Below are 72,089 nucleotides of genomic sequence, written 5' to 3'. Positions count from 1 at the left end.
CGAGGGACGCGCCAGGGCTGCCCTTTATCTCCCCTTTTGTTTAATTTGGCACTAGATCCATTCTTGAGGACATTACAGAACGAGGCAACATTTGAAGGGGTGAGAGTGGGAGCTGCATCTATAAAGATTTCGGCCTTCGCTGACAACATTCTTTTATTTATTGCCAACCCAACTCAGGCAATCCCGGCTATCATGAATATCTTGGAGAAATTTGGTAATTGCTCTGGTTTTAGGGTCAATTATAGTAAATCTGAGGCTCTGGCGGTTTTCAGGTCTGGGAGATTGAGTGATCCCTTGTTCCCATTTCACTGGAGCCAGGAATCTATTAAATACTTGGGGATACGATTGCCTGCGGACCCTTCCATTTTACATAGAGTAAATTATAAACCTCTAATCACTTCCATAATTAGTCTCCTCCATTCGTGGAAACATTTCACTTTGTCATTCTCGGGTAGATGCCATCTACTCAAGATGATAGTGTTCCCTAAATTGTTATATGCCTTTCAGACATTGCCGCTCCTCATGTCTAGGGCAGATCTTGGTATACTAAACTCAAATTTTCGCAAATTTATTTGGGGGTGGAAGGCAGAACGCGTATAGGTCTTGTTAAATTGCAGGCGACAAGGGCAGAGGGCGGAATAAATTTTCCTGACCTGGGTAGATACAATCTGGCAACTAATTTTAGATATGCCATTGATTGAATAAGAGGTGTCTCTCATTACGCCAACGTTGACCTAGAACAACAATTTTACCCGCATATCTCACTGTCGGCTTTGCTATATTTAAAAGGGGAGGTTCTCCCGGTGGAGATACGGGATCATCTGACACTGTGGCAAACAATACTGACTTGGAGACGCTGTAGAAAGATTTGTAAACTAAGGGCAGGTTTGTCCCCATATCAGCCTTTCCTGGGTAATCCGGGGTTCTTAAGGGGCACCGCACAATCCTTCTATAAACATCTGGCCTCTCAGGGCTGTAGGCAAGCAATTGATCTACTGGATCTTAATTTCTCGGTGTTAACCTTTGAAAAGGCATCGCAACGTTTCCCACTATTTAGCAATAACCCATTCCAATTTCTTCAGGCGCGCAGCTTAGCACAGAAATGTCAGTCGATTGGAGGGGTGGGGGAAGGGAGGACGAACCTAGATGGGTTTATTAGAAATACAAGAACACAACCGGCGTCTATAAGTAACATTTACTCGGTAATATGCAAAAAATGGACATGGGAGGGGAAAACCACGGGAGTGGCTAGGTGGTTAAGGGACTTCCCGGGCCTCAAGGTGGAGGTTCTTCTTGACGCTACACTAGCGCAAAGGAAAGTACTATCATACAGTAGTTACACCGACATGGCACTACTAATATTACATAGAGCCTATATCACGCCCTATCTGCAGTCCAGGATGTCTCCTGTCTCAGTTTATCTGTGTTCTAAGTGCAAATCCCGCAACACGGATATATACCACCATCTGTGGAGTTGCCCGAAAGTTCAGGAGTTGTGGGGTTGTGTCCATGCTGAGCTGCAGAAATTGTGTGGAATCAGTTTTGCGCTCACCCCACAATGGGCTATCTTCAACATTCTTGATGAGGCACACCACAAATTATCTAAAAATATTAAAGCTACACTCATGATATGGGCCTCGGCGACCAGGAAAAGCATACTGCATCAATGGTTAAATCCAGCAACCCCATCGCTTTCTCTCATTCGTACAAAGATCCAATTTATATTTAGAATGGAATGGATGGATGCTTTGACCAATAAGGAGAAAATGTCAGGTAGATTTTTGTCTACATGGTCTATTCTTATCCCGTTTCTTCCATTGGAGACTAGGGAAAAGCTGAGAGCGCAATTTGAAAATACCCAATGGTACCTACTACAGCGGATAAGTGGCAACTCACCAATTCCATAACATGCTTTGATGGCTTCGCGCATGCAGAGAAAGGGTTTTTTTGGGTGGGGGAGGGAACGGGTTGAATTTATGACTTCCAAATCATTTTGTTACTACCAATTGTTTGTTTGGCAAATTGAAAAATTTAATAAACAGATTTACAAAAAAAAAAAAAAAAAATTAAATGATTTAATGCGTCCATTCACAGTTTTTCTGTAGCATCTGTATGTAAGAGGTAGTGGTGGGAAACTTTGCGCTACTGGCATACTCATCTCAGAAGCTTACACCTCCAGCTTCACTGAAAGCCCACTCCACCCATTCAGTCTCGACTTCCTGGGCAGAGAGGGGAAGCGCATCAGCAGAGCAGATATGCAGAGCCGCCAGCTGGTCGTCAATCCATACATTCACCAGACACTATAGGCTCAACTTCAACAGGGGTCTATCATTTGGCAGACACGTTCTGCAAGCGGTTGTCCCTCACTAAAGAAATTAGCGGTTGGTATCACTCCGATACTGCTGTCGTGGAAGGTGACTGGAGAAAATAGAATTAGTTCTTACCGGTAATTCGGTTTCTAGGAACCTTCCACGACAGCACTAATTTCCCTCCCTATCTGATTTATTTATTTGATGATTCCTGACCTTAAGTGGTAACTATACATGCTGCTGTGTCCAGAAAATACACTGGTGGTTGCAGGAAGGGGAGGGGTATTTAACCTCTTTGTTTCCTTTCCCCTATTAGGGCGGGGAGACATCCTCCGATACTGCTGTCGTGGAAGGTTCCTAGAAACCGAATTACCGGTAAGAACTAATTCTATTTTTCAGAGGTAATTTAAATAGATTCTATTCTGTTAAAATGATACCGCTCTTATCTGCAATTCATGTAGGGCGAGGTGTGGCAGTAGGTATAGCATATGACAGGCATCTAGTCAGGGATTATTGCCTTATAAATTGCAAGCCTTGCTGCTGTTTTTTCCATGCACTCATTGACCGATTCATGTTTTTTGCTGTGTTTTATATTCAGAAATTCATCAAAAATTAAATGATTTAATGCGTCCATTCACAGTTTTTCTGTAGCATCTGTATGTAAGAGGTAGTTGTGGGAAACTTTGCGCTACTGGAGCTCGAAAAACCATTTATGAACTCTCCAGTGCTTTGTTTCCATCTATTTCTGGGTGGTTCTTAAGTATGTTTGTGGTCTTCCTACTGGAAGACCCATGTCCTACTACGATGCAAACCCAGCTTTCTCACTCCAAGCACTAAATTGAGGCCCAACACCCTTTGGGAATCTTCACATTTCAAGGCAGACAGGGCCACATCCAGCAAAACAACCCAAAAATATATTTGAACCTCCACCATATTTGTCTATAACTACTGTGTTCTTTTATTTGTAGGCCTCATTCCATTTACCCTAAACAGTAGAATTACGTGTTTTAGCAAAAACCTCTATCTTAGTCTCATCTCTCCACAAGACACCTGCTGGCCCTCTAACAATAGAAAGGGCCACCTGATGGCCCTCTACAAATAGTAATGGCAGCTGATGGACCTGCAAGAAAAAATAAAATGACTTTCAATGTGTCTGTTCATGTCTCACACACCATATGGCCAGATAAAGTATTAATGCGCTAAAATTACATTTCTTGTGGAATGTTTTTTTACCATTGAAAATGAAACAAACATGCAAAACTGCAGCAAAAACACTGTGTGTGAACTTATCCCAAGGTGTGAAGGAGCTTTTTTTTCTCATTTATTTTGCCTTATATACAAGTCATTATCCTGGAAAAAAATGTTTCTTAACATTTTTTCCAGTCAAATCCATTTTAAGTGGGGTTTTGTATATTTTATTGTCAGTAAGTAAAAATGTCAGAATACTCTGACAACATTTTTCTCAGCACCGACCTGGGATTCAGAGATGTTTCCAGGGGTCTTCCCCATGCTGTTCCCATGCCATTTAAGTTCTGTTTCCATTGTTTTCAGCAATTTTTAGACCCCCTCCAGACCTCTAGGGGAGCCGGAGGAAAAATACTCATTACTCGGATCTTGAGTAACGAGTACCCAAGCATTTTAGTGCTCGCTCATCACTACTAAGTACCCTATATTACAGTGGGTATGGAAAGTATTCAGACCCCTTTAAATTTTTCACTCTTTGTTTCATTGCAGCCATTTGGTGATTCTCATTATGTTAAGCCCTGGAAACGAGAATCGCCTTATCGTGGCTTCCAGGTACACATGAATTGGCCAATTTATGCGCTGAGCATTCTAAATTTTTCTTATTTCTAGTGCAGTAATGCAATTCAATTTTCATATTTCATATTTGCATGCTATGGTGCTACAGAGTGCTGCTTCATTTGTTTGATTGTGAGTTGATGACTCTAGGTAAGCACCTGTTCAGACCTTGATTATGTTTGGATGTGACAGTCAGTTTTTGAAATTTGTATTCATTAGCCTTCTGACTGAGCATTCCACCTGCTAGCCTCAGGCGTTTTTAATCACAGCAGGACCGTACCCCTCCACAGAGATATAGATTTCAGTCCAATAGAGGATACACATTAGGTTCCCATACAGATGAAGACTTTAATCTAAGAGAGGATTGGCATTATGCTAGGTCCTGGAAACGAGAATCGCCTTAACAAGGCTTCCAGGTGCATATGAATTGGCTAATTTATGAGCTAAGAATTCTCAGTTTTTCATATTTCTAGTGCAGTAAGGCAATTCAATTTTTATATTTCATATTTGCATGCTATGGCGCTACAGAGTGCTGCTTTATTTGTTTGATTATACAGTGATCAATGACATTATACACAGGATCTCTGTATATAGTGTCTGTGTAAAGGTAATACAGTGATGACTGGTGACATTGTACACAGAACCTCTGTATATAATATACAGTATATACTGTATATACTGTATAGTGTCAGTGTACAGGTAAGGCCGGCGTCACACTTAACGTATGAAAAACCGGTCCGATTCTCTCGGCCAAGAGTCGCATGAGTGTTCTCCATATGGTCATCCGTGTGTAATCTGTTTGCAATGCGATGATGAAATTTCCTCACATCTATGTATCCGTGTGACATCTGTATGCAATCCGTATGCAATGCGATTTTAACATGAGCTTTTACATACAGCAGTTCTCTGTCATTTACACATCGTTTTAAAACAAAATATTCTTCAAAACACACACACACATAGCCTGTATATTTTTATATATATACACAGTTGTGCTCAAAAATTTACATACCCTGGCAGATTTTTTGCTTTCTTTGCCTTTTTTTTCAGAGAATATGAATGATAACACCAAATTTTTTTCTCCACTCATTGTTAGTGGTAGGGTGAAGCCATTTATTGTCAAACTACTGTGTTTTCTCTTTTTAAATGAAAATGACAACCCAAAACATCCAAATGACCCTGATCAAAAGTTCACATACCCCATTTCTTAATACCATGTATTGCCCCTCTAACATCAATGACAGCTTGAAGTATTTTGTGGTAGTTGTGGATGAGGTTCTTTATTTTCTCAGATGGTAAAGCTGCCCACTTTTCTTGGCAAAAAGCCTCCAGTTCCTGTAAGTTTCTGGGCTGTCAAGCATGAACTGTGCACTTGAGATCTCCCCAGAGTGGCTTATTGAAATTGAGGTCAGGAGACTGAGAAGGCCACTCCAGAACCTTCACTTTGTTCTGCTGTAGCCAATAACAGGTTTACTTGACCTTGTGTTTTGGAACGTTTGTCATGTTGGAGCGTCCAAGTACATCCCATGCAAAGCTTCTGGGCTGATGAGTGCAAATTTGCCTCCAGTATTTGCTGATAACGTGCTGCTTTCTTCTTTCCTTAAACTTTAACCAAGCTTCATGTGCCTTTGTAGCTCACACATTCCCAAAACATCAGCAATACACCTCCGGGCTTTACAGTAGGAATGGTGTTCCTTTCAGCATAGACCTTGTTGACCTCTCTTCAAATTTAAAGTTTATAGTTGTGGACAAAAAGTTCAATTTTGGTCTCATCACTCCTAATTACCTAGTTCCAGGGATTTTGAGGCTTGTTTCTGTGCTGTTTTGCATATTGTAGGCAAGATACTTTCTGGCGACTCGATTATGCAGCCCATTTTTCTTCAAGTGCCTCCTTATTCTGCATCTTGAAACAGCCACACCGCTAGTTTTCAGAGAGTCCAGTATTTCAGCTGATGTTATTTGTGGGTTTTTCTTTGCAACCCAAACAATTTTCTAGGCAGATGTGGATACATTTTTTGTTGGTCTACCTGACCGTGGTTATGTTTTTACAGAGCCCCTGATTTTCCCTTTGTTAGTCACTGTTTGAATGCTGCTGACTGGCATTATCAATTCCATGGATATCTTTTTGTATCCCTTTCCTGTTTTATTCAGTTTAACTACCTTTTCCAGTAGATCCGTTGACAATTCTTTTGCTTTCCCCATGACTCACAATCCAGAAACATCATTGGCTGGATGAAAGATGCAAGAGACTGTCTGGATCCCAGAAACTCACTCAGCTTTTATGTACATACACTGATTACAGGCAAAGAGGTCACAGGTGCGGATGTTACCTTTAGCAACCATTCAAACCCATTTGTGTCAACTTCTATGCATGTTATCAGGCCAAAAACACCAGGGTATGTGAACTTTTGATCAGGGTCATTTGGATGTTTTGGGTTGTCATTATGATTTAAAAAGAGAAAACATAGTAGTTTGATGACAAATGGCTTCACCCAACCACTAACCATGAGTGGAGAAAATGTTTCGGCGTTAACATTTACATTCTCTGAAAAAAGCCAAAAAAGCAAAAATTCCTCCAGGGCATGTAAACTTTTGAGCACAACTATATATATATATATATATATATATATATATATATATATATACGCACAGTACAGACCAAAAGATTGGACACGCCTTCTCATTTAAAGATTTTTCTGTATTTTCATGACTGTGAAAATTGTACATTCACACTGAAGGCATGGAATGATATACTAAACAAAAAAAGTGTGAAACAACTGAAAATATGTCTTAGATTCTAGGTTCTTCAACGTAGCCACCTTTTGCTTTGATGACTGCTTTGCACACTCTTGGCATTCTCTTGATGAGCTTCAAGAGGTGGTCACCGGAAATGGTTTTCACTTCACAGGTGTGCCCGTCAGGTTTAATAAGTGGGATTTCTTGCCTTTAAATGCGGTTGGGACCATCAGTTGTGTTGTGCAGAAGTCTGGTGGATACACAGCTGATAGTCCTACTGAATAGACTGTCAGAATTTGCATTATGACTAGAAAAAGCAGCTAAGTAAAGAAAAACGAGTGGCCATCATTACTTTAAGAAATGAAGGTCAGTCAGTCCGAAAAACTGGGAAAACTTTGAAAGTGTCACCAAATGCAGTGGCAAAAACCATCAAGCGCTACAAAGAAACTGGCTCACATGAGGATGTGCCACAGGAAAGGAAGACCAAGAGTCACCTCTGCTTCTGAGGATAAGTTTATCTGAGTCACCAGCCTCAGAAATCGCAGGTTAACAGCAGCTCAGATTAGAGACCAGGTCAATGCCACACAGAGTTCTGGCAGCAGACACATCTCTACAGCAACTGTTAAGAGGAGACTTTGTGCAGCAGGCCTTCACGGTAAAATAGCTGCTAGATAACCACTGCTAAGGACAGGCAACAAGTAGAAGAGACTTGTTTGGGCTAAAGAACACAAGGAATGGACATTAGACCAGTGAAAATCTGTGCTTTGGTCTGATGAGTCCAAATTTTGAGATCTTTGGTTCCAACCACCGTGTCTTTGTGTGACGCAGAAAAGGTGAACAGATGGGGACTCTACATGCCTGGTTCCCACCGTGAAGCATGGAGGAGGAGGTGTGATGGTGTGGGGGTGTTTTGCTGGTGACACTGTTGGGGATCTATTCAAAATTGAAGGCATACTGAACCAGATTGTCCACCACAGCATCTTGCAGCGGCATGCTATTCCATCCGGTTTGCGTTTAGTTGGACCATCATTTATTTTTTAACAGAACAATGACCCCAAACACACCACCAGGCTGTGTAAGGGCTATTTGACCAAGAATGAGAGTGATGGGGTGCTACGCCAGATGACCTGGCCTCCACAGTCACCAGACCTGAACCCAATCGAGATGGTTTGGGGTGAGCTGTACCGCAGAGTGAAGGTAAAAGGGCCAACAAGTGCTAAGCATCTCTGGGAACTCCTTCAAGATTGTTGGAAGACCATTCCCGGTGACAACCTCTTCAAGCTCATCAAGAGAATGCCAAGAGTGTGCAAAGCAGTCATCAAAGCAAAAGGTGGCTACTTTGAAGAACCTAGAATATAAGACATAATTTCAGTTGTTTCACACTTTTTTGTTAAGTGTATAATTCCACGTGTTAAGGCCGGCTTCACACTCGCGAGTTTTACGGACGTAAGAGAGGTGCAGAAAATACGGATTGCACACGGTACAATGCATCTCTATGGCCAAGCTTCTATCTGCCGTATTTTACGGTTCCGTATTATACGGTCTTCTACGGCCGTAGAAAATCGCAGCATGCTGCGTTTGTCACCGTATTGCGCAAAAAAATCGCCAATGAAAGTCTATGGGGGCGAGAAATATACGGATTACACACGGACCAACAGTGTGACTTGCGTAAAATACGCCAGACATCTCCAGACATCGCCAGGTGCAAGGAATTGAGCCAAGCCCTCAATCATGAAACTCAGACATGCTAATTAGCTCAAAAAGCCACACAGACATCCCGGAAGTCTGGTGCTCGCCTCCACAGAGTTCCAAGCAGCATGGCAAACATCATCAATGTTGATATGCTCCTCATCCTGGTCCAAGAAAGGCCTGAAATATGGGACCAGAGGGATCCCAACTACTCCAACCGGGCCAGGAAAGAGGCAGCTTGGAGGGCCATCTGTGGGCTACTATTCCCTGATTATGCCCAACGGCCACGTGCGGAGCAGACAAGTCTATGTAAGTACACTCATGTATTCACAAGATTTAACTTTAAAAGATGCTTTCCCTACATGATTACTTGAGCAATCATTTTTATCTTTATATGTCATTTATGGCCTTATTTGTCATTTTCTAAAGCTGAGGAACATGCCAAAGTGTTTCTGGACATAGTTCATGTTGATCTTGCCCTGCTAAATATTTTCTTGGCCTCATACCCCGTCCAGAGGGTTGTTGTCCCTTGTCTTATTTTTAGATATTTTTGAGCATTATTCTCATTATAGCACAAGTCATTTTCCTTTCCTATCCTAGCATATCTTACCTAATGTATGTTTGCAAGAACAGGGTTCTCTCCCCTCTCTACCAGTCTGATACTGTCAAGTTCTTAACTGTGGGCGATATATAGACCTCTGCATGTAACCCCTTTATCATCTGACTCACCATGGAAATTATTGTGCTATACCCACTTTTTGCTTTAACAATACAAATATGTCTGACAACTGGACTAAGCTATGTTCAGAATGATATAGAACATTATTTGTGCCCTTGTAATTGCAGTGGATGATGTTATGACAAGATGGCGCAGCATCCGGGACCAATACCGGCGGGAAAGACAGCAGCGGGCTAGGAGTGGGTCAGCAGCCCCACTGAAGAAGAGGAAGTATATATATTACGACCGTCTTTCCTTTTTGGATGCCAGTATGGATCTTAGGCAGTAAGTACAAACCACTCTAGACATTTGTAATGTAACTAAATTTTTATTTTTTTTGTGGATTAGGGTTATGACATTGCAAGTTCCATGTAAGGATGTGTCAATATAGTGCCAACAATAATGTAAACAAGCATAAATTCCAAAAGTGTCCTGGAGGAGAGAGGACCCTGGCCGCCAAGCATCCCAAGATTCAACAAGGGATGGGTGAGAATGTAGTATGCGAGTTTAGAGATGTTCAGGCAGTGTTTTGTGGTATGGGTTGTTACTGCATGGTATCTTATTGTTTGAAGAGGTGGTTGTGCCTGGTTTTTGTGTAGCTTGAAATGGTATGCCACATTATGATGTGTCGTGATAGTGTTTGTTACATTTGTGGGGCTCTACAAGACAAATCTTGGATATTCTTGTGTGAATATGAGATAATAGGGGAGTAGAGAAGGAGATGTTGTGTTTTTTGGTTTTTTTTTGTTTTATTTTAATATTGCACACCGATGTCTAATTAAACAATGTCAAAATAAAAATTTTATTTTATTGTTTTCTTTACAGAACACAGTCAAACCTCACAGAGAGGGAAACCGGATCAGAATCAGACCCTATCATTGATCCTGTAAGTGTGGAGGAAGAGGTTGCAGGACCATCTGTGGCTGCATCAGGATCCATCATTGAGGACCCATCAGCAGCATCATCACTGCAGGCAGCAGCAAGTGATGAAGATGCTGCACCATCACCCTCAGCAGCACATGTACCAAGGCCTGTGGAACATGGGCACAGCAGCAGCCCTACAGGCCCACTGGTGTCATCCCCACAGGCAGCTGGGCCTTTACGGAGATCCCGGCGAAGGAGAGAGCTTGAAGGCAGAAGAAGTGAAGTTGATGCTGGGGTCCTCAACTATTTGGCCAGGGCAGCCACAGATGATGGCGAGGAGGCCTTTGCCCGCAGCCTTGCCCGATACCTTAGACCCCTTCCCCGTGAGGTGAGGCTACGTGTCAGAGGGTGTATGCAAATCCTGATTGATTTAAGCACCCCTCCAAATAACCCCTATGAGGTTTTTGAATACCTGGAGCGAAGGCAGCTTGGCCAAACAAACCTCTTGCGCCTTCAATTCCCTCAACAGGAGCCAAATCAATCAGGATTTGCTGCACCTACTCCACGTATGCCTCCCCTTCAAACCCTCCCATCCCAAAATCTACAAAGGCCATTAGAGTACCAAATGGCAGGCTTCAACCCCCAATCCCAATATGGCCACTTCTCCAGACACAGTGATGTTGGCTGGTCCCAACCTGGGTTTGGACAACATGGCCATTTTGGGTTTGGGTATGATGCAAGGCAATCTGTACCTCAGCATGATGCCCAGAGCCAAATGGCTTTTGGTCAACACACATCTGGCCAATATGGACAAGGCCAGTATTCTGGGCCGCAAGCCACTGCATCCTCACAGGATGAACTGCCATCGGCCCAACAAAGGCCACCAGACCAGGACCCAGAGCTGCCAACATCTCCCCCACCAACTTACAGGGATCTGTAATTTAGTTTTGTTTTTTGTGTTTTGTTTTGGTAGCTGGCTACCATGTTAATGTTGTGTTTTCAAAACATTTCCACTTTGTTGTGGATCCTTGGTATAAAGCAACCCATAAAAAAGGCTTCTCAAAACCATATGGCAAAAATATGGGGTTAACAACCAAAAAAAAAGGGTTGCAAAGTTAGTAAAAAGTTTACAAAAAAGACAATTGATGTTTGTAGACTAATCATTTTTGCATCACACACATATTCAGAAAACAGAAACATATGGTAATTAAGGAAAAAAACACACACAGTACGTTTTCAGTGGTTGATAATAATATATTACAAAAACATATCTTTAAAATAACAAAAATCACAACTGAGAAACAGCATAATCTTGCCAGGGAGTAGAACCCTGAGGAGAAACAAAATAATTGGTCAAAACATCCCTAACTTTGATACCAGAAAGGGGACGGCGCGGAGGTGGGCCATGTGGTGTTGGACTACTGACACTACGCAACATGTGTTCATCATTACCATCTGAGAAGCAATCATGTATGCGGGTATAGTTGTGCAAAATTACAGATGCTTTGATTACTTCATTGACTGTAGCCTCACTGAGCTGCATGGCAGTCTGTAGGACACGCCATTTGGCCACCAGAATACCAAAGGTGCACTCCACCAGTCTGCGCGCCCTAGAAAGGCGCAAATTAAATATCCTCCGACGGTGGTCCAGGTTGCGCCGGGGATAAGGCCTCATGACGTGTCTGGTGAGTTGGAAGGCCTCATCTCCAACAAAAAAAAAAGGCAGTGCTTCTGCAGTGGAGCCTGGGAGTTGTTGTGGTGGTGGGAGGTCTAACTGGTTTTCACCTAGCCGCCGACCCATTATAGACGAATTGAAGACCCTAGAGTCTCCAGTTCGTCCATAGGCCCCAATATCTACAATTATAAACCTGTAGTTACTGTCAACTACAGCTAACAGAACTACAGAGAAAAACTGCTTATAGTTGTAGAATTGGGAGCCAGAGTTCGGCGGCTTACGTACCCTAATATGTTTCCCATCCACCGCTCCAATGCAGTTTGGGAAGTCACAATTGACCTTGAACCCACGGGCTATTTGGAGCCAATCAGCCTGTTTGGGCTCAGGCATCACAAGGTCCTTAAGTCTATCCCATATTTGGCGACAGGTTAACCGCACAATGCCAGAAATGGTGGAGCGGCCAATCAAAAATTCAAGGTGGAGACCTGCAAAGGACAATCCAGTGGACAGAAATCTGTAAGTGAAACAAACACAATAAATTAGGTTTGTTTCAAGAATGCACACAAAACATGAATAAGCACAATCATATTTGCATTTGTGGCCTACTAAATTAACACTGAAATGGGAAAAATGGCCTTAAGGGGCTGAAATATAACAGTTACGTCACGTTGTCACATCTGCTTTGGCCTTAATGTACACATATTATGGGTAAAAATTTTAAAAATAAGAAACATTTATAAAAAAGATCATCAACATACAGTATGTGAGGATGGAGAATACATACCGTAACGTGAGGAGAAGACGCTCCTCAGCAGAGATGGCTTTGCGCAGCCTTGTGTCCTGAAATGTTATTCCTGGGCGTAATATCTCCAACAATCTGTCAAAGGTTTGTATAGACATGCGACAGTACAGATAAAACTTGTCTGGATGTTCCCGCAGAGCTGTATATAGCCGATGAAAATGGCCTTTAGTGAGGCGTTTAGTCAGAAGAGGATGCACCCACATTCTTCTGCTCCTCCTTCGCGGATCCACAATCACAGGGTATGGGTGCCCAAACCGACGAGACAATAGCCAGTTAAACAAAACATGCTGCGTTGGGGTGAACTGCAGGTGGTCAGACATGGTCCAAATGTTACAAAAACACTCCAACAGTTGCAAAACCACAAAATGACCATATGGGAGTGAGACACATGTTGTAGAGGCCTTAAATAGGGTTGCTGAGGGTAATTTAAATCAATTTCATCCGCAAAAACCGTTATATGTCCATTTTGTCAGGTTGCGTGAAAAATACGCATTACGGTGGGCATACGGATTACATACGCAACATTACATGCGCAAAATACGCGACCACACCTTGCCTACGGAGTTCTTACGGACCACCGTATTTCTAATTTTGGAGCGTATTACGGCCGTAAAATACGGACCGTATTTTTCAACGCTGAGTGTGAGGCCGGCCTAATTCATAGTTTTGATGTCTTCAGTGTGAATGTACAATTTTCATAGTCAAGAAAATACAGAAAAATCTTTAACCCATTATCTCCCAATGTCCTTTTTTTGGGACGCCTAATCTTTAGCTTCTAGCAACTAAGATTTTATAATTTTTATAATTAGGTCCAATTTTTTGTGTTGTGTTTGTAAAATGAATGTTTTCAAAATAGGAAATCATGTCATTGTCATTTTTAATTGAATATTGGGATGCCCTTTTCTGAAAAATCCGTACTTGTAAAAATTTTAATTTGGCAAGCAATGGCTTAAATGAGAAGGTGTGTCCAAAGTTTTGGTCTTTACTGTAAATCAGATAGATAGATTAAAAGCCGGAAAATGATCTGCCGCGTACAGTACAATCACAGAGTGACAGATTAGAACAGAATAGATAGAATAGGTATATATACATAGAATACATATATATATATGTCAGTGACATAAACAGATATATACCGTATATACTCGAGTATAAGCCGAGAATTTCACCCCATTTTTTTAGGCTGAAATTCCCCCTCTCGGCTTATACTCGAGTCATTCCCAGGGGTCGGCAGGTGAGGGGGAGCGGCAGCAGTCTAATCATACTCATCTGCTCCTGGCGCGGTCCCTGCACTTCCCTTGTTCTCCAGGCGCTGACAGCTTTATCCTGTATTGAGCGGTCACATGGTACCGCTCATTACAGTAATGAATATGGACCCCACTCCATTCCCATAGGGGTGGAGCCGCATATTCATTACTGTAATGAGTGGTATCATGTGACCGCTCAATACAGGAAGAAGCTGTCAGCGCCCGGAAAACCGGGGATGTGCAGGGACCGCACCAGGAGCAGGTGAGTATAACGGGGGCAGTGCGCGATATTCACCTGTCCCCCACTCCACTGTTGGCGCCGCTCCATCTTCCACGTCCTCTGCAGTGACTCTCTGGTCAGAGGGCGCGATTAGTGTGCGCGCCGCCCTCTGTCTGAACAGTCAGTGCAGAGGACACAAAAGACACAGCGGCGCTCGGCGGTGGAACGCACACAGGTGACTATAGCAAGTGACCGAGGCCTGAGCGACGAGAGGTGAGTATGTTATTTTTTTTTAATCGCATCAACAGTGTGTGGGGCATAATAGTCTATGGAGCATCTTATGGGGCCATAATCACCATTTGTGCAGCATTGTATGGGGCAAATATCTCTATGGAGCATCTTATGGAGCCATAATCAGCATTTGTGCAGCATTATACTGGGGAAATATTTCTATGGAGCATCTTATGGGGCCATAATCACCATTTGTGCAGCATTATACGGAGCAAATATTTCTATGGAGCATCTTATGTGGCCATGTGCAGCATTATATGGGGCAAATGTCTGTATGGAGCATCTTATGGGGCCATAATCATCATTTGTGCAGCATTATATGGGGCAAATGTCTGTATAGAGCATCTTCTGGGGCCATAATCAACATTTGTGCAGCATTGTATGGGGCAAATGTCTCTATGGAGCATCTTATGGGGTCATAATCAACATTTGTGCAGCATTATATGGGGCATATTTTAATATGGAGCATCTTATAGGGCACATCATAAACTGTATGCAGCATTATATGGGGCTCCTTATTCAATATGCATATTCAAAAACACTTAACCTACTGATGTTTCAATTAATTTTACTTTTATTGGTATTTTTGAGAAAAAAAATGGCATGGGCTCCCGTGTAATTTTCGCAACCAGCAGAGGGAAAGCCGATGCTACACAATGCTCAAATCCTTCTTTCTTCATCAGATGTAATCTACAAGAAACAACAAAAAACAAAAAAATACCCGTCATTAAAAGCCATCTTCTTTCCTCATCATATGCAATCCACAAGGAACAACAAAAAAACGTAGAAATACCCAATGCTAAAATCCATTTTCTTTGTTCATCAGATGCAATTCACAAGTACAAACGAAAAAAAAACGAAAAAATAAGCGTTGCTAAAGTCCATCTTCTTTCTTCATCAGATGCAATCCACAAGGAACAACGAAAAAAAAAATAAATAAAAATACTCGACACTAAAATCTATCTTCTTTCTTCATCAGATGTAATCCACAAGGAACAACGAAAAAATGAAAAATACCAGACACTAAAATACATCTTCTTTCTTCATCAGATGTAATCCACAAGAAACAATTAAAAAAATGAAAAAATACCCGACACGAAAATCCATTTTCTTTCTTCATCAGATGCAATCCACAAGGAACAACGAAAAAAAACAAAAAAATACCCGATGCTAAAATCCATCTTCTTTCTTCATCAGATGCAATCCACAAGGAACAACGAAAAAACGAAAAAATACCCGTCGCTAAAATCGATCTTCTTTCTTCATCAGATGCAATCCACAAGGAAAAACGAAAAAAAACATAAAAATACCGCTCGCTAAAATCCATCTTTTCTTCATCAGATGTAATCCACAAGGAACAACAAAAAACGACCAAAAACACGACGCTAAAATCCATCTTCTTTCTTCATCAGATGCAATCCACAAGGAACAGCGAAAAAACGAAAAAATATCGACGCTAAAATCCATCTTCTTTCTTCATCAGATGTAATCCATAAGGAACAATGAAAAATGACAAAAAACCCGACGCTAAAATCCATCTTCTTTCTTCATCAGATGCAATCCACAAGGAACAACGAAATAACGAGAAATACCCGACACTAAAATCTCTTCATCAGATGCAATCCATAAGAAACAATGAAAAAAATGAAAAATACCCGACGCTAAAATCAATCTTCTTTCTTCATCAGATGTTGATATATCTTCTTTCTTCATCACAAGGAACAACGAAAAATGACAAAAAACCCGGCGCTAAAATCCATCTTCTTTCTTCATCAGATGCAATACCCGATGCTAAAATCAATCTTCTTTCTTCATCAGATGTTGATCAATCTTCTTTCTTCATCCCAAGGAACAACGAAAAATGACAAAAAACCCGGCGCTAAAATCCATCTTCTTTTCTTCATCAGATGCAATCCACAAGGAACAACGAAAAACGACAAAAAAAACCCAATGCTAAAATCCATCTTCTTTCTTCATCAGATGCAATCCACAAGGAACAACGAAAAAACGAAGATACCCGACGCTAAAATCCATCTTCTTTCATCATCAGATGTAATCCACAAGGAACAAGGAAAAAACGAAAAAATAACAGACGATAAAATCCATCTTCTTTCTTCATCAGATGCAATCCACAAGGAACAACGAAAAAACGAAAAGATACCCGACGCTAAAATCCATCTTCTTTCTTCATCAGATGCAATCCACAAGGAACAGCGAAAAAACGAAAAAATATCGACGCTAAAATCCATCTTCTTTCTTCATCAAATGTAATCCATAAGGAACAATGAAAAATGACAAAAAACCCGACGCTAAAATCCATCTTCTTTCTTCATCAGATGCAATCCACAAGGAACAACGAAATAACGAGAAATACCCGACACTAAAATCTCTTCATCAGATGCAATCCACAAGAAACAATGAAAAAAATGAAAAATACCCGACGCTAAAATCAATCTTCTTTCTTCATCAGATGTTGATATATCTTCTTTCTTCATCACAAGGAACAACGAAAAATGACAAAAAACCCGGCGCTAAAATCCATCTTCTTTCTTCATCAGATGCAATACCCGATGCTAAAATCAATCTTCTTTCTTCATCAGATGTTGATCAATCTTCTTTCTTCATCCCAAGGAACAACGAAAAATGACAAAAAACCCGGCGCTAAAATCCATCTTCTTTCTTCATCAGATGCAATCCACAAGGAACAACGAAAAACGACAAAAAAAACCCAATGCTAAAATCCATCTTCTTTCTTCATCAGATGTAATCCATAAAGAACAACGAAAAACGACAAAAAAACCCAATGCTAAAATCCATCTTCTTTCTTCATCAGATGCAATCCACAAGGAACAACGAAAAAACGAAGATACCCGACGCTAAAATCCATCTTCTTTCATCATCAGATGTAATCCACAAGGAACAAGGAAAAAACGAAAAAATAACAGACGATAAAATCCATCTTCTTTCTTCATCAGATGCAATCCACAAGGAACAACGAAAAAACGAAAAGATACCCGACGCTAAAATCCATCTTCTTTCTTCATCAGATGCAATCCACAAGGAACAACGAAAAAACGAAAAAATACCCGTCGCTAAAATCCATCTTCTTTCTTCATCAGATGCAATCCACAAGGAACAACGAAAAACAGACAAAAAAACGACGCTAAAATCCATCTTCTTTCTTCATCAGATGCAATCCACAAGGAACAACGAAAAAACGAAAAAATACCCGTCGCTAAAATCCATCTTCTTTCTTCATCAGATGCAATCCACAAGGAACAACGAAAAACAGACAAAAAAACCGACGCTAAAATCCATCTTCTTTCTTCATCAGATGCAATCCACAAGAAACAACGAAAAAAATGAAAAATACCCGACGCTAAAATCAATCTTCTTTCTTCATCAGATGTTGATCTATCTTCTTTCTTCATCACAAGGAACAACGAAAAATGACAAAAAACCCGCGCTAAAATCCATCTTCTTTCTTCATCAGATGCAATACCCGATGCTAAAATCAATCTTCTTTCTTCATCAGATGTTGATCAATCTTCTTTCTTCATCCCAAGGAACAACGAAAAATGACAAAAAACCCGGCGCTAAAATCCATCTTCTTTCTTCATCAGATGCAAACCACAAGGAACAACGAAAAATGACAAAATACCCGTCGCTAAAATCCATCTTCTTTCTTCATCATTTGTAATCCACAAGGAACAACGAAAAAAAGAAAAAATGCCCGACGCTAAAATCCATCTTCTTCCTTCATCAGATGTAATCCATAAGGAACAACGAAAAACGACAAAAAACCCGATGCTAAAATCCATCTTCCTTCTTCATCAGATGTAATCCACAAGGAACAACGAAAAACGACAAAAAACACGACGCTAAAATCCATCTTCTTTCTTCATCAGATGCAATCCACAAGGAAAAGCGAAAAAAACTAAAAAATACCCGACGCTAAAATCCATCTTCTTTCTTCATCAGATGTAATCCATAAAAAAAACCGAAAAACGACACAAAACCGACGCTAAAATCCATCTTCTTTCTTCATCAGATTTAATCCACAAGGAACAACGAAAAACAAAAAATTACCTGTCTCTAAAATCCATCTTCTTTCTTCATCAGATGTAATCCACAAGGAACAACGAAAAAATGAAAAAATACCCGTCGCTAAAATCCATCTTCTTTCTTCATCAGATGCAATCCACAAGGAACAATGAAAAAACGACAAAATACCCGTTGCTAAAATCCATCTTCTTTCTTCATCAGATGCAATCCACAAGGAACAGCGAAAAAAAGAAAAAGAACCCGACGCTAAAATCCATCTTCTTTCATCATCAGATGTAATCCACAAGGAACAAGGAAAAAACTAAAAAATACCTGACGCTAAAATCCATCTTCTTTCTTCATCAGATGTAATCCACAAAGAACAACGAAAAACGACAAAAAAAAACCCAATGCTAAAATCCATCTTCTTTCTTCATCAGATGTAATCCACAAGGAACAACGAAAAACAAAAAATTACCTGTCTCTAAAATCCATCTTCTTTCTTCATCAGATGTAATCCACAAGGAACAACGAAAAAATGAAAAAATACCCGACGCTAAAATTCATCTTCTTTCTTCATCAGATGTAATCCACAAGGAACAACGAAAAAACGAAAAAATAACAGACGATAAAATCCATCTTCTTTCTTCATCAGATGCAATCCACAAGGAACAACGAAAAAAACCGAAAAGATACCCGACGCTAAAATCCATCTTCTTTCTTCATCAGATGCAATCCACAAGGAACAACGAAAAAACGAAAAAATACCCGTCGCTAAAATCCATCTTCTTTCTTCATCAGATGCAATCCACAAGGAACAACGAAAAACAGACAAAAAAACGACGCTAAAATCCATCTTCTTTCTTCATCAGATGCAATCCACAAGGAACAACGAAAAAACGAAAAAATACCCGTCGCTAAAATCCATCTTCTTTCTTCATCAGATGCAATCCACAAGGAACAACGAAAAACAGACAAAAAAACCGACGCTAAAATCCATCTTCTTTCTTCATCAGATGCAATCCACAAGAAACAATGAAAAAAATGAAAAATACCCGACGCTAAAATCAATCTTCTTTCTTCATCAGATGTAATCCACAAGGAACAACGAAAAACGACAAAAAACACGACGCTAAAATCCATCTTTCTTCATCAGATGCAATCCACAAGGAAAAGCGAAAAAAACTAAAAAATACCCGATGCTAAAATCCATCTTCTTTCTTCATCAGATGTAATCCATAAAAAAAAACGAAAAACGACAAAAAACCGACGCTAAAATCCATCTTCTTTCTTCATCAGATTTAATCCACAAGGAACAACGAAAAACAAAAAACTACCTGTCTCTAAAATCCATCTTCTTTCTTCATCAGATGTAATCCACAAGGAACAACGAAAAAATGAAAAAATACCTGACGCTGAAATCCATCTTCTTTCTTCATCAGATGCAATCCACAAGGAACAATGAAAAAATGACAAAATACCCATTGCTAAAATCCATCTTCTTTCTTCATCAGATGCAATCCACAAGGAACAGCGAAAAAAAAAAAAAGAACCCGACGCTAAAATCCATCTTCTTTCTTCATCAGATGTAATCCACAAGGAACAATGAAAAAACGAAATACCTGACGCTAAAATCCATCTTCTTTCTTCATCAGATGTAATCCATAAAGAACAACGAAAAACGACCAAAAAAACTCAATGCTAAAATCCATCTTCTTTCTTCATCAGATGTAATCCACAAGGAACAACGAAAAAACGAAAAAATAACAGACGATAAAATCCATCTTCTTTCTTCATCAGATGCAATCCACAAGGAACAACGAAAAACAGACAAAAAACACGACGCTAAAATCCATCTTCTTTCTTCATCAGATGCAATCCACAAGGAAAAGCGAAAAAAACTAAAAAATACCCGACGCTAAAATCCATCTTCTTTCTTCATCAGATGTAATCCATAAGGAACAACAAAAAACGACAAAAAACCCGATGCTAAAATCCATCTTCTTTCTTCATCAGATGTAATCCACAAGGAACAACGAAAAACGACAAAAAACACGACGCTAAAATCCATCTTCTTTCTTCATCAGATTTAATCCACAAGGAACAACGAAAAACAAAAAATTACCTGTCTCTAAAATCCATCTTCTTTCTTCATCAGATGTAATCCACAAGGAACAACAAAAAAATGAAAAAATACCCGACGCTAAAATCCATCTTCTTTCTTCATCAGATGTAATCCACAAGGAACAACGAAAAAACGAAAAAATAACAGACGATAAAATCCATCTTCTTTCTTCATCAGATGCAATCCACAAGGAACAACGAAAAAACCGAAAAGATACCCGACGCTAAAATCCATCTTCTTTCTTCATCAGATGCAATCCACAAGGAACAACGAAAAAACGAAAAAATACCCGTCGCTAAAATCCATCTTCTTTCTTCATCAGATGCAATCCACAAGGAACAACGAAAAACAGACAAAAAAACGACGCTAAAATCCATCTTCTTTCTTCATCAGATGCAATCCACAAGGAACAACGAAAAAACGAAAAAATTCCCGTCGCTAAAATCCATCTTCTTTCTTCATCAGATGCAATCCACAAGGAACAATGAAAAACAGACAAAAAAACCGACGCTAAAATCCATCTTCTTTCTTCATCAGATGCAATCCACAAGAAACAACGAAAAAAATGAAAAATACCCGACGCTAAAATCAATCTTCTTTCTTCATCAGATGTTATCCACAAGGAACAACGAAAAATGACAAAAAATCCGGCACTAAAATCCATCTTCTTTCTTCATCAGATGCAATCCACAAGGAACAACGAAAAACAACAAAATACCCGTCGCTAAAATCCATCTAATTTCTTCATCATTTGCAATCCACAAGGAACAACGAAAAAAAGAAAAAATGCCCGATGCTAAAATCCATCTTCTTTCTTCATCAGATGTAATCCATAAAGAACAACGAAAAACGACAAAAAACCCGACGCTAAAATCCATCTTCTTTCTTCATCAGATGTAATCCACAAGGAACAACGAAAAAATGAAAAAATACCCGACGCTAAAATCCATCTATTCTTCATCAGATGTAATCCATAAGGAACAACGAAAAACGACAAAAAACCCGATGCTAAAATCCATCTTCTTTCTTCATCAGATGCAATCCACAAGGAACAGCGAAAAAAACGAAAAAATACCCGTCGCTTAAATCCATCTTCTTTCTTCATCAGATGTAATCCACAAGGAACAACGAAAAAACGAAAAAATACCCGACGCTAAAATCCATCTTCTTTCTTCATCAGATGTAATCCATAAGGAACAACGAAAAACGACAAAAAAACCCGACACTAAAATACATCTTTCTTCATCAGATGCAATCCACAAGGAACAACGAAAAAATGAGAAATTACCCGACGGTAAAATCCATCTTCTTTCTTCATCAGATGTAACCCACAAGGAATAATGAAAAAAATGAAAAAATACCCGTCGCTAAAATCCATCTTCTTTCTTCATCAGATGCAATCCACAAGGAACAACGAAAAAACGAAAAAATACCCGATGCTAAAATCCATCTTCTTTCTTCATCAGATGTAATCCACAAGGAACAACGAAAAATGACAAAAAACCCGACGCTAAAATCCATCTTCATCAGATGCAATCCACAAGGAACAGCGAAAAAAAATGAAAAAATACCCGTCGCTAAAATCCATCTTCTTCCTTCATCAGATGTAATCCCCAAGGAACAACGAAAAACGACAAAAAACCTGATGCAAAAATCCATCTTCTTTCTTCATCAGATGCAATCCACAAGGAACAACGAAAAATGACAAAATACCCGTCGCTAAAATCCATCTTCTTTCTTCATCAAAAGTAATCCACAAGCAACAGCGAAAAAATGAAAACATACCCGATGCTAAAATCCATCTTCTATTTCATCAGATGTAATCCATAAGGAACAACGAAAAACGACAAAAAAACCGACGCTAAAATCCATCTTCTTTCTTCATCAGATGTAATCCACAAGGAACAACGAAAAACGAAAAAACCAGATGCTAAAATCCATCTTCTTTTTTCATCAGATGCAATCCACAAGGAACAGTGAAAAAACGAAAAATTACCCGACGCTAAAATCCATCTTCTTTTTTCATCAGATGCAAACCCAAAGAAACAACGAAAAAACGAAAAATATCCGACGCTAAAATCCATCTTCTTTCTTCATCAGATGTAATCCACAAGGAACAACGAAAAACGACAAAGTACCCGTCGCTTAAATCCATCTTCTTTCTTCATCAGATGCAATCCACAAGGAACAACGAAAAAATGAAAAAATACCCGACGCTAAAATCCATCTTCTTTCTTCATCAAATGTAATCCATAAGGAACAACGAAAAACGACAAAAAACCCGACTCTAAAATACATCTTTCTTCATCAGATGCAATCCACAAGGAACAATTAAAAAACGAGAAAATACCCGACGCTAAAATCCATCTTCTTTCTTCATCAGATGTAATCCGCAAGGAATAACGAAAAAAATGAAAAAATACTCGTCGCTAAAATCCATCTTCTTTCTTCATCAGATGCAATCCACAAGGAACAATGAAAAAACGAAAAAATACTAGACGCTAAAATCTCTTCATCAGATGCAATCCACAAGAAACAACGAAAAAAATGAAAAATACCCGACGTTAAAATCAATCTTCTTTCTTCATCAGATGTTATCCACAAGGAACAACGAAAAATGACAAAAAACCCGGCGCTAAAATCCATCTTCTTTCTTCATCAGATGCAATCCACAAGGAACAACGAAATACGACAAAAAACCCGACGCTAAAATCCATCTTCTTTCTTCATCAGATGTAATCCACAAGGAACAACGAAAAACGACAAAAAACACTACGCTAAAATCCATCTTCTTTCTTCATCAGATGCAATCCACAAGGAAAAGCGAAAAAAACTAAAAAATACCCAACGCTAAAATCTATCTTCTTTCTTCATCAGATGTAATCCATAAGGAAAAACGAAAAACGACAAAAAACCCGATGCTAAAATCCATCTTCTTTCTTCATCAGATTTAATCCACAAGGAACAACGAAAAACAAAAAATTACCTGTCTCTAAAATCCATCTTCTTTCTTCATCAGATGCAATCCACAAGAAACAACGAAAAAAATGAAAAATACCCGACGTTAAAATCAATCTTCTTTCTTCATCAGATGTTATCCACAAGGAACAACGAAAAACGACAAAAAACCCGACGCTAAAATCCATCTTCTTTTTCATCAGATGTAATCCATAAGGAACAACGAAAAACGACAAAAAACCGACGCTAAAATCCATCTTCTTTCTTCATCAGATGTAATCCACAAGGAACAACGAAAAACGACAAAAAACCCGACGCTAAAATCCATCTTTCTTCATCAGATGCAATCCACAAGGAACAGCGAAAAAAAAATGAAAAAATACCCATCGCTAAAATCCATCTTCTTCCTTCATCAGATGTAATCCCCAAGGAACAACGAAAAACAAAAAATTACCCGCCGCTAAAATCCATCTTCCTTCTTCATCAGATGCAATCCACAAGGAACAACGAAAAAAACGGAAAAATACCCGACGCTAAAATCCATCTTTCTTCATCAGATGTAATCCACAAGGAACAACGAAAAACAAAAAATTACCCAGCGCTAAAATCCATCTTTCTTAATCAGATGCAATCCACAAGGAACAACGAAAAAATACCCGACGCTAAAATCCATTTTCTTTCTTCATCAGATGTAATCCACAAGGAACAACGAAAAACAAAAAATTACCCGTCGCTAAAATCCATCTTCTTTCTTCATCAGATGCAATCCACAAGGAACAACGAAAAACAAAAAATTACCCGACGCTAAAATCCATCTTTTTTCTTCATCTGATGCAATCCACGAGGAACAATGAAAAAACGAAAAAATAATTAATTTTGTTTTTCTAAAGCCATTCAGAGGGGCAAATGTTGGTGTGTTTTGGATCATTGTATTGCTGCATAACCCAAGTCCGCTTTAGCTTGAGGTCATGAACAGATGACCGGACATTCTCCTTCAGGATTTTTTGTTAGACAGCAGAATTCATGGTTCCATTTACCATGGCAAGTCTTCAAGGTCATGAAGCAGCAAAACAGCCCTAGACCATCACACTACTACCCTTAGGGGGCTGTGATTATCTGTGTGTCATGACTAGCTTTAAAAAGACAACTCCACAGGTGTCAGATACTCAACGCCATAAATGGACCCCTGACAAGCTGCATCATTTGGAATGCTGGAAGTGATGCAATGTCTTGAGGGCATCTACCATTTAGTATCTGACACCTGAGGAGGTGTCTATTTAAAGCTAGTCATGAGACACAGTTAATCACAGTCCCCTGAGGAAGCCGACGCAAAACTCGCATCGGGGCTGCAGGAGCAGTTGTTCCACACAGGGAGACATGGTTAAGGGGGGTTTCTCTATTGATTAAGATCAGTGGCGGATTAACAGTAGCCAGGCCCCCGGGCAGTTTAGAGTGTGTGGACCCCCAGATGTTTCACGTGTCACATGATCCCTTTTGATAGATCATGTGATAGGTTATGCGCATCCGTACACAGAAAACGTCAGAGGTACATGCAATATGAGTTCACAAACAGCCCCTACATACAGTATGAGCCCCACATAGCTACCTATATACAGTATAAGGCCCACATAGCCCCCTATACACAGTATGAGCCCCCCAAATAGCTACCTAGATACAATATGAGCACTCACATAACTCCCTATATACCGTATAAGCCCCACTTACAGTGGCTTGCGAAAGTATTCGGCCCCCTGGAACTTTTCAACCTTTTCCCACATATCATGCTTCAAACATAAAGATACCAAATGTAAATTTTTGGTGAAGAATCAACAACAAGAGGAAAACAATTGTGAAGTTGCACAAAATGTATTGGTTATTTTAAATTTTTGTGGAAATTCAAAAACTGAAAAGTGAGGCGTGCAATATTATCCAGCCCCTTTAATTTAATACTTTGTTGCGCCACATTTTGCTGCATTACAGCTGCAAGTCACTTGGGGTATGTCTATATCAGTTTTGTACATCGAGAGACTGAAATCAGCTCGAGCTCAGTGAGGTTTGATGGAGATCGTTTGTGAACAGCAGTTTTCAGCTCTTTCCACAGATTCTCGATTGGATTGAGGTCTGGACTTTGACTTGGCCATTCTAACACCTGGATACGTTCCATTGTAGATTTTGCTTTATGTTTGGGATCATTGTCTTGTTGGTAGACAAATCTCCGTCCCAGTCTCAGGTCTTTTGCAGCCTCCAACAGGTTTTCTTTAAGAATGGTCCTGTATTTGGATCCATCCATCTTCCCCTCAATTTTAACCATCTTCCCTGTCCCTGATTATGAAAAGCAGTCCCAAACCATGATGCTGCCACCACCATGTTTGACAGTGGGGATGGTGTGTTCAGGGCCATGAGCTGTGTTGCCTTTACGCCAAACATATCGTTTGTCATTGTTGCCAAAAAGTTCGATTTTGGTTCTATCTGACCAGAGCACCTTCTTCCACATGTTTGGTGTGTCTCCCAGGTGGCTTGTTGCAAATTTTAAACAACACTTTTTATGGATATCTTTGAGAAATGGCTTTCTTCTTGCCACTCTTCCATAAAGGCCAGATTTGTGCAGTGAATGACTGATTGTTGTCCTATGGAGAGACTGTCACCCCTCAGCTGTAGATCTCTGCAGTTCATCTAGAGTGATCATGGGCCTCTTGGCTGCATCTCTGATCAGTCTTCTCCTTGTTTGAGAAAGTTTAGAGGGACGGTGCATAATCAGCCCCAGTGATAAGTTTGGACCCACATGTTCCTGTAGTGGTCATCCCAGTTCTGTTTGGAAAGTGGAAATTGTAGATTCAAACTGATGGCAGCAAAACCATGAAGCCACGCCCATAGAATCAAAGAGTGAAGAAACCAATGAAAAGTGTGTTAGGGTACGCTCACACTGGCCCTTAAAGGGGTATTCCCATCTCCAAGACCCTATCCCAATATGTAATAAAGAGGAGGACACAGGGAGTGTTTAAAAGTTGGTATACAAAATTTATTGAAAACTAGAAAAATCAATAAAAAACACACATAAATACAAAAATAAGGACACCATGAAATGGCATCCAGTGTCAATAATAATCACACATAAATAGTATGGAAAAGAGGATCTGCCGCCTCAAACCCCATTACCATTACGCCCATTAGTGTGACCCAATAATAATAAATCATGCCTAATCTGGCTACTCTCCAGGGCCTGGCTTAGGGTCATAATACGGTTTGAACCAACCCATGGAAAATCCCATATAAGGCGTCTTACATGGGATTTCAGTGTGATTATTATTGACATAGTCCTGGATGCCATTTCATGGTGTCCTTATTTTTGTATTTATGTGTGTTTTTCATTGATTTTTCTAGTTTTCAATGAATGTTGTATACCAACTCTTAAACACTCCCTGTGTCCTCCTCTTTGAAACATGATCAGGTTGGAGTTGTATGTGTAGGGGCCGAGACCCGTTTCTTGGTTATCCTTTACATATGAGTCTGGATTTCTGTTTATTATATCCCAATATGTAGTAGGTGTAATAATATTAGCAACTACCTTCTATTAGAAATGCAGCATAGATTTTTTTATTTATTCGCTATGTCTCTTCCCTCATGTGCAGGCATTGCAGGACCTTAGGTATCCATAGTTACGACCTCTAGCAACTAGATAACTGTCACCAGTTCATCAGTGACCATGGATACCTAACCATAACCATGGATACCTTAGGTATGTATCGTTATGGTATGAACAGGGTTGGTGGCTGATCTCACGTCTTCTGGTGACTGCGCCACGGGCCCCAGGTGGAAAGAAGGGGGTCCTGTGTTGGGCACTGAGGCAGTATATATCTGCCAAATTGTGAAATGTCAGCACTAACCTGGAGCGATGACTGTGGTGTGTATGAGCTGTGTTGGTTACATGGAGGATCTCATTTCTTGACTAATGCTCCGCACTACAGCTCTCAGCATTCTATACTCCAAGTGCTATTATGACATAATGGAACTGATGACGTTGTTGTGATGTCATAGTAGAGGAATGAGAGTGCGGCCAATCTCTGATGTCACAGCTGCCGCGCACAGCCCTCCACATCCAGTCACCTCTTGCTAACAGCCAAGATGGAAGGATGTGTGGCTGATATAACAGGGTTGGTGCGGCCTGCACTGTAATGGGGTCCTGTGGCCACACAGTTAGGTTGGCCTTGCTCGTGGGCTGTGTATGGTGGCCTTGTGGTTGGCACTGTTCTGGGGACACTGAAGGATACAAGCTGGTATTGCTATGGGGGCATGGTGAAAGGACCTATTTGGAGGATACAGTGACTGGAGACATTAGAAAGTTCTTTACAAGAAGCAAATACAAAATAACAATTCTTCATAAACACCTTACGGCTCCAGCACCGCTGCTCTGGTGCCCTCTGGTCTGAGCCATCCATGCTGCAGCTAGTCACATGCCCGCATTACCACTAAGGCCCATGTGTAAATGCAGGAGCCATGTGCACAGGGAGGGCACATTATTGCTGCAGGGAAGTGGACACAAACCCCTGGGGGTCCCTGGAGCAGCAGGGAACCTAAGAATGATTGCTATTTTAGCACTTGCTGCCATTAGGGAGATTTTTGGCCAGCCTCTATAAGGTGGAACTAAGATGGCACCTTGTTGTGGGCACTGTGACTGCCGGCACCACATGGACTTTACTACAAGGACCTTAACTGTTAGTGTCCATCCAAGCATCTGTGTCATCGCTCACATTCTGCAGTGGGACTGTTACACACAAATGAAGCTGTGCAGGGCAGCAGTATTGTTCCTGCCATTTTGTAGAAAATGGTAACTATGACGACAGCAACTGATGATCACAAGATGCAAGTAGTGGGCAATACACCCCCAAATTTACACAAGGTCCAGTACAGGGACTCGTGTCATAGGAATACTGACAAAACTTATATCCGACCGCAGAGTTACAGCTACACGTGTCAAATGGACAGTGCTCAGCAGAAATGAGTACACCCCCCTCTGAAATGTAAGATTTTAATCAATATCTCACTGAATATTATCAGCAATATTACAATATTATTATCAATATCATTCATCTTACTTTAATTTTATCGGTTAAAAAATGTTCCATAAAACTCATGTGATGGGGTGTGTGACAGAGGACGCAGGGACAGCAAACCAGGGAACAATCCCAAAAACGGTCATTCCATGTCAGCTCATCCAAATCTGAGCATTTTTTCACCTGACATCTTGGGATATTTATTTTCTTTAGTGTTTTTTGAAGTGATAATTTAGTGAATTAAAATACTACATTTTGAATTTTTATCTTCTTTAATTTTTTATAGATTCCTAAAGTTTTGAAAAAGCCAGGATTTTGTGCTTGTACGACTTTACATTTATTATCATATCTTGGGCTAGAATTAAGATAAAGAGATGGAGGAGCGAGCGTTTTGTTCAGAATTGTACAGGCTTCAATTTGATATGTCACAAGTGAATGTTTGTTGATATTTTGTTTGTGAGGAGTCAAATTCTAAATTTTGATACGCGATTTTGGGGAAACTATATGTTATAAATCATTCCAAAAATTGCATGTGTTACTTGTGTTCTTGGTTACATTTATTCATGGATTCAAGTTGGAATCTCCGTACGATCATAATTAGAAGAGTGATTATCTAAATGCAGCCTCATCCTAATCATATATGTTTAATACCAAACTAAAAAAATCAGTATTCTTTTTAAATATACATGTAACAATGTTTTATTATTACATCCCTAGACATGTCCTTTTTCTAGTTTTTAAAAAGAATAGTACACTAGTTACTTCATCAAGCTATAAAATAAAACAATATGAACGAGTCTTAAAGGGAACCTGTCACCAGGCTTGGCCGATATAAGATACGGCCACTGCCTTTCAGGGCTTATCTACAGCATTCTATAATAATGTATATCTGGCCGCTACCCGACCTGAAAGATAAGAAAAATAAGTTTTATTATACTCACCTGCATGGCGGTCCAGTACATTATAGAATGCTGTATCTGTGCCCTGAAAGGCGGTGGCCGTATCTTATATTGGCCAAACCTGGTGACAGCTTCCCTATAAACAATAGTCTTTCCACTGAGCTTCTATCATCAATTTGCCCTTCTACAGGGTGAAATATTATCTTGTCCACACTCTCTTACTAGCAATGGCTGTTTCCTTTTATGTCAGTATGTATGGCTGTTATGGTGTTTTGGGTCCACTTGAGTTAACCCATTAATGACCGCCAATATGCATTAAAACGGCGGTCATTAAGGGGCTTTATTCCCTCATTGCCGTTTTAAAATGGCAATGGCGAATAAGGGAATAGCACCGCTGAGCGATTCCCACAGTTGTCAGCTGTGCATGACATCTGACACTCTACCGTATTGGACCAGGCCAGCTTTGCGATTAACCCCTTAAACACCACTGTCAATCTCGACAGCGGTATTCAAGTTGTTGTAAGACAGTCACAGGACCCCCTTAGCATTCATCGGACCCCTGCGATAAGAATCGCGGGTCCCGATGGTTACAATGGTACCATGAGGTCACGCGATGAGCTCACAGTACGGTGGCCTGTGAACAGGTCTGCCACCAGGAATTTCAGGGCCCCATACTGGCAACATTTTCGGGCCTCCTTGAGACTCCGCCCAGGCTCCACCCTAGCTCCGCCTCCACCCCTCAAACCTTCCACAGACCCACCGCCCTCTCATGGAAAAATCCAACCATTGGAAACCGCAAAGATCTGAAGAATAGGGAACTTTGATCCCCATTTTAAAATGTAGCGGCAGGTGGGATATCTGTCTGCAGATCCATTCATGCTATTTGGGGCTTCCAGAAAAAGCCAAGTGCAGCCACTGAGGGAATGAATGGATCAGTGGTCGAGTCACACATGAGCTCCCTTCTAATGGGGATAAAAGTTCCACATTTGGGCTGATCAGTGCGGGTCCCAGAAGTGAGACCACCACCAATCAATAAGTTATCACTTATCATCAGGTCATGTTCAGTATTTTACATTATTTTTTTTAAGCAAATGTCAGGAGCAGGAAAATCAGAGGAAAAGTATAATAGAAACACACAAATTCTACTTTTCGGCAGGGGCTCCATATATCCCGGTGTTTTAGATTATAAGGGACTTAGACCCAGTACACTAAAGGTCCAGTGTCTGCATTGAGCACATACTTTGACTACCCCTTAGCCACTCACCCGTGGATAATAAGATTTATCGGAGCAGTTCAGAGATTACAGCCTACAATCAGACAGTCTACCCTCCTGGGATCTAAACCTGGCCCTTAGAGCCCTATGCAAGGAACCCTATGCCCCAAGGGAACAGATGTCCATCTCAGTCCGGACATTAACAACGGCTTTATTTGTGGCCATTACAGTGGCTAAACGTGTAGGGAAGATCCAGGCCCTTTATACCCAGGACCCTTAAAATTGGACCCCTCCTTTGTACCCAAAGTAGCATCATGCCAAAATCTTAACAAGAGATCATTGTTCCCTCATTCTGTGAAATGAGAAGGAGCGGGCCTTCCACTTGTTGGATGTTAGACGGGCGGTAATTAAATACCTAGAGGCTACTTGTGATTGGAGGCAGGACCATAACTTATTTGTCCTGTTCGGGGGTAAGAACAGGGGAAGGAAGGCCTCTAAAGCATCCATCGCTAGATGGATTACCACCTTAATTTCCTTAGCCTATCAGTCTGAAGGTGTCAGCACCCCGGAAAATTTGCGAGCCCACTCCACTAGAGCTTTGTCAACTTCCTGGGTTGAGAGAGCAGGTGCCTCAGTAGACCAAATCTGTAAGGCGGGAACCTGGGCCAGGCTCAACACATTCTGCAGGCATTATAAATTAGATGTGTTATCTGGCCATCAGACGGCCTTTGGGAGGAAAGTCCTCCAGGCAGTAATCCCACCCTGAGGAGGTACTTGGGTATTCTCCATGGTGCTGTCAGGAGGGACGTCCTGGAAAATAGGTTTGAGACCTACCGGTAATTAAGTTTCCAAGAGTCCATCCTGACAGCACGGTTAGTTCCCTCCCTGATTATGCTATGTCATATGATGTAATATGATATTGTCTAATAATTGTTATTTGCATTATCCATGTTTTGGTACTTGTTAAAACACGGAGGGGCCTTTTAACCTCTCATGTGTTTCCTGTCCCTGCAAGGAGGACTGCCTCCATGGTTCTGTCAGGATGGACCCCTGGAAACATAATTACCGGTAGGTCTAATACCTATTTTCCATGCCTAAAGTATGATGAAAAATTTTCCACGTTCCAATATACCTTTTTATTGCCAAATTTACTAATACTGTATGAATTTGACAGTCTATTTTTTCCTCTTATAATTAATAAATTCACTTTACATGCTATAAGTAATAAATGTACTGCAGCTTTCTTCAATGGAAAACCTGTCTAGTATTGTAAACTATATATCAAGGCATTGGCTTAATACATGGGTTGTCATTGGTTTACAAATTGATTGGAATTTACCTTTTACTCTTGTCTTTACAGTTTGGTCAGAAATCGCACGTTGAATGTGCCCGCTTTTCACCTGATGGTCAGTATTTGGTGACTGGGTCAGTGGATGGATTTATTGAGGTGTGGAACTTCACAACAGGGAAAATAAGAAAGGCAAGTACTTTACTTTGTATATAACAGTAAGTTTTGCTTTATTGAAATAAGGATTCTGGTGACATGATTGTGATTGAATAAACTGCTGCCTGCATGGCACCTAGTTGTGGCCCCTGTACAGACATAGATGAGCGGTCAGGCAGTGGCTTTCACACTAGATCCTCCACATTCCACTCTAGACATCTACCAAATGCAGATGTTTGTCACACTACCTGATAGTGAATTGTGATTCCTTAGTCCTGAGACACATTGCTGACCACCCGGGCCAGCCCCTGCACGACTATATAGTATAGTGAATGTAAAAGCATATATTTGTTAAAGAGGTTGACCCAAGAACAATGTACATTTTAATCACTAGATCTTGGATTAAAAATACATTCCACAAAAAAAATGTTCCTGTACTGGGATAATCTTATACATGTGCCCCTGCTGTGTACTGTGTAATGGCCGTGTCTGACCGTACAGGAACATGGTCTGATCATATTTAAAAATTAGCTGGATTCTGCCTGACGGCTAAAAACTGATATGTGAAAAAGGCCTTATGCATTTATTGTAAACATTTCTATTTCCAGCCAGAAGTTCATTCATTTCTACGTTGGGCTTTCAGACGATAAAAGCTGATCATGTAACACTTGGTTTTCTGTTCTACTGTCTCTTTAGGACTTGAAGTATCAAGCACAAGATAACTTCATGATGATGGATGATGCTGTATTGTGCATGTGCTTTAGTAGAGATACCGAAATGTTAGCGACAGGAGCACAAGATGGTAAAATTAAGGTACAATTATTTTTTAATTGCGTAAGCTTCCTTTTTTTTCCTTTACATTATACAATGCAAATATAGTACGTGGAAATATGAAGGGAAAACTGACCACACCTAAAGTTTCCATGAATTCCATGTGTCTACTTCTTACCTTTTCTTTTTCTTGATGGTTCTATGACTGAACAACACTTGGATGGTTGAATTACAACAGTCTGTGTCAGGCTTCATTGTCATGCTTTTATATTTTCGCATTACAGAATGTACAGTACTGTGCAAAATTTAGGCAGGTTTGGAAAAAATGCTGCAATGTAAGAATGCTTTCAAAACTAGAAATGTTTAATAACTGAGACATAAAAAAATCCAAATTGATTGAACAAAAGCAAAATCTAAATCATATCAGTATTTGGTGCAACCACCTTTGCCATCAAACCATCATCAATTTTTCTGGGTATTCTTGTATACATTTTTTAAAACTGCCATGAGGAATAAGTAAATAGCACCACCCAGCTAGCGCAAATCCCACAAGTCACAGAGGATGCCCTGCGTCATTGGCCTAGATAGGGTTTGGAACCAATCGGAGCGGCTTAATCCCTTTAGATACCTCTGTCTGGGACAGCTGCATCTAAGCAGTTTAAAGGCTTTTTTTTTTTTTTAACACCATCAGCTTCCAGGAATTGTAATTGCAGGGCTGATGGTTGCCATGGAACCGTGAGGTCATCTGATGACCCCAGGGTATGGTGGACTGCTGGATCCAGCTATAAGCGGGGTGTGTCAGGCAGTACACGAAAACTGCAATGCATGAGCCCAGCGATCACCGTAAAAAATATTCATGTTCCACAATGGGACCAAGTGAAAAAGTAGTAAAAATAATAAATAAAAAGTGAATGTATTAAAATAGTCACCACTAAGAAAAGTGTTTGTATCCAAACAAAAATAATGAACACACAAATGATATTGCCACATCTGGAACAACCAGAAACGCCATGTAAACGCCATAAAAAATAATGAAAAACATGCCAAAAATGTTTTTTTCATAATACTGACAAACAAAAAATTGCATAAAAGCGATCAAGAAGAGATATGTAAAAAAAAAATATGCACCAAATTAAACGCCAATGATGTAATAGAAAGTTACTCTATTTTGCTTTTGCAGGTGTGGAAAATTCAGAGCGGCCAGTGTTTGAGGAGGTTTGAACGTGCTCACAGTAAAGGTGTCACTTGCCTTAGTTTCTCAAAAGACAGCAGTCAGATTCTCAGTGCTTCGTTTGACCAAACTATCAGGTGAGCTATTGTTTTCCATATTTCATCCCCCCCAACATTACTGTTCCAAGATTATAGTTATAAATGTTTTAGCGGTCCCAAAACCTGTCCAAGAAAATTTGAAAAGGTAAGAAGCCGAAGAAATTAAAGAAGGGTACCACCTCGCTTTACAAGATTGCCAACGTTTCGCCCCTCCCATTATCCATTTTGGGTACCCATGACATGACATGTTGACAGATTAATAACAGACCAATAACTTTTGTCTATCGCGCCTCATTGGGGGACACAGGAACCATGGGTGTATGCTGCTGCCACTAGGAGGCTGACACTATGCATAAAAAAGTTAGCTCCTCCTCTGCAGTGTACACCCCACCGACTGGCATTATACTCTTCAGTTTAGCTTAGTGTCAGTAGGAGGTGGACACGGGTCTTTCATTAGACCCTTATCTACCTCAATGTACATCGTTTTCTTACAGGTTTTCCGGAGGGATACAGGGTGAACAGTCACACCTGTAATCCCACAATACGGACTATGAATACGGCATGTACTGCCACCCCATAGCCTCATAGATCCCCCAGCAGGACCACAAGCGTGCTCAGAAGTCCGGTCCTAGCTCTGTCCCCCACACACTCGCCCACCAGAGCCTGTCGGTTGGCGGCGAAGAGGACGTCCATCACCAGCTCCCATGGATGTCTGATACATTCCCCAAGGTTTGAGGTAGGTAACGGACGACGTGGGATGTTATTAGGTGAGTATTCCCAGAATGTGGTCCCGGGGGGGTCCTTGGGTTCCCTTTTGCTCGGCACAGCGTTCCAGGCTACCTTTGACCTGGTCGGTGTTACTCCCCGTTCCTAAAAGGGTCCCAGGAGAGGACAGGGGCCATCACTGCATTTGCAGCTCCTTCTCTGCGCGGTGGCCTCATAGGCAGCCGTGCCGTGTTCCCTGCGGCCACACTTTTTGACCGGCGTGGCGGCGTTACAGGCAGCCACGCTACCTTGCCTGCGGCCGCGCTCGTTCTTCTGGTGTGGCAGCCCAGCAGGCTGCCGCGCCACTCTTCTGAGGCCGCGCTTTCTGCACCGCTGCGGCCCTCTCCGGCGGTCGCCGTTTTCTAATTTAGGCCCCGGCTTCCCCCGGGGCCTACTTCCGGCGACGCGCTGCTCTGCTGCAGCGCCGCTCTTCCGAGGCCGCACTTCCAGCTGGGCAGCGCAGGCGCCGCGGCACTCTCCGGCGACGCCACTCCGCCCACTTCCCCTTCACTCGGGCGGGCTTTTCTCCCGCCCGACCATCATTCCCTTGGCGTTGCTCCGCCCATCGGCGCCATCTTAGTGCTCCTGAGCCCACGCACGCCTCTTATCTCCTCCGTGCACTGCAGTGGATGACTACAGGTTCCCGGTCCCCTTGGCTGGACTGCTGCAGATTCACATTCCCTTCCACGAAAGGCTATCGTCCCTGAGGGACCATCTACAGCGGGGCTGCGTCTTCCGTCTGGAACTTCGTCTGCAGTGAGTAGCTCTGCTCTGCAGACTGACACTCCCCTCTGCTCCCTGTCCCCTAACCCTCTTTCATTTTCTTCAGGGACCTTTTTCAAAATGTCTACCTCTAAAGGTGGCTGCTCATGTCCTCCTACTTCTTCCTCTAATTCTTCTGCCTTAGTCAAGTACTTTGCATGTTCGTCCTGTAACTGCAAACTTCCCTCAGGTCAGTCCTCTCCACTCTGTCAGGCCTGCATCAACCCGATTGTTCCCACCGCCCAGGATCCCCCAGCCACTCCGCTTGAGAGTGATACCCCCACCCCAGGCTGGGCTTCCTTTCTGTCACAATCGGTAGCAGATCTAACTCGGGTGTCTCAAACTCTATTGTCCGTGCTGGATCGATTACCCCTGCAACTCCCGCAGTAGCCAGCGGGCCGCAGGAGCCTCCGTCTGAGCCCTCCATTATAAGCCGCAAAGGTCCAGGCGGGGACGCCGGTCTGAGTCCTCGTCTCGTTCCATCTCGCCACATGGTCCTTCTCTGCGGTCGGTTTCCCGCCAGTCCTCCTCCCCCGAGTCAGGCGAGGCGTTCTCTGATGCACCTTCGGAGGATATTTCGGAGCTGGATTCTAACCAAATCGCTACCATGAGGGATATGGTTCAGAATATCATTGGAGCGATAAATCAGTCCTGTGGCATCAAGGAGTCCTCTATCGAACCAGCAGATCAGGCGGTTTCGTTTAGACAGTCTAAACCACCTTCCAAGTTCTTCGCTCCTCATCCTGAATTCGGGGAGATCGTGACCAGAGAAAGAGAGAATCCGACCAGACGTTTTCAGAGGGGAAAGCGCCTTGGCGTTTTATATCCCTTTTCTCCAGAACTTACGGCCAATTGGACTGTTTCTCCCTCGGTGGACCCTCCAGTCTCCAGGCTGTCCACCAACACGGTCCTTCCACTGTCCGGCGGAGCATCTCTAAAGGATTCTAACGATAGTCATAGAATCCTTTGCGAAGTCAGCTTTTGAAGCAGCTGCAGCTACTTTATGCCCGGCCATTGCTGCCACTTGGGTTTCAAAAGCCTTATCCAAATGGGCCAAACCACTCCGTCGGGGCATTCTGGACGGGGCTCCACCCGGAGAGCTGGCGGAGCTTGCCAACCAGATTTCTCATGTGGGTGAATACCTGGTCTCCGCCTCTCTGGATGCCATGTCTTGTGCTGCTCAGGCGTCCAGCAATGCTGTTGCCATCCATCGGACCATTTGGCTCAAGGCCTGGCAGGCGGACTTGATGGCCAAGAAGTCCCTTACCAGCCTGCTTTTTCAAAGTTCACATCTCTTTGGTTCTAAGCTAGACCAAATCATTAAGGACGCCATCGAGGGTACAAGTTCTCTTCTTCCCCAGGCTAAATCTCGCCGCCCTCCTCCTAGACGGCAATTTTGGTCCTTTCAGCCTTTTCGACGCTTCGCGGCGTCAAACTCCTTTTCCCAGCAGCAGCAGAGGCCACAGGCACGTCAAGAGAAGTAGACTGTATCCTTTAGACCCACTCCTTCCTGGCGCCCTCGCTACTCCCAAGGTAGATCCTCCAGGTCCAGGACTGGCTTATGGGTCAGGGAAGTTGTATCCTCAGGGTATAAAATAGACTTCATTTCACGAACCCGGGATCGTTTCTTCGAATCCCGACCTCCAAGAGACCCCGCCCGAGTTCCTGGTTTCTTTGCAACCATCACTTCTCTCCTCAAATCCGGGGTAATCGTTCCCGTCCCAGAAAACGAACGGTTCACAGGATTCTATTCGAACCTTTTGTCGTACCGAAAAAAGACGGCAAGGTTCGTCCCATTCTGGATCTCAAATTGCTGAACAAGAGGGTTCGTCTCAGACACATCAGGATGGAATCCCTTTGTTCAGTAATTGCTTCCATGGAGGCCCAGGAATTTCTCTGTTCCATAGATATTCAGGACGCCTATCTCCACGTCCCGATATTCCCGGGACATCATCGATTCCTGCGCTCTGCGGTGCTCCAGGACCATTTTCAGTTTGTCACCCTGCTGTTCGGTCTCGCAACAACTCCCAGGGTCTTCACGAAGATCATGGTGGCACTGATAGCCATCTTGAGGATCAAGGGACTGGTACTCTTTCCGTACCTCGACGATATCCTCATCAAGGCTCCCTCCTTTTCTCTGGCTCAGGAGAGCCTGTCCATCGTCCTCGACACTCTAGCCCGTTTCGGGTGGCTCGTCAACAGGAAGAAATCCTGTCTTGTTCATTCGAAGTGCCTCGTCTTCCTGGGCATGCTCTTTTACACTCGTCAGACCAAAGTCTTCCTTTCCGAGGGCAAGAGATCCATCCTTCGTCGGGACGTACGCTTACTCCAGGGTCCTCGTTTTCCCTCCTTCCGATCGGCCATGAAGGTTCTGGGGAAGATGGTAGCAACATTGGAAGTGATTCCCTTTGCCCAATTTCACTCTCGACCTCTTCAACAGGCCATTCTGTCACAGTGGGACAGGTCGGTATTCTCCCTGGATCGTCCGATCTGACTCTCTCCCCAGGTCAAAAGGTCACTCAACTGGTGGCTGACGTCACCTCTCATCTCCCAGGGCAGGTGCTTCATTCCAGTTTACTGGCAAGTGGTGACGACGGACGCCAGCCTGCTCGGCTGGGGTGCGGTATTTCGCCACCTGACTGTTAAGGGTCGTTGGTCGGCACAGGAGTCAACTCTGCCGATCAATGTCCTCGAGATTCGGGCCATTTTTCTGTCCCTTCGTCACTGGGAAAGGATTCTCAGGGGCCTTCCAATCCGAATCCAGATGGACAACGCCACGGCTGTGGCTTATGTCAACCATCGGGGGGACTCGGAGTTCCTTGGCCCTTGCCGAGGTATCCAAGATCCTCCTCTGGGCAGAGGCAACGGTTCCAGTGATATCCGCGGTGCATACCCCGGCGTGGACAATTGGGCCACCGACTTCCTCAGCCGCGAGGGCCTCGCGGCAGGGGAATGGTCCTTGCATCAGGAGGTCTTCCATCAGATTTGCCTTCGATTGGAGACTCCGGATGTGGTCCTCACGACATCCCGAATGAACAGGAAGGTTCTTCGGTTCGTCTCCAGATCATGCGACCCTCTCACAGTGGGCATCGACGCTCTGGCCACTCATTGGTCGCAGTTCGCGCTCCCCTATCTGTTCCCACCCCTTCCATTTCTTCTCAAGCTGTTGAAAAAGATCAAGGCGGAAGGGGTGCCGATCATTCTCATCGCCCCGGACTGGCCCAGGAGATCTTGGTTTGCGGAGATCGTCAACCTTCTCGCAGTAGGATCTACTATCGTACCTGGAAGTCTTACTTCCGTTGGTGCGAGTCCAACAACGTTTCAACCATGTCCTTTTCCCTGCCTTCCATCTTGGTCTTCCTGCAGGCAGGACTGGATTCGGGCATTGCTCTTAGTTCCCTAAAGGGCCAGGTTTCTGCACTCTCCATCCTTTTTCAGAAGACGTTATCTTCTCGGCCACAGGTTAAAACCTTTCTTCAAGGAGTAGCCCACGCTGTCCCTCCGTACAGGGCCCCGGTGGATTCATGGGATTTAAATCTTGTGCTGGACGTTCTGAGGGGTGCCCCCTTTGAGCCTCTCGGGGAGGTTTCCCTGTCACTTCTATCTTGGAAGGTGGCCTTTCTTGTGGCCATTACTTCTATCCGCCGCGTTTCCGAGTTGGCGGCCCTTTCTTGCCGACCTCCTTTCTTGGTCATCCACCAAGGAAGGTGGTCCTCAGGCCTCCGCCTTCCTTCCTTCCTAAGGTGGTTTCCACCTTCCACCTCAATGAGGACATCGTTCTACCTTCCTTTTGTCCAGCTCCGACTCATCCTCTGGAGCGATCATTGAACAAGATGGACCTCGTCAGGGCAGTGAGGATCTACCTGACTAGAATGGCCGCCTTCCGGAAGACGGATTCTCTTTTCGTCATTCCTAATGGCACGCGTAGAGGCCTGCCGGCTTCCAGGGTGACTATTGCTTGCTGGATCAGAATGGCTATTCTGGAGGCTTACCGGGTCAGGAACAGAGTGCCCCCCTCTGGGATAAAGGCTCACTCTACCCAACGGGCAGTCGGCGCGTCCTGGGCGGTACTCCACAGGGCTTCCACCCTACAGCTTTGCAAAGAGGCAACCTGGTCTTCCATCCACACGTTCGCCAAATTTTACATGGTCCATACCTATTATTCGGCGGACGCCAGCCTAGGCAGAAGGATCCTGCAGGCGGCAGTGGTGAGTCCTCTGACCTGATGGAAGTCTGTTTTTCCCACCCCAGGGACTGCTTTGGGACGTCCCATGGTTCCTGTGTCCCCCAATGAGAGGCGATAGATAAAACAGGATTTTTGGTTGCTTACCATAAAATCTGTTTCTCGGAGCCTCCATTGGGGTCACAGCTCCCTCCCATGTTGGTTTTCGCTTTCCTGTTCTATGACTGTTCTCATGTTTACAGTTCTCATGTTTGTGGTTATGTTTCAACCTTACTGTTTTTCTCCTACTGCTATCTCACTAACTGAAGAGTATAATGCCAGTCGGTGGGGTGTACACTGCAGAGGAGGAGCTAACTTTTTTTGTGCATAGTGTCAGCCTCCTAGTGGCAGCAGCATACACCCATGGTTCCTGTGTCCCCCAATGAAGGCTCCGAGAAACAGATTTTACGATAAGCAACCAAAAATCCTGTTTTCTTCACTGCAACTAAGCAATGCTGTAGTCATTGGTTCACTATAGTAGAGACATCCATCCTACCCCTGAGTACCACCATCCGCCCGCAGTGCTGACCATAGCTTTTCTAAAGTAATTATGGAGTGAAATTTATTGTACTGAAGAACTATTGCTTTTTTATAAGTATGTAAAAGATCCATGGAAATCTTTGTGCTGTGGTTAAAAATGTCCTGTTGTACCCAGTTGAACTTCTTGAGGATTAAGAATGGTTTTACGGCTACATCTTTCTTATGGGCTATTTTATTTTTTTTTTAAGGTGAAAAGTAATCCTGGCCTGCGATAATTGGCCTCATGAAATATATTTCATTGCTTCTTTTATAGTTAAAGCTACACTTTAAAGAACTAGACTGTTTTTTTTAAGTGGAATAACTACCTTATGTTAATATAAGCACTGTAGACTCTTTTAATTATGATTTATTTTGAAACTTTCTTTTCAGAATTTATGGATTAAAATCTGGTAAAACCCTAAAGGAATTCCGAGGCCATTCCTCATTTGTGAATGAGGCTACATTTTCACAGGATAGTCACTACATTTTAAGTGCTTCCTCTGATGGCACTGTGAAGGTAAGTAAGAATCAGATTATTGGATATCAGGCTGGTAATATATGCTAGCGTCTTCAGGATTACATAGCATAGCATGCAAACATGAAATATCAAATTGAATTGCATTACTGCACTAGAAATATGAAAAATTGAGAAAGCTTAGCGTACATAAATTGGCCAATTCATCTGTACCTGGAAGCTACGTTAAGGCGTTTCTCGTTTCCAGGTCCTAACAATGCCAATCCTCTCTTAGAATAAAGTCTTCATCTGTGTGGGAACTTGTGAATCCTCTCAATTTTTCCTATTTATGCGCTGAGCTTTCTCAATTTTTCATATTTCTAGTGCGGTAATGCAATTCAATTTTCATATTTCATGTTTGCAAGCTATGGCGCTACAGAGTGCTGCCTTATTTATTTGATACATAATAACAATCTGACCAAAACAGTGCAGGTTCCTCTGGTGCCGCCAAATGACTCCTACTCATGAAGCCATTGGCACTTTTTAAAGATCTATTGTTAATGTCTTAGTGCCAGATACCACAGGGAACCTCTAAGGGTCTGATGTAGAGTATCACCTATGTTTGGCTGCTATTGTTAGTCTAAGAAAACAATGGCTATGTACAGGTGACTTGACTAAATATACATAACAGTGTCTAACCAGTCTATAGGACCAATCATTTTTTGCAAAGGTGTGATCCAAACTTGGGTGTTGCGGAATCCCAGCTTGTTCAACTCCAAGCTTTGCTAAAAAGGCATTCTTACCAGCTTGGGGCTACAAACCCCAAACATAGCAAAATACAGTGCAGTGTATGTGTTCTGGCACGTTCCTGTCATAGCTAGCATTATGTTTTTTTAGCTTTTTGTGTTAGTACTCACTCAGGGATAAGTATGCCTTGGTCACCCGTGACCTTGGTGCTGGTTCAACCGTTGTCCTTCCTTGGAATAAACTTTGTAGGTACTCTGAACTGCATACTGTTCTCACCCTAAAACACCTGTCAGTTTGAAGACGCTCTCGATTAATTGTCTTTCCATTACAATTTAGCTTTTTTTAAAGTCCACTGTCTTATGCTGGTCCATTTTCCTCTTTCCGTCACTTCAAGAACTGACTGTTCATTTGCTGCCTATTATTTCCATTGACAAATGCCATTGTAATGGACTAATCAATATTCACTTATAAGCTGATTTTTTTTTTTTTGTTCAGGCTGTAATTGGTGTTATCAGCTCATTCTATCTTAATTTGTCTTGTTTTGTTAATCCAGGTTTGGAACGTAAAGACCACGGAATGTGCCAATACCTTTAAGTCCCTTGGCAGCACTGCTGGAACGGACATTACCGTAAACAGTGTTATCCTGCTGCCGAAAAATCCAGAGCACTTTGTTGTGTGTAACCGATCAAACACCGTGGTTATTATGAACATGCAAGGACAGGTAAGAAGAGGCAAAGTACTAGAGCATAGGTACAATGGGTAAAGAAAGAGCTGTAGACAGTTGACTACCAGCTAAGCTCTGGGAACAGTGGGCCATGTTATTCATGGTTGTAAAGTGATGCTTTGTGTAACCTAATAGTGCCGTTTTCTATTTAATGCCACGTAGATTGTAAGAAGCTTCAGCTCCGGTAAGCGAGAAGGTGGTGACTTTGTGTGCTGCACTTTATCGCCCAGAGGGGAGTGGATTTACTGTGTTGGAGAGGATTTTGTGCTCTACTGCTTCAGCACAGTCACTGGCAAACTGGAGAGAACTTTAACTGTAAGTGAAGACACTTTCATGGTCAAAACTTTTTTTTTTTGTAAAATATGACAACTGTTAACCATTTATTTGACAGTGAGCAAAGATTTCGACAGGGTATTTCTCTTACTTTTTTCTTTTTTATTATCATTTTGAAAATGTCTCCCATTCCTGTTCACACTTTGTGCCAACATTTCACTGAAAGCTGTCTGGATGTTCACCATAAGAAGCTAATGACAAATGTCTTTGCAGTCCTGCATCTTTTGTGAGAGACGCAGAAAATGTAAAGTAGTTTCACATCTAAACGTGGTTATTAATTTTCTTCTAGTTTATAGTAGACAAGAGAGACCTTGATCTCTTCTGTGCCTGCTGTTACCACTTCTTCCTGTCTCTCCATCTTTGCCATCTCCACAGGGCCATGTGTCTCATGCTGGGCAGCAGATTGTGCAGTGTCAGTAGCAGATAAGTGATTTCTGTGAAAATGGGAGGTAATTTCAGTAGGACCTTGCACTTTGTAATTGAAGGTCTGGGAGGCCGCTAGTAGCAGGCAGTATCCTTGAAAGGACTTGTAGTCCTTTACATTAGTAATCCCATCCACCGGGCCAGCAAGCAGTGGCAGCTCGGAAGTGGTACTTCACAGAAGTGGCAAGATAGTGTCATCAGATGATGAGCATTTGAGTCCTCTACATTTAAAGGAAATGTCATATAAACAAACACTTTTTTTTAACAAATGAAAAAAATATAATGTATTAATGTTCTTATGGTAAAAAATATAAAATTAAAACTAATCAGTTAAAGTGAACCTATCACCAGTTTTGGCCGATAAGAGATACGGCCATCACTTTTCAGGGCTGATATACATCATTCTATAATGCTATATATCCGGCCCTAACCTGACCTGCAAGAGCAGAAAAATCACTTTTATTATATTCCTCTGCAGCGCGGTTCTGTCCGATGGGTGTCGCTGGTCTTGGTTTTCTTGCTGCTTTGTGTGGATGACGCGTCTCTTTGTCATTTGAGATTTACAATAAGAGTTGATTAATTTTATATTTTGATAGCCCAGACTTTAACGGATGCAGCAATAACATCTACCGTATATACTCGAGTATAAGCCGAGACTTTCAGCCCAAATTTTTGGTCTCAAAGTGCCCCTCTCGGCTTATACTCGAGTCAAGGTGGGTGGCAGGGTCGGCGGGTGAGGGCGCTGAGGTATACTTACCTAGTCCCAGCGATCCTGGCGCTCCCCCTGCCGTCCCACGGTCTTCTGTGCTGCAGTTCTTCCCCTCTTCAGCGGTCACGTGGGACCGCTCATTAGAGAAATGAATAGGCGGCTCCACCTCCCATAGGGGTGGAGCCGCCTATTCATTTCTCTAATCAGCGGTAACGGTGACCGCTGATAGAGAAAGAAGCTGCGGCACCAAAGACCAGCTGTGCGGGGAAAGGAGCCGGACGTCGGGACCAGGTAAGTATTACATATTCACCTGTCCACGTTCCAGCCGCCGGGCGCCGCTCCATCTTCCCGGCGTCGCTCCGCTCCGCTCTGACTGTTCAGGTCAGAGGGCGCAATGACGCATATAGTGTGCGCGGCGCCCTCTGCCTGATCAGTCAGAGCAGAGAGACGCCGGGACCGGACGCCGGAACGAGACGTTTTTTTTTGTTTTTTTTATTGCAGCAGCGGGACAGATTTATGTTGAGCATCTATGGGGCAGTATGAACGGTGCAGAGCACTATATGGGGTACAGATATGGGGAAATATGAATGGTGCAGAGCACTATATGGGGTACAGATATGGGGAAATATGAACGGTGCAGAGCACTATATGGGGCACAGATATGGGGCAGTATGAACGGCGCAGAGCACTATATGGGGCACAGATATGGGGGCAGTATGAACGGTGCAGAGCACTATATGGGGCACAGATATGGGGCAGTATGAACGGTGCAGAGCACTATATGGGGCACAGATATGGGGGCAGTATGAACGGTGCAGAGCACTATATGGGGCACAGATATGGGACAGTATGAACGGTGCAGAGCACTATATGGGGCACAGCTATGGGGCAGTATGAACGGTGCAGAGCACTATATGGGGCACAGATATGGGGGCAGTATGAACGGTGCAGAGCACTATATGGGGCACAGATATGGGACAGTATGAACGGTGCAGAGCACTATATGGGGCACAGATATGGGACAGTATGAACGGTGCAGAGCACTATATGGGGCACAGATATGGGGAAATATGAACGGTGCAGAGCACTATATGGAGCACAGATATGGGGCAGTATGAACGGTGCAGAGCACTATATGGGGCACAGATATGGGGGCAGTATGAACGGTGCAGAGCACTATATGGGGCACAGATATGGGGGCAGTATGAACGGTGCAGAGCACTATATGGGGCACAGATATGGGGCAGTATGAACGGTGCAGAGCACTATATGGGGCACAGATATGGGGGCAGTATGAACGGTGCAGAACACTATATGGGGCACAGATATGGGACAGTATGAACGGTGCAGAGCACTATATGGAGCACAGATATGGGGCAGTATGAACTGTGCAGAGCATACAGGGCACAGATATGTGGAAATATGAATGGTGCAGAGCACTATATGGCAGAGCTATGGGGAAATATGAACGGTGCAGAGCACTATAAGGCAGAGCTATGGGGAAATATGAACGGTGCAGAGCACTATATGGCAGAGCTATGTGGAAATATGAACGGTGCAGAGCACTATATGGCACAGCTATGGGGAAATAATGAACGGTGCAGAGCACTATATGGCACAGCTATGGGGAAATAATGATCTATTTTTATTTTTGAAATTCACCGGTAAATGCTGCATTTCCACCCTAGGCTTATACTCGAGTCAATAGGTTTTCCCAGTTTTTTGTGGCAAAATTAGGGTGGTCGGCTTATACTCGGGTCGGCTTATACTCGAGTATATACGGTATTTATTTTTAAAATGTATTTTTAATGAGGAAAAGTGGGAAGTAGAGTGATCCAAATTCATTTTTACTTTTTTTTTCTTTAATATTTTTTTTTATTTCTTGCTGGGGCATTGGTCTCTACTCGCTCATTCTTTACTCACCTTGTACAATGACAGACCAAGAGAGCTTATTGTCACTGTGCAGAGAGAAGAACAGTGCACAGTGACAATAATCTACTGAGCATCCATTAGAATTAAAAACTGAAGCATGCTCAGCATGGATTAGCCCAGACCCTGAAATGGAGGTCACTGATGACACTTTGTTTCAGGGAGGAGGCTTAGACTGCAGCAGGAACTGAAGCCTCTGCCCCCTGATGATCAGATGTGATGTAGAACATTGTCTTTTATATATGACTAGATGGTGGCCCGATTCTAACGCATCGGGTATTCTAGAATATGCATATTCACGTAGTATATTGCACAGCCCACGTAGTATACTGCACAGCCCACGTAGTATATTGCCCAGCCACGTAGTATATTGCCCAGCCACGTAGTATATTGCCCAGCCACGTAGTATATTGCCCAGCCACGTAGTATATTGCCCAGTCACGTAGTATATTGCCCAGTCACTGAGTATATTGCCCAGTCACGTAGTATATTGCCCAGTCACGTAGTATATTGCCCAGTCACGTAGTATATTGCCCAGCCACGTAGTACATTGCCCAGCCACGTAGTATACAGCACAGACACGTAGTATACAGCACAGACACGTAGTATATTGCCCAGCTACGTAGTATACAGCACAGAGCCATGTAGTATACAGCACAGACACGTAGTATATTGGCCAGTCACGTAGTATATTGCCCATCTACGTAGTATATTGCCCAGCCAGGTATGTAACAGGTTAAAAAATAAATAAGAAACATATATTCACCTTCCGAGGGCCCCTTGTAGTCCTGTCGCCTGTGTGCGGTGCACGCGGCAGCTTCAGGTCCCATGGTTGGTATGAGCGCAGGACCTGTGAGGACGTCGCAGTCACATGACCGTGACATCATGGCAGGTCCTTCTCGCATACCATCCTTAGCACCGGAACCTGCCGCTTGCACTGCCGAGGACAGGGCGACACGTCGGAGGGTGAGAATAACTTTTTTTTTATTATTATTTTTATTTGTAACATTAGATCTTTTTACTATTGATGCTGCATACGCAGCATCAATAGTAAAAAGTTGGTCACACACTGTTAATAGCCGCGTAACTGGAGTGCATTACAGCGCACTCCGGTAACGCTGGCATTAACCCTGTGTGAGGGCTGACTGGAGGGGAGTACGGAGCGAGCACTGACTGCGGGGAGGAAAGAGCGGCCATATTGCCGCCGGACTGTGGCCGTCGCTGATTGGTCGTGGGCGTTTTGCCACGACCAATCAGCGACTTGGATTCCATGACAGACAGAGGCCGCGACCAATGAATATCCGGGACAGGCAGAAAGACGGAAGTGACCCTTAGACTATTATATAGTAGATATACTATGACTATAGAATATTAGCATATCATATACCATCACTTATTCTCCTGTATACTGTATGTGCTATGTACACCATTGTTATATGTAGGATGTTATGGGACTGGTATAACATGCAATATTCTGTTAAATATACCATTCACACATTATGTATAATATAGTGCAAAATAAAACCCACAGTGTAAATTTTGTCAATATTGTATCTTTTAATGACAAAAAAATATTCTTTTCTTGTCTAGGTGCATGAGAAAGATGTCATTGGAATTGCCCATCATCCTCACCAGAATTTGATTGGCACCTACAGTGAAGATGGCCTTCTAAAACTCTGGAAACCATAAGAAAACCATCTGAATTTGTGGAAAGAGACTGTTTAGATGACAATAGTTCGAGTAGTGTTTGCAAGTTTTTTGGGGTTTTTTTGCTCCCCCCCCCCCCTTAAGGCAATATACAGTTAATGTGACTATTACTATTGTATTTTATGTCCAAATATACATAATTTTTTTTTCTCTTTTTTACTTCTGTTTGGAAAAACCTTGCAATACAAATGATCAATTTGCAAAGGTCCTCGCATCATTTTAAAATGGAAAAATATATTTAAAAATGTAACCAGTTCCAACTTGGCACTTTCCTTGTATTCTGATAGATACGTGTCTGCCTCAAATGCAACATAGTAGATTAATGCGTAATATGATGAGTGTCATCACTTTATTTTCGGAAATGTAATGATCTCCTGAATCGTCCAATTTACCTTAGGGCAGGGAACGTTTGTGGTGTGGTGCTGTCCTACACTTGCTGTTTTGCAGGTTAGTGGACCTGGCAGTCGGGCCATTTATTCCGATCCAAGCACAGTATGTATTTCACACACATCAAAACCACATTAGACAGAATCTTGCATACAAATGCTGGATTGACATATCTGTGAAACCTAATTCTTGCTCTGTTTGGAATGACTGCCTTACAGCCAGGTTCTCTGGCTTGAGCTAACTATTTCAGATCAGGAGAAATGATGGTTGGGCAGGTTATTATTTGAAACCCGCCTTAGGATTTAACATATGCTCTAAGCTCTTTCTTGTAAAGTCTTGGCTTTATAGTTGGTATGTGCTGTGTGAAACAGAACTTCTAATAATGGTTGTGCTTGTTATTGCTGCTTGGTCCATTTTTAAAAACAGATAACACCAGGGGACACTTGCTAATCAAGACCTGGGATTGTCCTCCGGGGACAGCAATAATTCGCCTCACTGATCCGCTTTTGCGTGGTGTGTCTGCAGCTTTATCCAGTCTCCGCTAGACTTTTTTTCCCCTCACAGGTGCCAGGTTCTCCTTTCAGAGCTAGCATCTCTATGCTCAGGAATTTGATTCAGATTAGCTCGGCTTTGTCTTGGGAGGGGGAAGGCAAGAAGTCTTCCATCCTGAATCCATCGTACCTTTTTTTTCCCTCCATTTTTTCCTAGGCAAAATAGTATAGGGCAAACCCCAGGAGGGATAACTTGACAGTTAGCTTGTCTGACTGTAGAGAATAGAATATTTATTTATTTACTTTACTCATTTATATAGCATCATTAATTCCACTGCACTTTACACACATTATCAGCACTGTCCCTATTGGGGCTCACAATCTAGAATCCCTATCAGTATGTCTTTGGCGTGTGGGAGGAAACCGGAGATCCCCGAGGAAACCCACGCAAACACGGGGAGAACATACAAACTCCTTGCACATTGGTGGGATTTGACCCCCAACGCTGCAAGGCTACAGTGCTAACCACTGAGCCACTGTGTATGCACCAATCTGCTGTCACTTCGGTTATACATTTCAGCTGATGCTATTCGCAATTATAATTTTTTTTTCTTTTTTTGCCACGACAGCACCCACTGAGAGAGGGGACCTGCCCATAACAGGAAACCTACAGATAAAAAGGGGCGGTCCCCATGGCCTCCTCAGTTGGTTTCATGTTCCTACGGGAACCTGCAGAAGAAAAGGTTACCTGGGCCTTTTGCAGCCGCCTGTGCGGTCTCTGTGGAATGGCAGGGTCTGCAGCTCCAGAAACCACATCGGGGGAGCACTGCCTGTCAGACTCCCCCCTCGTCTGGCGGTGGATGGTGTGAGGCCAGGGTCCCGGAGGGGCTGCCCTGACTCACGGAGTGCGGTGCGCTCTGGAACAGCCGTCGCTTATCCTGGGGGGAGCGGGGTGCGTGTATCGACCACCCTGCTCTTCCATCAGGCCTGGCTTCCAGGTTGCAGCATTGCGCATGCGCAATGGTCAGTTAGCGCTCCTGACCTGTAAGTGCCCAGGATTCACTTTTAGGGGCCAGCGAAGCGCGTCTCAAGCTTGGAAGTGGATGAACGGCGGGTGGTATGTATAAAATCTGGCGGCGTCCAGCTGCTGGTGTGCTCCAAAGATGTCCTCTCCAGGAGACTCCGAGGTGCAACCACAGGTTGTGGAAGTGCAGATGCGCAGTAAGTCCAAGAACAGCAGTGGGCTCTCCAAACGCGACATGGCATCTGATCTCAATTCCAGCCAATTCTGCATTGAAAAAGTGAAACTGTTCTCCTTCCCTTCTGAGCTCTGCCATGCGCCAAAACAGTGGTTTACCCGCACATATAGGGTATCCGCATACTCAGGACAAATTGCACAACAACTTTTGGGGTCAAATGTCTCCTGTTACCCTTAGTAAAATAAAACAAATTCGATCTGAAGTACATTTTTTGTGAGAAAAAAAAGTAAATATTTTTTTAAAGATTCCCCAAATTCCTGTGAAGCACCTGAAGGGTTAATAAACTTTTTCAATGTGGTTTTAAGCACCTTGAGGTGAGCAGTTTTTAGAATGGTGTCACTATTGGGTATTTTCTATCATAGACCCGTCAAAGTGACTTCAAATGTTGTGTTGCCTAAAAAAAAAAATGGTGGTGTAAAAATGAGAAATTGCTGGTCAAATTTTAACAAAAAAATTGTTGGTTCCAAAATTGTGCTGATGTAAAGTAGAAATTTAGGAACTGTTACTTTTTAAGTAGTTTGTGTGACATATCTGTGATTTAAGGACATGAAAATTCAAAGTTGGAAAACTGCGACATTTTTCAAAATTTTCACCAAATTTCTTTTTTTTTTCCACAAATAAATGCAAGTCATACCAAAGAAGTTTTACCACTGTCATGAAGTACAATATGTCAGCATTCAATGCCTTTGTGAAAATATCTGCTGTCATATCTTCAGTTGGGCAGTACTTTAAATTTAGGATTCTTTGTGCCTGGTGATCTCAAGAAGTGAAGCTTCACATCAATGTGTTTAGTTCTTGGGTTAGCTCTTTCCATCTGAGCAAGAACTAGACATCTTTGATTGTCCTCATACATCTTTGTTGGTCCCAATTGTTGTTATCCAAAGTCTTTTAGCAGTTGTCTTAACCATAGAACTTCTTGACTGGCATGTGCTGCGGCGACATATTCTGCTTCTGTCGACGACAGTGTTACTATAGATTTCTTACTAGTCCAACTAATTGAATCCTACAAATAGCTCATGGAGTAAAAAGTCCAGAAAAATGTATATAAAAAATTAGTTATATTTTATTAACAGAATATAAGCATATAATAATATACAGACTATGACGACAAGGTACATACAGAGCTCATGCATGAAGGACAATCTGCTACTGTAGTAGCAAAAAAGGGTTTAACTAGCATAGCTGTACAAAATAATTGCACCCTACAGATATAACCATATAGTGTCTCTTCCAAAAAGTGCATAGTGCAAAGGTAAACAATGGAGTCCTCCAAGTAGTAATACAGTTAGGGCCAGAAATATTTGGACAGTGACACAAGTTTTGTTATTTTAGCTGTTTACAAAAACATGTTCAGAAATACAATTATATATATAATATGTGCTGAAAGTGCACACTCCCAGCTGCAATATGATAGTTTCCACATCCAAATCGGAGAAAGGGTTTAGGAATCATAGCTCTGTAATGCATAGCGTCCTCTTTTTCAAGGGACCAAAAGTAATTGGACAATGGACTCTAAGGGCTGCAATTAACTCTGAAGGCGTCTCCCTCGTTAACCTGTAATCAATGAAGTAGTTAAAAGGTCAGGGGTGGATTCCAGGTGTGTGGTTTTGCATTTGGAAGCTGTTGCTGTGAGCAGACAACATGCGGTCAAAGGAACTCTCAATTGAGGTGAAGCAGAACATCCTGAGGCTGAAAAAAAAGAAAAAATCCATCAGAGAGATAGCAGACATGCTTGGAGTAGCAAAATCAACAGTTGGGTACATTCTGAGAAAAAAGGAATTGACTGGTGAGCTTGGGAACTCAAAAAGGCCTGGGCGTCCACGGATGACAACAGTGGTGGATGATCGCCGCATACTTAATTTGGTGAAGAAGAACCCGTTCACAACATCAACTGAAGTCCAGAACACTCTCAGTGAAGTAGGTGTATCTGTCTCTAAGTCAACAGTAAAGAGAAGACTCCATGACAGTAAATACAAAGGGTTCACATCTAGATGCAAACCATTCATCAATACCAAAAATAGACAGGCCAGAGTTAAATTTGCAGAAAAACACCTCAAGAAGCTAGCTCAGTTCTGGAAAAGTATTCTATGGACAAATGAGACAAAGATCAACCTGTACCAGAATGATGGGAAGAAAAAAGTTTGGAGAAGAAAGGGAACGGCACATGATCCAAGGCACACCACGTCCTCTGTAAAACATGGTGGAGGCAACGTGATGGCATGGGCATGCATGGCTTTCAATGGCACTGGGTCACTTGTGTTTATTGATGAGATAAGAGCAGACAAGAGTAGCTGGATGAATTCTGAAGTGTACCGGGATATACTTTCAGCCCAGATTCAGCCAAATGCTGCAAAGTTGATTGGACGGCGCTTAATAGTACAGATGGACAATGACCCCAAGCATACAGCCAAAGCTACCCTGGAGTTCATGAGTGCCAAAAAGTGGAACATTCTGCAATGGCCAAGTCAATCTCCAGATCTAAACCCAATTGAGCATGCATTTCACTTGCTCAAATCCAGACTTAAGACGGAAAGACCCACAAACAAGCAAGACCTGAAGGCTGCGGCTGTAAAGGCCTGGCAAAGCATTAAGAAGGAGGAAACCCAGCGTTTGGTGATGTCCATTGGTTCCAGACTTAAGGCAGTGATTGCCTCCAAAGGATTTGCAACAAAATATTGAAAATAAAAATATTTTGTTTGGGTTATGTTTATTTGTCCAATTACTTTTGACCTCCTAAAATGTGGAGTGTTTGTAAAGAAATGTGTACAATTCCTACATTTTCTATCAGATATTTTTGTTCAACCCTTCAAATTAAACGTTACAATCTGCACTTGAATTCTGTTGTAGAGGTTTCATTTCAAATCCAATGTGGTGGCATGCAGAGCCCAACTCGCGAAAATTGTGTCACTGTCCAAATATTTCTGGCCCTAACTGTATACACTGCTCAAAAAAATAAAGGGAGCACTAAAATTCCACATCCTAGATATTACTGAATTAAATATTCCAGTTGTAAATCTTTATTCATTACATATTGGAATTTGAGAACAATAAAACCTAAAAATTATCAACGTAAATCACAACTAATATCCCACGGAGGTCTGGAGTTGGAATGATGCTCAAAATCAAATTGGAAAATGAAGTTACAGGCTGATCCAACCTCATTGGAAATGCCTCAAGACAAGGAAATTATGCTCAGTAGTGTGTGTGTGTGTGTGTCCTCCACGTGCCTGTATGACCTCCCTACAATGCCTGGGCATGCTCCTGATGAGGCGGCGGATGGTCTGAGGGATCTCCCAGACCTGGACTAAAGCATCCCCCAACTCCTGGCCAGTCTGAGGTGCAATGTGACGTTGGTGGATGGTGCGAGACATAATGTCCCAGATGTGTTCAATCGGATTCAGGTCTGGGGAACAGGCGGGCCAGTCCATAGCTTCAATGCCTTATCTTGCAGGAACTGCTGACATACTCCACCCACATGAGGTCTGGCATTATACTGCATTAGGAGAAACCCAGGGCCAACTGCACCAACATATGGTCTCACACGGGGTCTGAGGATCTCATCTCGGTACCTAATGGCAGTCAGGCTACCTCTGGAGAGCACATGGAGGGCTGTGCGGCCCTCTAACGAAATGCCAACCCACACCATTACTGACCCACTGCTAAACCGGTCATGCTGAGGGATGTTGCAGGCAGCAGATCGCTCTCGAAGGCATCTCCAGACTCTGTCATGTCTGTCACATGTGCTCAGTGTGAACCTGCTTTCATCTGTGATGAGCACAGGGTGCCAGTGGCGAATTTTCCAATCCTGGTGTTCTGTAGCAAATGCCAAGCGTCCTGCACGGTGTTGGGCTGTGAGCACAACCCTCATCTGTGGACGTCAGGCACTCAGACCATCCTCATGGAGTTGGTTTCTAACCGTTTGTGCAGACACATACACATTTGTGGCCTGCTGGAGGTCATTTTGCAGGGCTCTGGAAGTGCTCCTCCTGTTCTTCCTTGCACAAAGGCTGAGGTAGCGGTCCTGCTGCTGAGTTGTTGCCCTCCTACGACCCCCTTCCACGTCTCTTGGTGTACTGGCCTGTCTCCTGGTAGCACCTCAAGCCTCTGAACACTACTCTGACAGGCACAGCAAACCTTGCCACAGCTCACATCGATGTGCCATCCTGGATGAGCTGCACTACCTGAGCCACTTGTGTGGGTTGTAGAGTCCATCTCATGCTGCCGCAAGTGTGATAGCACAACCAACATTCAAAAGTGACCAAAACAGCCAGAAAGCATTGGTACTGAGATGTGGTCTGTGGTCCCCACCTTTAGAACCACTCCTTTATTGAGTGTGTCTTGATAATTGCCAATAATTTCTATTTGTTGTCTATTTGCACAACAGCATGTGAAATTGATTGTCAAACAGTGTTGCTTCCTAAGTGGACAATTTGATTTCATAGTTTGATTTACTTGGAGTTATATTCGGTTGTTAAATGTTCCCTTTATTTTTTGAGCAGTGTATATATACCTCCTCGGGGTAAATGTTTTTAAACCCATACACTTAGTGTAAGGGCATAACCAGTCTAGGATACTCACTCCTTAATAATGGAAAAAAATGTTTTCTGAGGCCCTCCACTATGTCTCTTCAAAGGGGTATTGGAGTGACTCCTAATTTTTGGCATCCTTTGCACTTAGGGCATAAGCTTTACCTCCATATCAGTCTGAGTAGATTTGAAACGCTCCACTAATATTCCCCAGCAGGTTTGAAATTACAGTCCTGGATGTTGCTACATTACACCGTGTTCCAAATTATTATGCAAATTGGATTTAAGTGTCATAAAGATTTAATTGTTTTGTTTTTCAAATAAACTCATGGATGGTACTGTGTCTCAGGGCTCAATGGATCACTGAAATCAATCTTAAACATGTGATAATTAGTTTTCCAGATGATTCTAATTAAAGGAAAACTTAAAAATGTTGCTGCACATTATTAAGCAGGTCACAGTTTTCAAGTAACATGGGAAAGAAAAAGGATCTCTCTGCTGTCTAAAAGCATCAAGTAGTGCAATGCCTTGGTCAAGGGATGAAAACATTAGATATTTCCCAAAAACTTAAGCGTGATCATCGTACTGTTAAAAGATTTGTGGCTGATTCTGAGCACAGACATGTTCATGCTGATAAAGGCAGAATGAGGAAGGTTTCAGCCAGGTAAGTTCATCGGATTAAGAAAGCAGCTGCTAAAAAGCCATTAGAAACCAGCAAACAGATATTTGACGCTGCTGGTGCTTCTGGAGTCCCTCAAACCTCAAGGTGGTAGGATCCTTCAAAGGCTTGCTGTGGTTCATAAACCTACTATTCGGTCACCTCTAAACAGTATTCTCAAGCAGAAATGGTTGCAGTGGGCCCAGACATACATGAAGACTTATTTTCAAACAGTCTTGTTTACTGATGAGTGTCGAGCAACCCTGGATGGTCCAGATGGATGGAGTAGTGGATGGTTGGTGGATGGCCACCATGTCCCAACAAGGCTGCAACGTCAGCAAGGAGGTGGTGGAGTCATGTTTTGGGCCAGAATCATGGGGAAACAGCTGGTAGGGCCCTTTACGGTTCCTGAAGGTATGATAATGACCTCTGCAAAGTATATAGAATTTCTGACTGACAACTTTCTTCCATGGTATAAAAAGCAGAAACGTGCCTACAGGAGCAAAATCATCTTTATGCATGACAATGCACCATCTCATGCTGCAAAGAATACCTCTGAGTTATTGGCTGCTATGAGGAAAAAAGTAGATAAACGAATGGTGTGGCCACCATCGTCCCCTGACCTCAACCCTAAAGAGAACCTTCGGAGTATCATAAAGCAAAAGATCTATGAGGGTGGGAGGCAGTCACATCAAAACAGCAGCTGTGGTAGGCTATTCTGACTTCATGCAAAGAAATACAAACAGAAACTCCCCAAAAACTCACAAGTTCAATGGATGCAAGAATTGTGAAGGTGATATCAAAGAAGGGTTCCTATGTTAACATGTAATTTGGCCTGTTAGCATGTTTTGGAGTTAAATAGCTTTTTTGTTCAGTGAGTGTGACCTCCTAATGCTGCAAATTCAGCAAAGGGGCATTTCAGTTCTTTAAAACATATCAAATGTTTAGAAATTCTACTGTGCCTAATAATTTGGAACAATGCATTTTGAGTTTTTATTCATTTTGGAGATTATACTGTTATCATTGGGAGGTTTGTTCAATAAAATTCGATGTATACTCTAATGGGTGATGACTTTTATTTGACTGACTGTCATTTGCACCGACCATTTAGGAAAATCCGAGGAAAATATCATTTGCATAACAATTTGGAACATGGTGTAATCAAATTGCATTTTCTCCAGTCACCTTCCACGACAGCAGTATTGGAGGATGTCTCCCCGCCCTAATAAGGGACAGGAAACAAAGAGGTTAATTACCCCTCCCCTTCCTGCAACCGCCAGTGTTTTTCCTGTCCCCTATGGGGCATGAAGAGGTTCTCTGATAGTGCTGCCGTGGCTGGCGATCGGGAGCACTGTTACCTTGGTAGCCGGGTAGTCGAGGTCAGAGGCTACGCTCTCCTTCAGACTGCTCCCATCTCCGTGTCCACCACGCAACTTGGGACCTTCACCCGCCCTACCCGCGCCTCTTTTGGGAGGCAAAGCAGGGCGGTGTGGTGCTTCGGGGTCCTGCTGCAGCTCCCTGGCATCCTTCCTCCACGCTGCTGCTGGTGCTGGCGTGCGCGCACTGGAAGTGACGCGCACCCGAACTTTGGGGTTTTTTTCCCGGCGCCAGACGCTGCAGCTCCCGCGTGCGCCGATCAGCGTCCCGGCCCTAGGACATCCAGCGGCAGCCTGGATGGGCATCTCTGACCCCCCCAAATGGACCCTAATGAGGAGGAGGAGCACCACCAATCTCACTGGGAGCATCGGTATACTATTTATTCCTGGCTAGGGAAGCCTCCAGGTAAGACCTTCTGTCTGTGACCCTCTGTAGTCAGGACCACTGACCATATGGACGGCGACAAATCCCTTCACTCTGCTTCTGCGGAGCCCAGCGCTCACCCCCCTGCTGTAAGTAGTGGGATGATGTCCCTTGCTGTCCATTTAAAATTTAAGCGTCTTAGTCCGACTTTCTCGTTTTAGGGAGACAAGGTCTCTGCCCCTAAGAAGCATAAGATGCCCATCCACAAGTGTGCTGCATGTGTGTCCAAGCTTCCCTCCACATATAAAAAGAAGCTCTGCCAACCATGCACAGACGATGTTCTGCGTACTGACCAGCCCTCACTCATGGACAGCATCAGAACCCTCATCAGACAGGAGGTTCAGTCCTCCATGGCGGCTTTTTCCCAGCCTCCGACACCGCAGCCTCCCCCTCCTAAGAAAAGGAAGACAGCCCCGGTAGTCTCTGACTCAGGAGAATTACATACCTCAGGTTCAGAGGACATTTGAGAGAATGAGAGTTCTACATCTACTTCTGCTCCCAAAACAGATAATAAAAAATATATTTTTTCCTCCGAGGATTTGGAGGAATTAGTGTCCATGGTGAGGGGCACCATGGGGGTGGAAGAGGAGGTGGAGGGCCATTCTGTACAGGATGACATGTTTGGGGGTTTAAAGCCTAAGTCTGTGAAGGAATTCCCCATACACGAAAATATTGAAAGCCTTATCCTCCATGAGTGGGGCCTTCTGGAAAAGGGGTTAAACGTCCCATCAGAGTTTAAGAACCGTTTTCCCCTTGAGGGAGACTGTTCTCTATTTGAAATGCCCAAAGTCGATGTTCAAGTGTCAAGGGTAACCAAAAAAAAGGCCCTAACCTTTGAAGATTCCTCCCAGCTGAAAGATCCCATGGATCGCAAGACTGAGAACTTATTGAGGAAATCTTGGGACACTTCAACTAATTTACTGAGATCTAACATGGCCTCAACATGTGTAGCCAGATCCTTGTTTCTCTGGCTGCGTACCTTGGAGAATCACCTTGTACAAGGTACATCTAGGGAAGAGATTCCTAATTCTCTCCCTCTGCTCCAGAAGGCAACTGGATTCCTCACGGACGCCTCTGCAGAATCAGTACGAGTTGCCGCTAGATCAGCGGTTCTCACTAATTCAGCTAGAAGGGCTTTGTGGCTTAAATCCTGGGGAGGCGATATTACCTCAAAGTCTAAGCTTTGTGGTATTCCTTTCCAGGGTCATTATGTATTTGGGCCAGTTCTGGACGAAATCTTGGACAAAGCCTCAGATAAGAAGAAAGTCCTTCTGGAACAAAAGAACCCTAGAAAGCGGTTTTTTCGTTCCCCCCGTGACCAAACCCCCCAGCAAAATTACAGGGGTAAGGGCAAATCGGGACGGTGGAGTTACCCCAAGGAAGGAAAAGCCAGAAATATCCTGGTCCCCCAGCCTCAACAGACCTCTGAGAAGCAATGACTGCTCTCCGGTTGGAGGTCGACTCTCAGGATTCCTCTCCCAGTGGCAGATGATCACCACAAATCAGTGGGTCCTGTGTAATATATGGGAGGGCCTAAGATTGGAATTCGAGAGTCCTCCTCCTCACCGTCTGACTATTCTCTACAATCCCCAGGACTTCGGGAATCTCTGATGCCGGTTATCTTAAACCTGCTTCAAGCAGAGGTGATTTCCCATGTACCATATCAGGAAATAGGAGAAGGTCACTATTCCCACCTCTTTTTGGTGAAAAAACCCTCTGGGAAACACCGTATCATCATAAACCTGAAACCTCTAAATCAGGTAATAAAATACCGAAGATTCAAAATGGAATCAATCAGATCAGCAATCCCGCTAATCGGTCAGGACTGGGTGATGGCGACATTGGACCTGAGGGACACATACTACCATGTGCCGATACATCCAGACCACAGGAAGTTCCTCAGGTTCGCGATTTCCCAAAACAAGCGGATCAGCCATTACCAATTCAATGTTCTTCCGTTCGGAGTCTCGTCTGCTCCCTGAGTCTTCACCAAGATCATGTCAGAAGCGGTAATCTTTATTCGTTAGCAGGGGGTCTGTGTCATTCCATACCTGGACGACTTTCTTATCATCGCCCCATCCGCTTCACGCCTCAATCAGGATGTGACAAGGGTCCTCAATATCCTGGGATCACTTGGGTGGATCCCGAATCTGGCAAAATCAGACCTCCGGCCTTCTCCACGGAAGAAATTCCTAGGAGTCCTTCTAGACTCGGAGAAGAGAATGTTCTTTCTACCCAAGGACCATCAGACCGATCTTGTCCACAGGATCTCCAGGTTCAGAAATCAAAAAACCTTGACTCTAAGAGACTCTATGTCAATCCTGGGTTCGTTAACATCATGCATCCAGGCAGTCTCCTGGGCCCAAGCCCATACAAGAATACTCCAATCGCACATCCTGACGTACTCAAGAGGACGCGAGATGACTTTAACCAGGAAGATTCCCCTTCCCTCTCGTGTGAGATCATCCCTGTCATGGTGACTGAACTCCCAAAATCTACATCGGGGTGTCAGCTGGGATCAGACTCCTCTCAGAGTACTTACAACAGATGCAAGTCAGAGAGGTTGGGCGCTGTGATAGAAGGCTCCCACTTTCAGGGGTTGTGGCCCCCAGATGTAAGACACAGTTCCTCAAATCTGAGGGAATTGAAAGCAGTGGAAGAAGCGCTAAGAGCCGCATCTGTCATCATCCAGGGCTTAGAACTGGGGCTTTCACCTAGTACCCTAAAGGTTCAGGTGTCAGCTCTTGGGTCTTTCTTCGACCAGGATCTAGCAAACTACCGATGGGTCAAACGATTCATAACATCGGCAACTATAATCCGTCCGAGACTCCACATCCACACCCCTCCTTGGGACTTGAACCTGGTGTTAAAAGGTCTGACCGGGGACCCCTATGAACCCCTATCAGCCTCCAGCTTAAAGATCCTGACCCTTAAAACCATCTTCCTGGTAGCTATCACTACTGCCAGGCATATAGGGGAATTACAGGCCTTATCAATCCAGGAACCATTCCTGACCATAACCACGGATAGTATAATCCTCAAATTAGACCCTTCCTTTACACCTAAGGTAGTTTCAGATTTTCACAGAAATCAGGACATTATTTTACCCTCATTCTGTCCAAATCCCTCTAATCCAAAAGAGGAGGCTTTTCACACCCTGGATGTCCGCAGGGTGGTCCGGTTCTACCTCCAACAGACGGAAGATTGGAGGTTGGATCAAAACCTGTTCATCCAGTGGTCAGGACGAAATAAGGGCAAGAAAGCTGCCAAAAACTCGATCGCTAATTGGATTAAGCAAGCAATTAGCCTGGCATACTCATCTCAGAAGTTTACACCTCCAGCTTCACTGAAAGCCCACTTCACCCGTTCAGTCTTGACTTCCTGGGCAGAGAGGGGAAGCGCATCAGCAGAGCAGATATGCAGAGCCGCCACATGGTCGTCAATCCATACATTCACCAGACACTATAGGCTCAACTTCAACAGGGGCATATCATTTGGCAGATGCGTTCTGCAAGCGGTTGTCCCTCCCTAAAGAAATTAGCGGTTGGTATCACTCCGATACTGCTGTCGTGGAAGGTGACTGGAGAAAATAGAATTAGTTTTTACCGGTAATTCGGTTTCCTCCTCCCTCCCTATCTGATTTATTTATTTGATGATTCCTGCACTTAAGTGGTAACTATACATGCTACTGTGTCCAGAAAATACACTGGTGGTTGCAGGAAGGGGAGGGGTATTTAACCTCTTTGTTTCCTGTCCCCTATTAGGTCGGGGAGACATCCTCTGATACTGCTGTCGTGGAAGGTTCCTAGAAACCGAATTACCGGTAAGAACTAATTCTATTTTCCAGAGGTAATTCAAATAGATTCTATTCTGTTAAAATGATACCGCTCTTATCTGCAATTCATGTAGGGCGAGGTGTGGCAGTAGGTATAGCATATGACAGGCATCTAGTCAGGGATTATTGCCTTATAAATTGTAAGCCTTGCTGCTGTTTTTTCCATGCACTCATTGACCAATTCGTGTTTTTTACAGTCATCTGTACTCAGAAATTCATCAAAGGGGGCAGTGTTACTTGCATTACTCCAGTTTCCTGCTGCTACACACGAAAAAAAAATTCAGGGCCAATTTAAGTTCCTTCTATATTCTACAATAATTTCGCTGTTATCTGCAATTCATCAACGGTGAGTAGCAGTAGGAATAGCATATGATAGGTATTTAGTCAGGGATTATTGCCTTATAGATTGTAAGACTTGCTGTTGCTTCTTTCCATGCACACATTGACCGATTCATGTTTTTTGCTGTGTTCTATATTCAGAAATTCATCAAAAATTAAATGATTCTTTGTGCTGAGGCTTCATATTCCAAAAAACAGCGAGGTGTAGCCATATTAATACATAATGGCCTTAAATATGAGATAATTGACACAATGGAGGACCCACAGGGTAGATTTCTCTTGGTCAGAATCATAATTGAGGGTATGCACTTTAGCCTGGTTAATATCTATGCCCCTAATACACCTGAAGCACAATTTCAAGTTAAATTATTAGAGAGTTTGGCGGGGTGGTATACATCTCGGGTAGTTATGGGCGGTGACTTTAACGAAGTAGCAGACGTTTCCATGGATAGATCAGATTCTAGTGTTGCTCATGGACGGGGGCGGGGGAATGGCATCCAATCACTCTTAGACCACCTCGACCTGGTCGACGTGTGGAGAATACAGCACCCCCTGGAAAGGGACTACTCCCACTACTCTCATGTACACGATTCCCATGCTAGGATTGATTGTTGGTTATTGCACTCATCACTAATACCCCTAATAACACAGTCAAGTATACACAATATCCATATATCGGATCATGCCCCAGTAACGTTCAAATCTAATCTAACGACCCCAATACATCAGGAGAGAAGGTGGTGTTTTCCTTCGTACCTCTATCAGTCGGACGATTTCAAAAAGTATTTGCAGATGTCATGGGAGGTCTATAAGGGTGACAACCGCGCTCATTGCGAAGACGCTCATTTGTTTTGGATGGCCTCTAAGGCCGTGTTGAGGGGCCAAATTATTTCCTATGTCAGTCACAAAAAAAAGACATAATAAAACGATTGGTGGAAACACAAAAATCAGTAACTCAGGCCTACAAGGACTTTAAACTACACAATACTCCACAGACAAAGGAAAAGTTCTTAAGGGCTAAGGAGGAGGCGGACGCGTTGGCTTTGTTCAACTTGGACTACCAAAAACATAAATATTTTAAATGGGGCAATAAACCGGGGAGGGTGTTGGCGTCCCTTACACGTCCATATAGGAAAGCGACGAAAATACATAAAATTCAACGACGGAACGGTCACACCGGAGGGGAAGAGGTGAGAGGGGAGTTCCTTAGAGATCACCTGGCGCCGACACTCACAGAAGAAGAAAGGGAGGCCATCAATTCCCCCATAACACCCTCGGAGATTTTACAAGTTATAACTAAACTGAAATTATCTAAGGCACCGGGCCCAGATGGGTTCAGCAACGAGCACTATAAAATTCTGGGAACCAGTCTGACTTCACACCTGTGTGAGTTGTATAACAATATAGTTAAATATGGCCACCTTCCTGACCGATTCAATGAAGCGGTTGTCATTGTTCTTCCAAAGCCAGGCAAAGATCACTCGCAGGTTGAAGGATATAGACCAATATCGTTACTTAATTCAGACTTCAAGATATTCACAAAAATTCTGGCTGACAGACTACAAAGAATCATCCCTAATCTAATCTCGCCGCAGAAAATAGGATTTGTACATGGGAAATCCATCACATACAACATTAGAACAGCCCTGGGAGCCATATCCTACAGTAGAGTGAAACGTCATATGAAATCTATTGTGGTTAGCCTGGACGCCGATAAGGCGTTCGATAGGGTGGCGTGGGGTTACCTGTTTGACCTGCTATCATTTAGAGGGTTTGGCACATGGTTCTGTGAGGCAGTTAAATCAATCTATAAAAACCCGTTATCTAGGATGTCGGTAAATAACACCTTATCTAAATCCTTTGAAGTCCAACGAGGGACGCGCCAGGGCTGCCCTTTATCTCCCCTTTTGTTTAATTTGGCACTAGATCCATTCTTGAGGACATTACAGAACGAGGCAACATTTGAAGGGGTGAGAGTGGGAGCTGCATCTATAAAGATTTCGGCCTTCGCTGACGACATTCTTTTATTTATTGCCAACCCAACTCAGGCAATCCCGGCCATCATGAATATCTTGGAGAAATTTGGTAATTGCTCTGGTTTTAGGGTCAATTATAGTAAATCTGAGGCTCTGGCGGTTTTCAGGTCTGGGAGATTGAGTGATCCCTTGTTCCCATTTCACTGGAGCCAGGAATCTATTAAATACTTGGGGATACGATTGCCTGCGGACCCTTCCATTTTATATAGAGTAAATTATAAACCTCTAATTTCTTCCATAATTAGTCTCCTCCATTCGTGGAAACATTTCACTTTGTCATTCTCGGGTAGATGCCATCTACTCAAGATGATAGTGTTCCCTAAATTGTTATATGCCTTTCAGACATTGCCGCTCCTCATGTCTAGGGCAGATCTTGGTATACTAAACTCAAATTTTCGTAAATTTATTTGGGGGTGGAAGGCAGAACGCGTATAGGTCTTGTTAAATTGCAGGCGACAAGGGCAGAGGGCGGAATAAATTTTCCTGACCTGGGTAGATACAATCTGGCAGCTAATTTTAGATATGCCATTGATTGGATAAGAGGTGTCTCTCATTACGCCAACGTTGACCTAGAACAACAATTTTACCCGCATATCTCACTGTCGGCTTTGCTATATTTAAAAGGGGAGGTTCTCCCGGTGGAGATACGGGATCATCTGACACTGTGGCAAACAATACTGACTTGTAGACGCTGTAGAAAGATTTGTAAACTAAGGGCAGGTTTGTCCCCATATCAGCCTTTCCTGGGTAATCCGGGGTTCTTAAGGGGCACCGCACCATCCTTCTATAAACATCTGGCCTCTCAGGGCTGTAGGCAAGCAATTGATCTACTGGATCTTAATTTCTCGGTGTTAACCTTTGAAAAGGCATCGCAACGTTTCCCACTATTTAGCAATAACCCATTCCAATTTCTTCAGGCGCGCAGCTTAGCACAGAAATGTCAGTCGATTGGAGGGGTGGGGGAAGGGAGGACGAACCTAGATGGGTTTATTAGAAATACAAGAACACAACCGGCGTCTATAAGTAACATCTACTCGGTAATATGCAAAAAATGGACATGGGAGGGGAAAACCACGGGAGTGGCTAGGTGGTTAAGGGACTTCCCGGGCCTCAAGGTGGAGGTTCTTCTTGACGCTACACTAGCGCAAAGGAAAGTACTATCATACAGTAGTTACACCGACATGGCACTACTAATATTACATAGAGCCTATATCACGCCCTATCTGCAGTCCAGGATGTCTCCTGTCTCAGTTTATCTGTGTTCTAAGTGCAAATCCCGCAACACAGATATATACCACCATCTGTGGAGTTGCCCGAAAGTTCAGGAGTTGTGGGGTGGTGTCCATGCTGAGCTGCAGAAATTGTGTGGAATCAGTTTTGCGCTCACCCCACAATGGGCTATCTTCAACATTCTTGATGAGGCACACCACAAATTATCTAAAAATATTAAAGCTACACTCATGATATGGGCCTCGGCGACCAGGAAAAGCATACTGCATCAATGGTTAAATCCAGCAACCCCATCGCTTTCTCTCATTCGTACAAAGATCCAATTTATATTTAGAATGGAATGGATGGATGCTTTGACCAATAAGGAGAAAATGTCAGGTAGATTTTTGTCTACATGGTCTACTCTTATCCCGTTTCTTCCATTGGAGACTAGGGAAAAGCTGAGAGCGCAATTTGAAAATACCCAATGGTACCTACTACAGCGGATAAGTGGCAACTCACCAATTCCATAACGTGCTTTGATGGCTTCGCGCATGCAGAGAAAGGGTTTTTTTTGGGTGGGGGAGGGAACGGGTTGAATTTATGACTTCCAAATCATTTTGTTACTACCAATTGTTTGTTTGGCAAATTGAAAAATTTAATAAACAGATTTACAAAAAAAAAAATTAAATGATTTAATGCGTCCATTCACAGTTTTTCTGTAGCATCTGTATGTAAGAGGTAGTGGTGGGAAACTTTGCGCTACTGGCATACTCATCTCAGAAGCTTACACCTCCAGCTTCACTGAAAGCCCACTCCACCCATTCAGTCTCGACTTCCTGGGCAGAGAGGGGAAGCGCATCAGCAGAGCAGATATGCAGAGCCGCCAGCTGGTCATCAATCCATACATTCACCAGACACTATAGGCTCAACTTCAACAGGGGTCTATCATTTGGCAGACACGTTCTGCAAGCGGTTGTCCCTCACTAAAGAAATTAGCGGTTGGTATCACTCCGATACTGCTGTCGTGGAAGGTGACTGGAGAAAATAGAATTAGTTCTTACCGGTAATTCGGTTTCTAGGAACCTTCCACGACAACACTAATTTCCCTCCCTATCTGATTTATTTATTTGATGATTCCTGCACTTAAGTGGTAACTATACATGCTGCTGTGTCCAGAAAATACACTGGTGGTTGCAGGAAGGGGAGGGGTATTTAACCTCTTTGTTTCCTGTCCCCTATTAGGGCAGGGAGACATCCTCCGATACTGCTGTCGTGGAAGGTTCCTAGAAACCGAATTACCGGTAAGAACTAATTCTATTTTTCAGAGGTAATTTAAATAGATTCTATTCTGTTAAAATGATACCGCTCTTATCTGCAATTCATGTAGGGCGAGGTGTGGCAGTAGGTATAGCATATGACAGGCATCTAGTCAGGGATTATTGCCTTATAAATTGTAAGCCTTGCTGCTGTTTTTTCCATGCACTCATTGACCAATTCATGTTTTTTGCTGTGTTCTATATTCAGAAATTCATCAAAAATTAAATGATTTAATGCGTCCATTCACAGTTTTTCTGTAGCATCTGCATGTAAGAGGTAGTTGTGGGAAACTTTGCGCTACTGGAGCTCGAAAAACCATTTATGAACTCTCCAGTGCTTTGTTTCCATCTATTTCTGGGTGGTTCTTAAGTATGTTTGTGGTCATTGTCCTACTGGAAGACCCATGTCCTACTACAATGCAAACCCAGCTTTCTCACTCCAAGCACTAAATTGAGGCCCAACACCCTTTGGGAATCTTCACATTTCAAGGCAGACAGGGCCACATCCAGCAAAACAACCCCAAAATATATTTGAACCTCCACCATATTTGTCTATAACTACTGTGTTCTTTTATTTGTAGGCCTCATTCCATTTACCTTAAACAGTAGAATTACGTGTTTTAGCAAAAACCTCTATCTTAGTCTCATCTCTCCACAAGACACCTGCTGGCCCTCTAACAATAGAAAGGGCCACCTGATGGCCCTCTACAAATAGTAATGGCAGCTGATGGACCTGCAAGAAAAAATAAAATGACTTTCAATGTGTCTGTTCATGTCTCACACACCATATGGCCAGATAAAGTATTAATGCGCTAAAATTACATTTCTTGTGGAATGTTTTTTTACCATTGAAAACGAAACAAACATGCAAAACTGCAGCAAAAACACTGTGTGTGAACTTATCCCAAGGTGTGAAGGAGCTTTTTTTTCTCATTTATTTTGCCTTATATACAAGTCATTATCCTGGAAAAAAATGTTTCTTAACATTTTTTCCAGTCAAATCCATTTTAAGTGGGGTTTTGTATATTTTATTGTCAGTAAGTAAAAATGTCAGAATACTCTGACAACATTTTTCTCAGCACCGACCTGTGATTCAGAGATGTTTCCAGGGGTCTTCCCCATGCTGTTCCCATGCCATTTAAGTTCTGTTTCCATTGTTTTCAGCAATTTTTAGACCCCCTCCAGACTTCTAGGGGAGCCGGAGGAAAAATACTCATTACTCGGATCTTGAGTAACGAGTACCCAAGCATTTTAGTGCTCGCTCATCACTACTAAGTACCCTATATTACAGTGGGTATGGAAAGTATTCAGACCCCTTTAAATTTTTCACTCTTTGTTTCATTGCAGCCATTTGGTGATTCTCATTATGTTAAGCCCTGGAAACGAGAATCGCCTTATCGTGGCTTCCAGGTACACATGAATTGGCCAATTTATGCGCTGAGCATTCTAAATTTTTCTTATTTCTAGTGCAGTAATGCAATTCAATTTTCATATTTCATATTTGCATGCTATGGTGCTACAGAGTGCTGCTTCATTTGTTTGATTGTGAGTTGATGACTCTAGGTAAGCACCTGTTCAGACCTTGATTATGTTTGGATGTGACAGTCAGTTTTTGAAATTTGTATTCATTAGCCTTCTGACTGAGCATTCCGCCTGCTAGCCTCAGGCGTTTATAATCACAGCAGGACCGTACCCCTCCACAGAGATATAGATTTCAGTCCAATAGAGGATACACATTAGGTTCCCATACAGATGAAGACTTTAATCTAAGAGAGGATTGGCATTATGCTAGGTCCTGGAAACGAGAATCGCCTTAACAAGGCTTCCAGGTGCATATGAATTGGCTAATTTATGAGCTAAGAATTCTCAGTTTTTCATATTTCTAGTGCAGTAAGGCAATTAAATTTTTATATTTCATATTTGCATGCTATGGCGCTACAGAGTGCTGCTTTATTTGTTTGATTATACAGTGATCAATGACATTATACACAGGATCTCTGTATATAGTGTCTGTGTAAAGGTAATACAGTGATGACTGGTGACATTGTACACAGAACCTCTGTATATAATATACAGTATATACTGTATATACTGTATAGTGTCAGTGTACAGGTAAGGCCGGCGTCACACTTAACGTATGAAAAACCGGTCCGATTCTCTCGGCCAAGAGTCGCATGAGTGTTCTCCATATGGTCATCCGTGTGTAATCTGTTTGCAATGCGATGATGAAATTTCCTCACATCTATGTATCCGTATGACATCTGTATGCAATCCGTACGCAATGCGATTTTAACATGAGCTTTTACATACAGCAGTTCTCTGTCATTTACACATCGTTTTAAAACAAAATATTCTTCAAAACACACACACACATAGCCTGTATATTTTTATATATATACACAGTTGTGCTCAAAAATTTACATACCCTGGCAGATTTTTTGCTTTCTTTGCCTTTTTTTTCAGAGAATATGAATGATTACACCAAATCTTTTTCTCCACTCATTGTTAGTGGTAGGGTGAAGCCATTTATTGTCAAACTACTGTGTTTTCTCTTTTTAAATGAAAATGACAACCCAAAACATCCAAATGACCCTGATCAAAAGTTCACATACCCCATTTCTTAATACCATGTATTGCCCCTCTAACATCAATGACAGTTTGAAGTATTTTGTGGTAGTTGTGGATGAGGTTCTTTATTTTCTCAGATGGTAAAGCTGCCCACTTTTCTTGGCAAAAAGCCTCCAGTTCCTGTAAGTTTCTGGGCTGTCAAGCATGAACTGTGCACTTGAGATCTCCCCAGAGTGGCTTATTGAAATTGAGGTCAGGAGACTGAGAAGGCCACTCCAGAACTTTCACTTTGTTCTGCTGTAGCCAATAACAGGTTGACTTGACCTTGTGTTTTGGAACGTTTGTCATGTTGGAGCGTCCAAGTACATCCCATGCAAAGCTTCTGGGCTGATGAGTGCAAATTTGCCTCCAGTATTTGCTGATAACGTGCTGCTTTCTTCTTTCCTTAAACTTTAACCAAGCTTCATGTGCCTTTGTAGCTCACACATTCCCAAAACATCAGCAATACACCTCCGGGCTTTACAGTAGGAATGGTGTTCCTTTCAGCATAGACCTTGTTGACCTCTCTTCAAATTTAAAGTTTATAGTTGTGGACAAAAAGTTCAATTTTGGTCTCATCACTCCTAATTACCTAGTTCCAGGGGTTTTGAGGCTTGTCTCTGTGCTGTTTTGCATATTGCAGGCGAGATACTTTCTGGCGACTCGATTATGCAGCCCATTTTTCTTCAAGTGCCTCCTTATTCTGCATCTTGAAACAGCCACACCGCTAGTTTTCAGAGAGTCCAGTATTTCAGCTGATGTTATTTGTGGGTTTTTCTTTGCAACCCAAACAATTTTCTAGGCAGATGTGGATACATTTTTTGTTGGTCTACCTGACCGTGGTTATGTTTTTACAGAGCCCCTGATTTTCCCTTTGTTAGTCACTGTTTGAATGCTGCTGACTGGCATTATCAATTCCATGGATATCTTTTTGTATCCCTTTCCTGTTTTATTCAGTTTAACTACCTTTTCCAGTAGATCCGTTGACAATTCTTTTGCTTTCCCCATGACTCACAATCCAGAAACATCATTGGCTGGATGAAAGATGCAAGAGACTGTCTGGATCCCAGAAACTCACTCAGCTTTTATGTACACACACTGATTACAGGCAAAGAGGTCACGGGTGCGGATGTTACCTTTAGCAACCATTCAAACCCATTTGTGTCAACTTCTATGCATGTTATCAGGCCAAAAACACCAGGGTATGTGAACTTTTGATCAGGGTCATTTGGATGTTTTGGGTTGTCATTATGATTTAAAAAGAGAAAAAAAGCAAAAATTCCTCCGGGGCATGTAAACTTTTGAGCACAACTATATATATATATATATATATATATATACACACAGTACAGACCAAAAGATTGGACACGCCTTCTCATTTAAAGATTTTTCTGTATTTTCATGACTGTGAAAATTGTACATTCACACTGAAGGCATGGAATGATATACTAAACAAAAAAAGTGTGAAACAACTGAAAATATGTCTTAGATTCTAGGTTCTTCAACGTAGCCACCTTTTGCTTTGATGACTGCTTTGCACACTCTTGGCATTCTCTTGATGAGCTTCAAGAGGTAGTCACCGGAAATGGTTTTCACTTCACAGGTGTGCCCGTCAGGTTTAATAAGTGGGATTTCTTGCCTTTAAATGCGGTTGGGACCATCAGTTGTGTTGTGCAGAAGTCTGGTGGATACACAGCTGATAGTCCTACTGAATAGACTGTCAGAATTTGCATTATGACTAGAAAAAGCAGCTAAGTAAAGAAAAACGAGTGGCTATCATTACTTTAAGAAATGAAGGTCAGTCAGTCTGAAAAACTGGGAAAACTTTGAAAGTGTCACCAAATGCAGTGGCAAAAACCATCAAGACGCTGTCACGTCTGTCACATGTGCTCAGTGTGAACCTGCTTTCATCTGTGATGAGCACAGGGTGCCAGTGGCGAATTTTCCAATCCTGGTGTTCTGTAGCAAATGCCAAGCGTCCTGCACGGTGTTGGGCTGTGAGCACAACCCTCATCTGTGGACGTCAGGCACTCAGACCATCCTCATGGAGTCGGTTTCTAACCGTTTGTGCAGACACATACACATTTGTGGCCTGCTGGAGGTCATTTTGCAGGGCTCTGGAAGTGCTCCTCCTGTTCTTCCTTGCACAAAGGCTGAGGTAGCGGTCCTTCTGCTGAGTTGTTGCCCTCCTACGACCCCCTTCCACGTCTCTTGGTGTACTGGCCTGTCTCCTGGTAGCACCTCAAGCCTCTGAACACTACTCTGACAGGCACAGCAAACCTTGCCACAGCTCACATCGATGTGCCATCCTGGATGAGCTGCACTACCTGAGCCACTTGTGTGGGTTGTAGAGTCCATCTCATGCTGCCGCAAGTGTGATAGCACAACCAACATTCAAAAGTAACCAAAACAGCCAGAAAGCATTGGTACTGAGATGTGGTCTGTGGTCCCCACCTTTAGAACCACTCCTTTATTGAGTGTGTCTTGATAATTGCCAATAATTTCTATTTGTTGTCTATTTGCACAACAGCATGTGAAATTGATTGTCAAACAGTGTTGCTTCCTAAGTGGACAATTTGATTTCATAGTTTGATTTACTTGGAGTTATATTCGGTTGTTAAATGTTCCCTTTATTTTTTGAGCAGTGTATATATACCTCCTCGGGGTAAATGTTTTTAAACCCATACACTTAGTGTAAGGGCTAGAGTTGAGCGACCTTGACCTTTTTAGAGTCGAGCCGGGTTTCGCGAAACCCGACTATCTCAAAAGTCGGGTCGAGTGAAATCGCCCGATTATGACGTAAAGTCGGGATCGACCGAAACACGAAACCCAATGCAAGTCAATGGGGCAGCATAGTCGGCAGTGAGTGGGGGCCAGGAAAACACCTAGAGTGCCCATTTTAATGTCAAAACCATCCATTCTTCTTAATGAAGCTTGTCAAGCGTAATTTACCTTATAAAAATTGGAAGGCATTTGAAATTGGGGGTCATTTGGCTAAAGTTGTGGTGGGTAGGGCTGGTTCAAGTAATTAGTGGGCCCAGGAAATCTGGACCACGTCACGGCAGTGGAGCAGGGAGAGGTAAGTATTTCAACTTTGCAAGTGCTGTGAACCTGAGCAAGCAGGGGGGGCCCACTCGTTGGCATTGGCACTGGCACAGGGCCCCTCAAAGTACAGCGGTGTGTTTGCACGGCAGGGGCGCCTCCCACCGGCAGCAACACTTTTGCGTACTATGAGAGGCCCTGTGCCAGTGACGTCGCCAACTAGTATTCCTCCCCCCACCTGATGAAGGAACCTGCACTTTCATCTGCACCTTCCTGTTTGTCCCCGTGTAAGGTGGTATGGTATGCGGGAAGGGGGACCTGACTTTCAGCAGGGTCACAATCTTGCAGTGTAGCGTGCACGGGAAATGTTGCGTTATGGGTCAATGTACCAGCAGACTCATCTATCACTGGCTGGGCAATGGGCAGGATGAGGAGGAAACACAGATATAGGCCCAAAGAATAAAGTGGGCTAAATGCAGTTCAAAATTGGTAACACAGGACTAATCAGGGGGCATTGCAGTGGAGGACAACTGGAATGAGAGGCTGACACAGAGAGTAGGCCCAAATCAGTAAGTAGTCGAAATGCAGTTCAAAATTGGCAACAGTAGTAAACAGGCGGCACAGCTTTGTTCAGTGGAGGAGAACAGCAAGGAGTGGCAGACACCGATAGTAGGCCCCAACCCAACTAGTAGGCCAAATGCAGTCTAACATTAACAACTACTTAACGAGCGCCTGAAAACGGAATTTCAGGACAGGAAACCAGGAGAACAGCAAGGAGCGGCAGACACCGATAGTAGGCCCCAAACCAACTAGTACGCCAAATGCAGTTGTTCCGTTTAACCACAATTTAATGAGAGCCTGAAGATAGAAGTTCAGGAAAGGCAACCTGGAGAACACCTTGGAGTGGAACACACCATCTCTCTACACCCCATACCCAATTTGTAGGCCTAATGCAGCGTAGTTTCCAACAACTACTAAACGAGAGCATGATGATCGAAGCATTGGCGAGGAAACCTGGGGAACACCTTGGAGTGGAACACACCATCTCTCTACAGTGGAACACACCATCTCTCTACACCCCATACCCAATTTGTAGCCCTAATGCAGCGTAGTTTCCAACAACTACTAAACGAGAGCCGGAAGATCGAAGCAATGGAGAGGA

The 72,089-nt window shown here is 43.0% G+C and overlaps 2 protein-coding genes across 2 annotated transcripts; one reads left to right on the top strand and one right to left on the bottom strand.

Annotated features, from left to right (window-relative positions):
- Window positions 1-10,717: 10,717 nt before the first annotated feature.
- Window positions 10,718-12,863, bottom strand: LOC138650870 (uncharacterized). The gene is made up of 2 exons (XM_069740725.1): window positions 12,576-12,863; window positions 10,718-12,305 (listed from the first exon to the last, which is right to left on the bottom strand). Exons 1-2 carry the CDS (start codon window positions 12,794-12,796, stop codon window positions 11,405-11,407), a joined length of 1,122 nt encoding a protein of 373 aa, XP_069596826.1. The 5' UTR covers window positions 12,797-12,863; the 3' UTR covers window positions 10,718-11,404.
- A 14,338-nt stretch (window positions 12,864-27,201) lies between these two features.
- Window positions 27,202-47,673, top strand: LOC138648183 (WD40 repeat-containing protein SMU1-like). The gene is made up of 8 exons (XM_069737729.1): window positions 27,202-27,214; window positions 31,928-32,121; window positions 32,782-32,898; window positions 34,037-34,164; window positions 40,784-40,910; window positions 42,148-42,315; window positions 42,481-42,633; window positions 47,303-47,673. The coding sequence occupies exons 1-8, from the start codon at window positions 27,202-27,204 to the stop codon at window positions 47,399-47,401; spliced, it is 999 nt and encodes a 332-aa protein (XP_069593830.1). The 3' UTR covers window positions 47,402-47,673.
- The last annotated feature ends 24,416 nt before the right edge of the window (window positions 47,674-72,089 follow it).

Source organism: Ranitomeya imitator, chromosome 1 (assembly GCF_032444005.1).
Source record: "Ranitomeya imitator isolate aRanImi1 chromosome 1, aRanImi1.pri, whole genome shotgun sequence".
Taxonomy (NCBI): Eukaryota; Metazoa; Chordata; class Amphibia; order Anura; family Dendrobatidae; genus Ranitomeya; species Ranitomeya imitator.
Note: the sequence above shows the minus strand (reverse complement) of the source record. Positions and strands in the feature narration are given on the sequence as shown.

What these genes read in the sequence shown, in the direction of transcription:
- LOC138650870 (XM_069740725.1), bottom strand. Translation starts at nt 12,796, where the DNA reads ATGTGGGTGCATCCTCTTCTGACTAAACGCCTCACTAAAGGCCATTTT. An exon ending in CGTCTTCTCCTCACGTTACG is followed by an intron (nt 12,306 to 12,575) that starts GTATGTATTCTC and finishes TTTCACTTACAG; the next exon opens with ATTTCTGTCCACTGGATTGT.
- LOC138648183 (XM_069737729.1), top strand. An exon ending in CACAAGATGGTAAAATTAAG is followed by an intron (nt 32,899 to 34,036) that starts GTACAATTATTT and finishes TTGCTTTTGCAG; the next exon opens with GTGTGGAAAATTCAGAGCGG. An exon ending in TCGTTTGACCAAACTATCAG is followed by an intron (nt 34,165 to 40,783) that starts GTGAGCTATTGT and finishes CTTTCTTTTCAG; the next exon opens with AATTTATGGATTAAAATCTG.